The 72,089-nt window shown below is 37.9% G+C and overlaps 1 long non-coding RNA gene across 2 annotated transcripts; it reads left to right on the top strand.

The window, feature by feature from the left end:
* The first annotated feature begins 22,815 nt into the window (after positions 1-22,815).
* LOC132540238 (uncharacterized) lies at positions 22,816-70,979 on the top strand. 2 transcript variants are annotated; one of them, XR_009551445.1, is made up of 2 exons: positions 22,816-22,985; positions 70,884-70,979. It is a non-coding gene; the product is annotated as an uncharacterized LOC132540238 (long non-coding RNA). The 2 variants fall into 2 exon arrangements; XR_009551446.1 differs by having other exon boundaries at positions 70,880-70,979.
* Positions 70,980-72,089: the final 1,110 nt, after the last annotated feature.

Raw genomic sequence — 72,089 nt, 5'->3', positions numbered from 1 at the left:
CGGTAAATAGTTAATTTTATCCATAATTTTTTTCTAAATATAGGAGCTACTCTCTGCCCTAATCCAACTTTAGCCCTTTTCTCTACTCTGACAGCATGTTCTCAGACTATATTTTTTGCCCAACTCCATGTTAATTATCAAACTCAAGCAAAAACTATGATAGTCATCAGCCCTTAGGAACGTGCCTAAAATGGACTTCCTAGTTTCTTTCCATTCTTTTTTTATATTTATTTATTTATTTATTCCCTTTTGTCACCCTTGTTTTATTGTTGCTATTGTCATCGTTGTTGAATAGGACAGAGAGAAATGGAAAGAGGAAGGGAAGACAGAGAGGGGGAGAAAAAGATAGACACCTGCAGACCTGCTTCACTGCTTGTGAAGCAACGCCCCTGCAGGTGGGGAGACGGGGTCTTGAACCAGGATCCTTAAGCTGGTCCTTGCACTTTACACTGCCTGTGCTTAACTGCTACACTACCACTGGACTCCCGTTTCTTTCCATTCTAAGATCCCTATTCTCATGTGCTGTGTTCCCACTTTTTGTTTCCTGCTCATTAATCATTTTGTCCCACTTTATATCTTGCTGCCCTTCAGCCACCAAGTTGCAGATGTTATCATGGTTTCATCCTGACTTCCCTGGGGGAGATGATCTCACCAGTGTGTCCTGGAAACTCACCTCTCCAGAGCCCTATCACACTAGGGAAAGATAGAAACAGGCTGTGGGTATGGATCAGCCTGCCAACACCCATGTTTGGTGGAGAAGCAATTACAGAAGCCAGAACTCCTACTTTCTGCACCCTAAAAAATAATTTTTGACCCATACTTCTAAAGGGCTCTGAACTCCAACTTCACCAACATCCAAAAAGAGAAGAAACAGGGAGAGAGATTTGGATGTAGTAGTAGGTGTATGTGTGACTTGGAAAGGAAGAGAAGATGGGACCACCTTCTAATGGGCTAATATAGACATGTGGTTGTAGAAATAATAGTTAATTCATGTCTACAACCTTAAGAGAACTGCTATAGCTTACTTACAATGGAGAGATTGCAGATTCAGAAGTATGGTGGCAGGAATGGTGCAGAACTATTCCTTGTTATCTTATAGTTTTTAAAAATCAATATTAAATCACTAATAAAAAAGATGATGTGAAGAAAGTAGTAGTTTTGTTACATTTGTCCAATTATAGGATACAAACTATTAAAAATCCATTGTACTTTAATTATTTATACATAACTGGATATCATTAATTTAATTGAGAATGACTCTCACTTATTGATTTGGGTAGTTTGTTTTCCTCTCTGGTTTTGTCAGTCAATAATTAATTGCAACTACATTGAGAGAAAACAAAAGTTCATCTTAAAAGTATTCAAAGGTCACCCCAAGTTCCAACCTACATTTTGCACATCTGATCCTACTGGATAGTGTCCCTGTTTATTTGGACAAAGGACAACAGACCAAATACAAGAAGTACTGAGTCCTTAACCTATGACATTCAATTCCCCTCTCCCCCGACCCTGGGCCTAACTATCAAAACTCAATAAATCCAGTGGAGTGACAGGTCTGTTAATTGACCCAATTATGACCTCCAGCTCTACTCCTTATTACCACAATGATACCCAATAATTTTGTATAATCACAGTTCAGACTGTCTAGCCCCATACCTATCCACAAAATGGACCCTCAATGTAGATATGTTATTCTCCATGTATTCAGGGCCAAACCCTTCTAGTCCAGTGATTGGACTGATGAGCATCACTGAGGTTAGGCCTCCCTCTGATTCAGGTACTGCAGGGGAGAAAATGTTAAAAATTGCTTTGCTCAGAATGTTGAAGAAAATGCCATTCAAAAGCCTAATCAAAAACACACTAAGCACCAAGTCACATTATAACTTCCATGCTGTTGTAAAAAAAAAAAAAATTAGATTAGCTTGACAAGATTAGTTCTCTTAAGAGTCATTTTGATTTTCTCCCACTACTCCATAATCTGTCTTAGACTTTGAAAATTAATGCTCCTATTATCCTTGTATTTCTAGATATGAACACAATGCTGCTTGGTTTATGGCATTTGGTACCATGGGCCCCTCAGCAAGCCTCTCAGAGTTTTCAGAACGTTTTGTTTCAGTTAATTCCTTAAGCATGCCAGTATTCAAATCGTTGTGTCTTGTAATTTAGTTTATTAATCCTAAGTGTATCTTAAAAGAAAATGATAGGAAATAATGAAAAAAATTAGCATTTTTGATTACAAATGATACCTTCAAGGGCATTCTCATTACTTGTAAGAGAACTTGAATTTTACAGTACAATTGCAGTGAAAAAAATAGTAGAAATGTCTAGATAAATCACACCATCACTAATATCACATCACACTACTCCTCTAAATTTTGTTAAAATCTTCCAATTGTAACTTTAAAAAAGAACATACTCCTAGGGAGTTGGGCGGTAGCACAGCGGGTTAAGCGCATGTGGCACAAAGCGCAAGGACCAGCATAAGGATCCCCCATATCCCCGCCTGCAGGGGAGTCACTTCACAGGCAGTGAAGCAGGTCTGCAGGTGTCTATCTTTCTCTCTTGCTCTATGTCTTCTCCTCCCCTCTCCATTTCTCTCTGTCCTATCCAGCAACAATGACATCAAAAATAATAACTACAACAATAAAAAAGCAAAAAGGAAATAAATAAATGTTTTTTAAAAAAGAAATATTCCTTAATGTCTGCAAGGACATCTTTGGAATATGCTCTTATCTATTCCAATCTCCCCTTAACATAATGACCTGCTATTTCCTCTCTTTGGAATGTTCTTCCCAACTTCTTTACATGACAGGATTCATCTAATTTTTCAAGGCTCAGTTTCAATGAATGCTTCAGACAACTCTGGTCTGAGATCATCCTTCCTAATGTCAATTCCCCCTTATTTTTATTTATTTAGCTTCCAGGAATATCGCTGGGGCTTGGTGGCTGCACTACAAATCCATTGCTTCTGGAGACCATTTTTTCTTATCTCTCTCTCTCTCTCTCTCTCTTTTGTTGTTTTTTGTTTTTGTTTTTCAAAAAGAAAACCTTTTAATATCTCTCTTCATCCTCAACTTTGTTACTACCTATAGCATCATGTTTCCAGTTATCAGTTCTAGAAGCCCAGAATGTGTCTTCTTTCCTCTGGCCCCTCAAATAATCCCTTCAAGTCAATCCTCCAATACATTTGAGGACTCCAGCTCAGAGTATTTTTTTTTCCAATCTGTCCTTTCTCAGTCTACTTCCATGCTTTACTTTCTGGTTTACTTCCCACCATTTTGCTTTGAGCTACAGTTTGCAGCTATGTTTCCTTATAAATGCATTTTTGTCCATTTCTTTTTTATTTTTATTTTTTATTCTTTATTACCATCAAGGCTATTTCTGTGACTCAGAGCCTGCACTACAAATCCACTGCTCCAGGCAGATGAATATCTATCTATTTAACATTCTTTTTCTTTCTTCCTTTTCTTCCTTTTACTTTTCTTCTCTTTTTTTGAATAAGACAGAGAAGAATTGAGAGGGGAAGGGAAGACAGAGAGGGAGAAAAAAAGATAGACACCTGCAGACCTACTTCACCACTTGTGAAGCGACCCCACTGCAGGGGGCTGGAACCAGGAACCTAGTGCGGGTCTTGCGTTTTATACTATGCATACACTTAACCCTGTCTGTCACCATCCACCCCTAAACCCTTAATTTTATGATTCCCCTTTTAAAATTTTCTTTAGAGCTTTGATTATAAAAGGTAATTAATTTATTTATCTTTGTTTTTTATGTATCTCTCTCCCACTAGAGAATAAAGCCAAGGAGGCTGAGAGCAATATCTCTTAACACTTTTTAATTTTCAGGTCTTGACTGGTACTGTCAGTTCAAACACAAAATGCATGCACTCAGTATATATACCTTGAATGAACAAGAGAATTAAAGAGTGATTATATCTAAACAAATACCAAATATATCCAGCAGGCTCTTTCAGAATGGCCTTATTAATGCTGTTATGATACTTTGTTAAAGCCCTTACAATTTAGTTCTTGCTCAGATTTAATGCTCTCATTAAAAAGAGCTTGGAGGGAAACAGCACAAAATTAAATTAAAAAAGGAATATATGAGAAATACTTCAAAGAAAAGATTATTAGAGTCACACAACACAAAAGTAACAACAGAAGAAAAATTATGCTGTCAAAAAACAAGTGATTCACTCATATCCTTTAAAAGCTGAACTCTAATCTCGAGAATTGTAAGAGAAGAGCTCATTTTTTTTTTGACAAGTTATAAACTGAGAAAACAAATAACAAAATTGGTGGTGCCTTTAACTAGCACTATACCTAGTTTTAGAAATTTTGAGAAATCTACAAATAATCATACTAACAGGATTAAATAATCACTATAATGACAAGATAAAAGCTATTTGGTGTCTTTACCTTTGGCATAAAAGAAAAGAAAATTTGTGACTAAAAGATCTGGAATATATCTTAATTTCCCTTCTAGACTTCTTGAGTAACAATAGAACCTTGAAGTTTTAAAAGGGATATGACCAGAATAAAGGTTACATTTTCTAGCTTCCTGTGTATGATGTGTAGCCATGGGGCTAAATTTTACTCATTATGTTATAACTGGCTAATTCCAATTAATGGCATCGCAGCTTCCATAAACATCCCTTAAGAGAAAACTGTGCCTTACTCTCTTTTTAGTTCATTCTTTCATCTTGGAATGCAGATGTAATAGCTAGAGTGCAGATACCATGTTGGATCGCAGGATGACCATGAGACTATAGATCATTGGCAATGAAGCTATTATGATCAAAACTGTTTAGATCTCTGTGATCTTTGTGGAATAGGACACCAATAGCACCGCAGATCAGTCTCATGGTAACACTTAAATATGAGAGAAATATGTCAGGTGTAAGTAAATTTTATTTCAGATTTTTATTTTTATGTTATTTATATTTCACTAGTAAATTGTGGCAGCATAATGTGTCTTTACAATGTGTTTTACTGACTACTTAAAGAAAGCATTTCCCAAGTCTTAAGACTATTATTAGTAAAGGCTTCTTATCATTATCTTAATGGATAGCCAGAGAGAATGAGAAGGTGAACAACTCTGCCTAATCCAGTGTTCATATTATGAAGATTCATAGGTATACACAGAGAGCAAGACAGGTGTATAATAATTTTATTTTAGAAGTATTTGGATAGATGAAATAAGATGAAAGGTAGGGTTGGGTATAGAAAGTGATAGCTCCAGGTGCTAAGGTGACTACCACAAACCAGCCTTCAAAGCATCCTTCAGTGTAAAACAGTTTAGTGGAAAATTAATGATGATATATATTTTTTTCTGTTCAAGTTCGTCAGAACCTCTACAGAGGATGAAGTTAGCAATCCAATATTCGAAGTAATAGGAAACAGAAACTAAAGACTTAGAAATATCCTGACTAAAGACTTCTGCATAATAATGGCAATGTCTTTGTCCAAATAAACAAGGTGACTCTTATCTACCTTACACAACTGTGCTCCAATGTCACCTTTATAGAGAGGTCTTTCCTAATCAGCTCCTTTTCAGCAGTATTAGACTCTAAGAGACATTTCTCTCTGTGCTTTTCTCATGGCACACTGTTTGAGACCATGATACACTTGTCTTACCACTTGTGTTCAACACAAAATATTCCAAAAAGTTTTGAGGAATTGAATTAAATCATGAGGAGTTTTGTACTCTGCCCTTCCCCCCTCCTCCAAACACACATTGGTGTCTCACATACACACTAGAGCTTCAGTGCTGGGACTAAAGCCTGATCTGATTTCCTGGCAAGACATACACTGTACTCAATGTGTTATCTCTCTGCATTATATCATAAGTTTTGTAGTGATATGGCTGATGTGGTAGAAAACTCAAAGCTAAGTTTCATAAATCTCTTTCTTGTAGCTGAATAAACTAAGCACAAGAAATTCTAAATGAAATTCCTATAGTCACCTAGCTAAGAGAGTAGACAGAGTAAGAATTAGAACCCAGGTCCAGAATTCCAAATCAACCAATACTGCCAGCTTATTATGCTGACTGACAGAATGGCAAAACATCTCAGAGAAACACAGCCATGTGAGCTCTTTCCCAAACCTTGTTCTGTTTTGCTATAGGCCAGATGAAACTGCTTCTATTTGCTTCAATTCAAGGGAAAGAAAAGCATGATATTTGTGCTTCATGTTTTCAAGGTTCCCTGTAACCTTGTAAGTGCTGAATATAAATAACAGAAACATATTTAGCAATATACATATAAGTGAATAGAATCCTAAGACCTCCTGGGACTCAACAGTTAAAGAGAAATGTACACATTTTTCAAACTAAATATCATTATGTGTTCCTGACCAAAAAAGAAATTAAGAAAAAAATGAAATAATTTGAATAATATGCCAGGCAAAACACACACACACACACACACACATTCAATTTCCAGCCCTTTGCTCAAAGGTATGCTAGATTTATTCTCCAAACTCTTAATCATCACTACCTCTTATACCATCTATAATTTTTTTTTCCCTTGCTCAACTCACTCAATCATCTATTGGCTCTTAGGAGCCCTAGCATGCTTCTTCTGTGCTTTACTATCTTTTTCTTTCTGGGGATAAATACCTCACACCTAGGGAGCAGAGGCCTCTAATTAGCATTAAAATCTAAAGTTTATAGCTGCCTTTGATGTTTTCTAGGATGCATTTTGGTGAGTAGTAATATTCTCACTTCAGTATCATTCAGCACTTAATCAAAAGTCAGTTTAACAAAGATATTCTTGCACTCACCCATCACACTCTAGTCTGAAGCATTCTTGCTAAGTGAAGTGCAAGAAACAGATTCTGAAATTACAAAGCCAATCTTTGACAAGCAGAACTTCTGAGCTGATATTTTAGAAAAATGAATGCCCTAATTTTTAGAAAATCTGATTAGATGTTAAAGTTTGAAGGAAAATCAAAGTTGAGGTTAGAGGGAGTGATATCAGGAAGATGATAAAGTAAGAGGTTTCTACCATCATCCTCTCTCAAAACACAGATTTTTGAAAATAACCCACAGGTAGTATTATCTCAATGGAAGTCCAACAAAAACTTTCAAAATATCACTTTACAAAATTCTGAAAGTAGATGTACTGAAGATCATAAGAGGTACAGTTTCACTTTACCCATGTCATCCTTCCACAAGTGACAAAGTTCAGTGCTGAGAGATTTCAACTTGGCCTGTGCCTTTTTTCACAGAAGAAAGGCAGAGTGTGATCAATGAGCTTCCTGCTTCCTCAGTCATGCAAGATGTTGCCCAACAGGTCTACCTTTCTTTGTGTGTGTGTGTGTGTGTGTGTGTGTGTGTTTCTCTTTCTTTTTTTTTATTAATTTTTTTAAATTTTTTATTTAAGAAAGGATTAGTGAACAAAAACATAAGGTAGGAGGGGTACAACTCCACACAATTCCCACCACCCAATCCCCATAACCCACCCCCTCCCATGGTAGCTTTCCCATTCTCTAGCCCTCTGGGAGCATGGACCCAGGGGCGTTGAGGGTTGCAGAAGGTAGAAGGTCTGGCTTCTGTAATTGCTTCCCCGCTGAACATGGGCGTTGACTGGTCAGTCCATACCCCCAGTCTGCCTCTCTCTTTCCCTAGTAAGGTGTGTCTCTGGGGAAGCTGAGCTCCAGGACACATTGGTGGGGTCTTCAATCCAGGGAAGCCTAGCCAGCATCCTGGTGGCATCTGGAACCTGGTGATTGAAAAGAGAGTTAACATATGAAGCCAAACAATTTGTTGAGCAATCATGGATCCCAAGCTTGGAATAGCGGAGAGGAAGTGTTAGGGAGGTACTCACTGCAAACTCTAGTGTACTTCTGCTTTCAGGTATATATTTTGCAGTAGTTTATGGACATGTGTGCACATAAGCTCTCTCTCACAGAAACTGGTGTATATCTAGGTTATGGGACTTTGTTAGAAAGTGAACTACCTGAGATGAAATTAGAGTGTACTATAAAAGGAAAGGTCTCACCCGAGTAATGAAGCTGAATACCTTTCTATTCTATTCTCGAAGAACAAAAAGTGATCATCATAGTTGAAGGGTTGGGAGGATTCAGAATTTGTCAGTTATTTGGGTTTTTTGATCTTCATAGATCCCATTAGGAAACCTGTCTATGAGTCACACGAATGCCTTGTCTGCAGACCCCCCCAAACTGACTCAGAAGTACCCACAGTGACTAGCTCCACCTATACACCCTTATGAGCTTCAAGTAGAAAAAGATCTGCAGACAACCCAAAAGCACATGGAGAAAGTCATCCTGAATCTGTGAGGTTGGAAAAAGAAGCCTTCCAAACTTAAGCAGTGCTGGGCTTTGCTATATTAAAAAACAAATTGGAGGCTCTAAGAGCTCCTGGTTTAGCAGAGGCAAGAATAGACATACAATATCACAAATTTCTTTCCTGAGATGATAAAGGTAACTCAGTTCATAGTGCATATGTCTTCTATGCAAAAGATCCTGGGTTTAGTTACTATATGAGCCCACCAAAGGCCAAGATAAGTGCAACTCTATGGATGATAAAGTGGCATTTTGGTGTCCTATCTCTCCTCTCCCACGTTACCACCCCCCACTGTCTCATAAAAATACAAAATTCTTCAAATGAATTAATGGATTTGAGACACCTTCCAAAAGACTCCCTGAGTAATCTGTGCTTCCCTGGTCACCACTCAAGGCCTATCTACAGACCTCACATAAAGAAGCATTTATGGATTTCCGTCCAGAGCTTCTTGTGGAGTTGAGGGTTCAATATATATAAAACTCTCCCAAGAATCAGCTCAGAAGGCTCTCTAACCAAGGTAGGTAATCCCAGCAACTGTGTTCCCCACTGGACTAGGGGATTGCCATGTGTGTCTGCTTTGTACTTCATTCCCTGGAGGAGGGGTTTTCCAGGGACCAAATCTAAGGAGATCCATGTTTATCCAGTGAGTGCAAACATGAACCAAAGAGTCATCCACCAAAGTGAATATTATCTCTAACAATACCTCAGCTATCAGGGATAGAGAAGGGTCCTTATCTTGTGCATTTTTATATTGTTTAGTCAACCTTGGCCTTTAGAATTTTTACTCTACCTGCAGATGTCCTTTCAGTTGTTCACAAAAGCACTGTATTTGCTCTGTGTTTTTTTCTCATTTTCCTCAAAAATGATTGTTCAGACACAAGCTCCTCTGAAGAAGACTGGTACTAAACCAGAGAAACCAACACCACTAGCCTTATGTAAAAAAAAAAAAAATGTGGGAGTTGGGCTGTAGCGTAGCAGGTTAAACCACATGGCACAAGGACTCTCATAAGGATCCTGGTCAAGCCCCCCACCCCGGCTCCCCACCTGCAGGGGAGTTGCTTCACAGGTGGTGAAGCAGGTCTGCAGATTATCTGTTTTTCTTTCCCCCCTCTCTGTCTTCCCTTCCTCTCTCCATTTCTCTCTGTCCTATCCAACAACAAACAACATCAACAACAACAATAATAACTACAACAATAAAAACAACAAGGGCAACAAAAAGGGAATAAATAAATATTTTAAAAAATTGTAAGAAGTGCTTTGGCCATCTCACTGTTTCTTTGTAATTAGTCAGATTTTAAAATAAAAATTATGAAATATTGAAAAAAATACAAAATTCAAAATATTGGGTCAGGGAGGTAGCTCAACTGTACAATGTATGCATAAAGACTTGGATTGATGTTCTTAGCACTACATTAAAAAAAAAAAAGAGTTGTTCTCTTTAAAGATAACAAGAATTACTTTCATTCATAGAGAAAATTTATAACCAGATTTACACATGAAGCTATTTCCTTCCTAAAGTCAATCAGTAAAGATAAGAGAAGGTGATGCAACTTCAAATGCAAAATAACTAAATAAATAAACTCAGAGACATGAAAAATCAAGGAAACATGATAGTATCAAAGAAACGAAATACCTTTACAACCAATTCCCAGGAAATGGAGACCTATGAATCATCTAATAAAGATTTAATAATAAAAAGAAGCTCAGAGGACTACAAGAGGACACAGAAAAGTCAAGAAAATAATACATGAACAAAATATTCAACAAAGTTAGACAATTCATTTTGCAAAAGAAAATCAGGAAGTATGGAGCTGAATAAAACAAAAATGAAATAAAAAATTCAATAGAGTATCAACATTAGACTTGATAGAGGAGAATGACTGATTTTATAAGATTTATTTATTTATTCATTTATCATATAAATGAGAGGGGCAGAGAATTTCTCAGTTATGGCACAGGGTTAACGCTAGGGAATGAACCTGTGATCTCTGGGGCTTCATGCATGCAACTTGGTGCTTTAACAAGCTGATTATCTCCCCTTCTTTCAGAATGACTTTGTTAACCTAAATACAAATAATTTGAAATTATTCAGAAATAAAAAAAGGAATAAATAGAAACAAAGAAAGTCTAGGAGTTTAAAGGGACATATTTATAACATTTACCACAAACATACAGTAAAATGTAAAGTTAGCTTAGATGCCACTTAAACCCCAAGTCTATTCCCTCCATGACTTGAGGCCAGATCCTATAGACCCCATACTGATTTGGATACAACAAATGACACACAATGACTTAACAACTAGGAGGAAGTCTAACCTCATTACATGAAGAAGGGACTACAAAAGCTGGGCCAGAAATGAGTGTATCCTAGGGTCAGACTGATGGGGTAAATAGTTAAATTTATTCATAGTTTGGATTTTGTTCAAGAATGGGAGCTACTCTTGGCCCTAATCCAACTTTCTAGGTCTATTCTCAACTCTGACATGATTTTTCTCAATGTTTTTGTCCAACTCCATGTTAGCTATCACACTCAAGTAAAAATTACAAAAGTGATAGGACCCTAGGAACATACCTAAAATAGACTTCTTAGCTTCTTTCCACCCTATTCTCATCTGCTTTATTCCTACTTTTTCATTCTTGTTTATTAATTATTTTGTCCATCTTTATATCTTACCACCTTTCAGTCACCATGTTACAGAAGCAGTCATGATTCCATCCTGACTTCCCTGAGCAGATGACTTCACCAGGTTATCCTGGGACCAAATCTTTCCAGATCCCTACCCCAATAGAAAAAGAGAAGCAGTCTTGGGGTATGGATCAACTTGCTAATGTCCATGTCCTGTAGAGAAGTAATTATAGAAATCAGAACTCCCAACTTCTGCACCCCAAAAGTATTTTGATCCATACTCCCAAAAGGGGAGAAATTATAGTGAGGATATGAACAAAGGACTCTGAACTCCAAAGCCATCAGGACCTTGAGAGAGAAGAAGAAGAAGAAATAAAAGGACATTCAGAAATAGTAATAGGTGTGACTTGGAAAGATGGGACCATGGAAAAAATAGGCATTTTTTTTAAATTTATTTTTTAAGAAAGGCTAAATTAACAAACCATAGGGTAGGAGGGGAACAACTTCACACAATTCCCACCACCCAATCTCCATATCCCACCCCTCCCCTGATAGCTTTCCCATTCTCTATCCCTCTGGGAGCATGGACCCAGGGTCATTGTGGGTTGCTGAGGGTGGAAGGTCTGGCTTCTGTAATTGCTTCCCCGCTGAACATGGACGTTGACTGGCCGGTCCATACTCCCAGTCTGCCTCTCTCTTTCCCTAGTAGGGTGGGTCTCTGGGGAAGCTGAGCTCCATGACACATTGGTGGGGTTTTCAGTCCAGGGAAGCCTGGCTGGCATCCTGATGACATCTGGAACCTGGTGACTGAAAAGAGAGTTAACATACAAAGCCAAACAAATTGTTGACCCATCATGGACCCAAAGATTGGAATAGTGGAGAGGAAGTGTTAGGGGGGTACTCACTGCAAACTCTAGTGTACTTTTGCTTTCAGATATATATTTTGCACTAGTTTATGGATACATGTGAACATATGCTCTCTTTCACAGAACCTGGTGTATATCTAGGTTTTGGGACTTTGTTAGAAAGTGAACCACCTGGGATGGAATTAGAGAATGCTATGAAAGGAAAGGTCTCACCCGAGTAATGAAGCTGAAGGGTTGTCATTCCACACCTGAAGTCTCTGGACACAGTCTGAACTGAAGCATGTTGAGGTGGCAAACGCTGCATTGATTAGGTTGCAATCGGCTGATGCAATATTATTTGATATGGATTGGGAGAGGCATGTGGGAAAGTGGGCCCTATCCTAAGGTTCCAGGACTGGGGGAAATATAGGCTCTATAGTGGAGATGTGAGGTTCCTGCTGTCTTAGGGTTCAAAAATACAATGGATAGTTAATGTTATCATCACATTATTTGGTAAGTAGGTTAACTTTGAAAAGTCCTTTTGTTAGGATTTGCTGTATAGTACCCAATATCTTGTATGTAGCTGTGCCATTGGTTGCTTCTGATCTACTTGGTCTAGGCTATTGAGAGAGTCCACATATCAAATACACAGCCAAAAATAGGCAAATGTATATAAATATTAACAAATAGTTGTAGAAATAGTAGTAAACACATATATGTGACATTGGGAGAACTACTACAGCTTCCAATGGATTAAATGGGATACAGAACTCTGCTGGTGAGTACAATACAGAATTATAACCTGTTATTTTATAAATTTGTAAATCAATATTAAGTCACTAATAAAACTAAAGTAAATAACAACAAAAAAGAAGAATTTTGGTCTGTATTCCCAATGGAATAAAGAATAGAGAATTTCCAATGGAGTGAAAGGGGCATGGAATTCTGGTGGTAGAAATTGTATAGAATGAAACCCCTGTTATCTTCTAGTCTTGTTAATCATTATTAAATCATTAATAAATATTTTTTAAAATGAGCAAATAAATATAGTTATACAAATAGTAGTCAACCCATATCTGTAACATTGAGAGAACTACTACAGTTTCCAGGGGAGTAAATGGGAATATAGAACTCTGGTGGTTGGAATGCTATGGAGTTATATCTCTATTTTTTCTGGAAATTGTGAAGATGTGTTTGAGCTTGACTTGAGGGGACATCCATCCTCTTGTCTTATCAGACTCCCTACCTCCTTGCATTCCTGATACTACAGCCTATCTACATAATCATTGTTTTGCCTGAAAGATCCCCACCCGTTCTATTCCTTTGATCTATCTTCTTTCTACCCTCAAGACCCTCCCTGCCTGCAGGGTATTATTAATCCTACTAGTGAAAACCCATGCAACAGTTGCTAAGGAATTTCCTACCTTTCTAGCTCCCTTTTAACTTTCTCTGCCCCTTTCCTAACCATTTCCATTTCCAACTTGCCACTTCCAGGTGCGACTCTTAAAAGCCTTGGCTCTCTTATCAATAAAGAATCGAATTGCCTTGCCACCATGAGTCTGTTCCTGAGTCATTTCTCTCTCATTGCTGAGTGAATAGCAGCCCAGGCTGGCTCCGGTCGCATTCTCTCCAACCCAGAAAGTATGCACCCCGGCAGAAGCACCCCCACACTAGCCTGGCACTATTATCTCATAATTTTGTAAATCAATATTAAATCACTAATAAATACAAAAATCCCAATCTTAGTAGAGATATGGACATTCAACTATATGGGGTTCAAAACTTTATAGATTATCTCAAAAAGGACTTCACTGAGACACAATGAAAGCTCAATGAGATATCACCTTAAAGTGCTTATTATAAACTTCAAAAGACTAGGGTCAAGCGGTGGTGCACTTGGTTAAGCATGCACATTACAGTGTGGGAGGATCCAAGTTCAAGCTCCTGGTCCCCACATGCAGGAGGAAAGCTTCATGAGAGGTGAAGCAGGGCTGCAGGTGTCTCTCTGTCTCTCTCCTCTATCTTCCCCTATCAGTTTCTCTGTCTCTATACAATAATATAAATAAATAAAACATTAAAAAACATTTTAAATAAAAGTCAAAAGACTATATCTTGGCCAGAAGAAGGAACCCATTTCCACTGTTGTAATGTAAATTGATTTAGGTACATAAAATAAAATAGCACAGGGATTTCCAGGGGTATGATTATGGAGTAGAAGCAGCTGAAATTTGCTCTCCCCATTCAACTAGAATAAGCAACAAAAACCACCTGAAAACTCAACAAAATATGTCCAGGACCTCTTCAAAACTCACCATGCCACAAGTGAGTATCCACATACGGCTCATAGACTAAAAAAGGACAGAATCCACATACGGCTCATAGACTAAAAAAGGACAGAAACAAAACAAACAAACAAAAAAAGCAAAATATAGAGATTGAACAATATGCTTCTAAAAAATGCTTGGGTCACTGAAGAAATCAAAAGAGAAACTAAAAACTACTTGGAGAACTATGAAAATGAAGAAACCAGACCTTATGGAATGCAGCAAAAGTTGTCCTAAGAGCAATACAGGCCCATATCAACAAATAGCAAAGATGTCAGGTAAGCTATCTAACATCACAACTGAGTTAACTAAAAGAGAATCAAGAAAGAGAGCCAAAAGTCAGCAGGAGGAAGGAGATAGTCAAAATCAAAGCAGGAATTATTGAAATAGACCCAGAAAAACTATCTAAAAGATTGATGAATCCAAGAGCTATTTCTTTGAAAGGATAAATAAAATAGATAAACCACTAAATAGACTCACAAAAAAATAATAATCAGGAATGAGAAAAATAAAATTATAGCTGAAAATAAAGAAATACAAAGAATCACATGTGAATATTATGAACACCTCTATGGAAATAAAATTGGACAACTTAGAAGAGATGGATGCATTTCTAGGATGATACCACCTGCCAAACCCAACACAAAAGGAAGTAGATAGCTGAAACAAGTCAATCACTAGTTTAGAAACTGAATCAATCATGAAAACTCTTCCCAAGAATAAAAGCCCAGGCCAAGATGGTTTTACTAATGAATTCTATAAGACTTTCAAAAAATAACTAACATCTATTATCCCCATGCTATTACAGAAAATTGAAGAAGGCAAACACTACCAAATACATTTTATTGGGCAAACATTACTTTGATCCCCAAAGCAGGAAGGGACTATACCAGAAAAGAAAACTATAGACTAATATCCCTGATGAATATTGATGTGAAGATTCTGAACAAAATCTTGGCAAATTGAATCCAATAATATATTAAGACAATAAGCAAAGAAAGAGAAATAAAAGACTCAATTCTATTTACAATTGAACCACAAAAGATAAAATACCTTGGGGTGAATCTCATGAAGGAGGTGTAGGATCTTTATAATGAAAATTATGACACTGGTATGAGAAAATGAGGACACAAAGTAAAAGAACATTCCTTGTTCCTGGTTTGGAGAAATAATATTATTAAAATGGCCAATCTACAAAAAGCAATCTACAATTTTAATACAATCCTTATCAAGACCCCAAGGATATTTTTCAAGCAAATTGAACAGCTTGTTCACAAATTTGTGTGGAATCACAAAAGACCACAAACTGCAAAAGCACTTCTGAGAAAAAAGAAATAATGTAGAGACATCATGCTCCCCAACTTCAGTTTATGCTACAAAGTGAAAGTAATCAAAACAGAATGGTACTGAATTAAAAATAAAAATGGACTCTTGGATCAGTGGCACAGACTTGGAAGCCCAGAAGTGAACCCAAATACATATAACATCTAACGAGAAAGGGACCAACACCATTCAAAGGTACAGAAGATCTCTTCAATAGATGGTGCTGGGAAAATTGGATAGCCACAAGAAAAGTGAAACTAGACTACCACCTACACATCAAGGTCAAGTAAAATTGGATTAAAGATGTAGATATCATACCAGACACTAAAATTTATAGAAGACATGTCAGTGAAACTTTTCAGTACCTTCATATCAAAGATGTATTAGGAGACTCAACTCCTTGAGCATGGGAAATGAAAACAAAAATAAATAAATGGTATTACATGAAACTAAAAAAGTTTCTTCACATCAAAAGCAAACTACACAAGAAAAACCAGGTAACGAAGAAATGAGAAAAGATCATTGCAGGGGGTGGGCAGTGGTGCCCACAGTTAACTGCATATAGTCTGATGGGCAAGGATACACATAAGGAACCAGGTTTGAGGCCTGATCCCCACTTACATGGGGAGATGCTTCATGACCAGTGAAATAGGTCTACAGGTATCTTTCTTTCACTCCCTCTCTATCTCTCTATCCCCTCTCAATTTCTCTTTGTTCTAGCTAATGAAAAGAAAAAAAATAGCCACTAGAAGCAGTAGATTCATAGTGCTGGCACCAAGCCCTAGTGATAAAGCTGGAGGCAAAAGGTGGAGGAGGAGGAAGAGAGGGAGAGGGAGAGGGAGAAAAAAGAGGAAGAAGTAAAGAAAGAGGAAAAAGATATTTGCACTTCACACATCAGACAAACAAATGATATCAAACATCTATACAGAATGGGTACAGACCTACAAAAGATGCAAAAAGTAACCCAGTAAAAAAAGAAAACAGAAGTAGAACCTGAAATGGAATTGGCATATCGCACCAAAGTAAAAGACTCTGGGGTGGGTGGGTGGGGAGAATACAGGTCCAAGAAGGATTCAGAGGACCTAGTGGGGGTTGTATTGTTATATGGGAATATGGGGAATGTTATGCATGTACAAACTATTGTACTTACTGTTGAATGTAAAACATTAATTCCCCAATAAAAAATAAAATAAAATAAATAAAAAAGTGGGTTAAAGAACTAAGCAGGGAGTCAGGCGGTAGTGCAGCTGGTTAAGCACACATGGCACAAAGCTCAAGGACCAGCGTAAGGATCCTGGTTTGAGCCCCAGCTCCCCACCTGCAGGGGAGTAATTTCACAGGCGGTGAAGCAGGTCTGCAGGTGTCTGCCTTTCTCTCTCCCTCTCTGTCTTCCTCTCCTCTCAGCATTTCTCTCTGTCCTATCCGATAACAACAACATCAGTAATAACTACAACAATAAAACAATCAGGGAAACAAAAGGGAATAAATAAATAAATATTAAATTAAAAAGAACTAAGCAGATAGTTGTCTTTTTTTAAGTATTTATTTATTTATTCCCTTTTGTTGCCCTTGTTGTTTTATTGTTGTAGTTATTATTGTTGTTGATGATGTCATCATTGTTGGATAGGACAGAGAGAAATGGAGAGAGGAGGAGAAAACAAAGAGGAGGAGAGAATGATAGACACCTGCAGACCTGAAGCAACTCCCCACAGGTGGGAAGCCGGAGGCTCAAACCCAGATCCTTATGCTGGTCCTCGCACTTTGTGCCACCTGCATTTAAGCTGCTGTGCTACAGCCCAACTCCCAGCAGATAGTTTTCTAAAGGAGAAATACATATAGCCCACAGACACATGAAGAAATTCTCTACTTCATTATCATTAGAGAAATGCAAATTAATACTACATTGAGATTCCATCTCACACCTGAGAGAATGGTTTGCATCAACAAACAAAGAAAATGACAGGTGTTGGAGAGGTTGTGGAGAAAAGGGAACTATGCTTAACTACTGGTGGGAATGTGAACTGGAACAGCCCCTTTCAAAGACTGTATGAAGAGTCATTAAACAAATAAAAATAGAATTACCTCATGACCCAGTAATACCACTCTTAGACACTCAAACACTAGTTAGAAGAGATATATCCTCCTTCATATTCGTAGGTGCATAATTCACAATAGACAATGAGTGGAAGCAGGCTAAATTCCCATCAATAGATGACTTGCTAAAGAAGTTATAGGATATATATTTCATGGAATATTACTTTGAGATCAAAAAAGATGAAATTGTGTCTTTTGAAACAAAATGGATGGAACTGGAGGTGATTATGCTTAGCAAAATAAGAAGTTAAAGACAACTACCAGATGTTTTCACTCATTTGGAATCTAGAGATCTGATTTACACTAACTTGCCAAAAAAAGAGAAAATTTCAAACAAAAGAGAAGCAAGCAAACTGTAAGACCTATGAGAACTATGGTGGTTATCTTTGGGAGGTGGGAGGATGAAGATATGGAAATTTAGCAGTAGGTACAATACAGTATGAAACTATAAATTCTAATTATATAATCTCATAACAAACTATTAATAACAAATAAAAATAAAATAAATTTAATAAATAAAAAAAACAGCACAGAGATTCATCAAAACTAAATCTAGTACAACTATATATTTCAGCAGTTCTATTACTGGGAATATATCTGAAAGTAATGAATACTCTATGTCAAAAATAATTCTGTATTACCATGCTCATTTCAGCATTATTCCGAGTAGCCAATATACTTATATAAGATAAATGCCTGTAACAAATAAGTAGTTAATGAAAATGTGATATATAATATCATATGTCATACACACACCACAAATACAATGAATTTCTATTTAACTCCAATAAAGAAGAAAATCAATCTACTTGTTAGACAGCATGAGATAAATCCAGAAGACATTATGATAAGTAAAATAAATCCTGTATAGAAAGAAAAGTATTGTATGACCTCATTTATATATGAAATCTAAAAAAAAAAAAATAACAAGAAGAAAATAAAGTAGAACTCATAGGAAAAGATGCAAAATAGCATTACCAGCACATGAGGGTTGAAGATGAGAAAAATGGGGAGATCTTGGTAAAAAGATACAAACTTTAAATTACAAGATAAGCAAATATAGCATTAGTGAGATATCCCATCTTGAAAGATGCTTGCACACAACCCATGTTTGAGTCAAACCTCATACCAGGTAAGGGGGCAGCAGGATAGCTTTGATGCTGTGGTCTCACTCTCTCTCTCTCTCTGGATATTTGTTTCTGTATTTCTATCTGAAAAAAGTTGGCTCAGAGAAGTGAAGCCTCAAGAACAAAGTAAGTCTTGAAGATTTAGTATATACCATGGATACTATTTACAGAATTAATTATATTTGCTAAGTGATTAACTCTCAATTGTTCTCATTTGCACACACAAAAAAATGTAAAGTGATGGATATGTTAACTAGTTTGATTTTATTAAGATGTGTGTGTTTACCTTAAACATACACTCCTTGTTTAATTTTGGAAGTTTGTAGGTATTTAGCAACTTGTCCATTTCTTGCAGATTCTCTGGCTTGGTGGCATATAATTGTTCATAGAAGCATAATAAGTTGGATTTCTATGGTATCTGTTGTGATATCTTCTCTTTCATTTACAATCCTGTTTATTTGAGACTTCTTTTTTATTTTGGGAGTCTGCCCAAGGGGTCATAATTTTGTTTACTCTTTCAAAGAACAAGCATTAAGCTTCATTGATGTTCAGTATGGTTGTCTTGGATTCAGTGATATTTATTTATGCCCTAATTTTAGTTACTTCAGTCCTTCTGGTTGCTTTAGTGTTCCTTTGTTCTTCTTTTTCTGAGTCTTTAAGATGTATGACCAAGAAGAAACATTGGAGCAATAAATAAGGACAAAAGTATAGATAAAAGCACCCAAAAGATAGAAGCACTTAAGAATGAAGGCAATACCCAATCACTAATTGTTTCAATAGTTATAGGACTGAGGAAAGCTTTTGAAAGTAATGTAATTAGAAATTGGGAGACAACAAATGAGACTCTGAAAGAAAACACAAATTATCTTGAGGTAATCAAAGAGCTGAAAGCTGAAATAGCTAAGTTAAGAGCACAGCTAGCTGAACAAGCTAAAAACAGTATCATAACAGGGTAATAAAACAGCTGAGCTAAAGAAAACAACAGAGGGGAGAGAAAATAGAATGAGTGAGGCAGAAAACAGAATTAGCAAGATTGAGGATGAATAAGAGAAAACTAATAAAGTTGGAAGAGATCTCAAAAAAAGATTAAGAGATACTGAAAACAACAACAGAGACATATGGGAAGACTTCAAAAGAAACAATATATGCATTATAAGTCTACCAGAGGAGGAAAGAGAGGGAGAGGAAGAAAGCATTCTACAGGACATAATAACACTACAGGCCAGAAGAGAATGGCAAGATATCTATTCAGTGCTCAATGAGAAAGGTTTTCAACCAAGACTACTGTATCCTGCTAGACTGTCATTCAGACTGGATGGAGGCATAAAAACCTTCTCAGGCAAGCAACAGTTGAAAGAATCAACTATAACCAAGCCTGCCCTGAAAGAAGTTCTGAAAAGTCTACTATAAACAGTCAGACCACTGTAAAAATGCCATTTATCAGAACACTCTAAAACTCTACAAGAATGGCGTTAAAATATCTTCAATCTTTGATATCAATAAACGTCAATGGCCTGAATTCACCTATTAAAAGGCACAGAATAGGACAATGGATTAGAAAACACAACCCAACTGTATGCTGTCTGAAGGAATCCCATCTAACTCAACAAGATAAATACAGACCCAAAGTGAAAGGCTGGAAAATTATCATATAAGCTAATGGACCACAAATAAGGGCAAAAACAGCTATTCTCATATATGACAAGACAGACCTTAAAATTAATAAAATTTAAAAATATGGGGGTGGGTATTACATAATGCTGACAGAATCAGTCAATCAAGAGGACTTAACAATTATTGACACCTATGCACCCTATGAGAGGCTAAGTACATCAAACATCTACTGAAAGAGCTACAGCAATATATTAATAGCAACATAGCAATAGTATGAGAACTGCAACATTCCACTCTCTCAACTTGACAGATCATATAGGCAGAAAATTAATAAAGAAACAAGGGAACTAAATAAAGAGATAGATAAACTAGAACTATTGAACATTTTCTGAGTCATTCATCCCAAGAAACTGGAATACACATTCTCCTCAAGTCCACATGGGTCATTCTCAAGGATAGACCATATGTTAGGCCACAAAGACAGCAACAGCAAATTCAAGAGCATTGAAATCATCCCAAGCATCTTCTCAGACCACGGTGGAATTAAAATATAACTATACAACAAACAAAAAACAGTAAAAGTCCAAAAATATGGAAATTCTACAGTATACTACTTAGCAACTACTGAGCCAAAGAAGAAATTAAGGAAGAAATCAAAATGTTTCAAGAATTCAATGAAAATGAAGACATGAGCTATCAAAATATTTGGGGCATAGCTAAGGCAGTACTGAGAGGGAAATCCATAGGCATACAAGCACGCATTAGGAAATAAGAAAAAGCTCAAATAAACAACCTGACTGCATACCTTAAAGACTTAGATGAAGAACAAAGGAACCCCAAAACAACCAGAAGGACTGAAATAACTAAAGACAGGGTAGAAATAAATAGAACTGAAAATAAGAGAAGATACAAAACATCAATGATGCTAAATGCTGGTTCTTTGGAAGAGTAAACAAAATTGAGAAACGCTTAGCCAGACTCACAAAATAAAAACTGAGAAGACTAAAATAAACAGAATTGTAAGTGAAAGAGGTGATACCACAAGACACCACAGAAATGCAAAGTATCATGAGAGGTTTCTATGAACAACTATCTGCCACCAAACTAGAAACCTAGAAGAAATGGATAAGTTCCTAGATACCTACAAACTTCCAAAATTAAACTAAGAGGATCTATAATATATGAACAGGCCAAGGAGTCGGGCAGTAGCACAGGGGTTAAGCACATGTGGCACAAAGTGTAAGGGCCATCGTAAGGATCCCTGTTTGAACCCTTTGCAAGTGGTGAAGCAGATCTGCAGTTATCTTTCTCTCCAACTCTCTCTTTCCCTCCTCTCTCCATTTCTCTCTGTCCTATCCAACAATGACAACATTGTTAACTACAATAATAAAACAACAAGGGCAACAAAAGGGAATAAATTTATAATATTTATAAATATTTTATATTTATAATATTTTAAAATATTATTAATATTTAAAATAATATTTTAAACAATTATTATTTTTAATATTTATATTAAAATATAATATTTTTAATAATAATAATTTTTTTTTTAAATGAGCTGGCCAATAACAAAGATACTGAAATAGTTATCAAAAAACCTCCTTAAAAATAAAAGTCCTGAACCAGATGGTTTTACAAATGAATTCTACAAAAACTTCAAGGAAGAGTTAATACCTAATTCTTTTAAAATTCTTCCAAAAGATTGAAGACACAGGAACACTACCTTTCAGCTTCTATAAAACCAACATCACTCTGATACCAAAAGCAGACAGGGATAAAAAAAGAAAGAAAGAAAAATACAGACCAATATCTCTGAACAACATTGATGCTAAAGTAATGAAAAAAATTCTAAACAATCTTGATAAAGCAGTAAATTTAAAATATTGTTCATCTTGACCAAGTGGGGTTTATCCTAGCAATGCAAGGTTGGTTTAATATATGCGAGTCAATCAATGTGATCTACCACATCAATAAAAGCTAGTCTAGCTTCCATAAGGAATAGTGTCTGTGGGCCCCCCCAGGACCTTGGCTCTACCATAAAGCAATGATGGTAGGGATAGCCCCAGTCTTCAAAGGGAGGCTGGTGTATTCTGCCCTGCCACTTGAAAAAAAACTGGTCCTGAAATGAGTGCACTCTGCAATGTTCCTCATATAAGCTCAGACCTAGATACTTAGAGGTTACACAGGCTCTGGCATATATATATGCCCTGGAGCAGGTATATGGAGATAAAATGTTAATTTTAGCCACAGAATTTTTTTGATTTATGTGTTTCTTTATTTTATGCTCTGTTGTTCCTCAGTTGTTGTGTCTTGAGTACAAGTAACACTGTACTAAATACCTTTATGACAATTGCACTCACCAACCTCAGGAATTAAAGTAGCAACTGAAGTAAGTATTGAAGTATTTTAATCGTTACCAGTTAGCCAAACTATTTCTCCAGTCCGTGAAAAAATAGTAACCAAATCCCAGTGAAGAAAGAGAAAAGAAAGAAAGGATAGCAAGAATAGACAGTTATGCAAATCTACTATCTACTGTATATTCTAGGGGTAACAAGAGGGGAAAGGGAACTAGAGCAGAGATAGACACATAGAGAGTCCACTCTGAGTCAGATTTCTTCCCCAAAATAATTCACAAATTCAGAAAGGCCAAGAAGAAGGAAGAAGTGTATGACAAGATTTAAAAAAAAGAGAGAGAGAGAAAAGAGAGAAGATAAGAAAAAGAGTTGTAATTAAAGAGCAGTGAAAGGAAATTCCCAAATGTGTATCAGTGAATTCAAAAAAGCACCCTGTTTGGTGGTGTGGGGGATCCTGCTAGGAGCTGGTCCCTAGGGATTGCTTATGTGGGGGGGGGGGGGGGAGGAGGTATGCTTGAAAATTAAAAAGAAGAAAAAAAATTTTTCCCCTTTTTTCCCTACTCTAATTCTTAACCCAAATTAAGTTATAGTCACCTCCTTGGTGTCACCGCTAGGACCCCTTATTGACTGGCCTGCTAAAGGCAGAAAATCTTACCGTTTCCAGAAGATGTGATCAGAGCTCATGCCACTAGCAGCTTCTCAGTCCGCCATCTTCTGGGAACCTCTCCCAAAGAATTTTTTATAAGAAGTTTTTTTATATACTCCCTGCCCTAACCCAACTTTCTAGCCCCTTTCTCTATTCTGACACCATTCTTTCAGACAATATTCTGTTTTTTAATTTTTATTTATAAAAAGGAAACATTGACAAAAACCATAGGATAAGAGGGATACAACTCCACACAATTCCCACCACCAGAACTCCATATCCCATCCCCTCCCCTGATAGCTTTCTTATTCTTTATCTCTCTGGGAGTATGGACCCAGGGACATTGTGGGGTGCCAAAGGAGGAAGGTCTGGCTTCTGTAATTGCTTCCTCACTAAAAACATGGTCATTGGCAGATTGATCCATACTCCCAGTCTGACAATATTCTTATTCAACCTCAGGCTAGTTACCAAACTTAAGCAAAACTACAGTAGTTGTATGCCCCCCTGGAACATACCTAAAATGGCTTTCCTAGATTTCTTCTACCCTAAAATCCCTAATCTCACCTGCTCTAATCTTACTTTTTGGTTACTGCTCATTAACTATCTTGTCTCAACTTAGGTTATGCCATCTTCCAGACACCAAGTTACAGATCCCAACTTCTCTGGGCAGATGACCTTACCAATGTGTCCTGTACCCTCACATCTCCAGAGCTCTGGCCCACTAGGGAAAAATAGTAATAGGCTGGAAGTATGGATCAACCTGTCAATGCCCATGCTCAGCGGAAAAAACAGCTATAGAAGCCAGAATGTCTACCTTCTGCTCCCCATAAACAACCCTGATCCATACTCCCAGCAGGGGAGAAGTGATAGGATGGAAATAAACAAGCTCTGAATGCCATCAACTCCCAGAGAGAGAGAGAAGAAAAAAGAGAGGGACATATGGAGGTAGCTATGATGTTATGAGTGGCTTAGAGGGGAAGAGAGAATTGGATCAGAAAAAGAAGAGGCAACTATGTATAAATATGAACAGATAGTTGTAGAGAAGATGGCTGACCCACATCTACAACTTTAGGGGAACTGTGGTAGAATGCAGTGGGGAGAGTGAAGATTCAGAACTTTGGTGGTAGGAATGGTGTGGATTCAAACTCCTATCAACATGTAATTCTGTAGTATAAAAATAAATAAAATAAATAATAAAAAAGAAATAGGAACAGAAAGGGGACACACAATGCAGAACTTGGACTAGAATTGGTATGTCACACCAAAGTAAGGACTTTGAGGAGGCAGGAGGCTTTCATGCCCTTAGTGCATAACAGTGAAGGAGACCCTAGACTGGGGAACATTTTTTTTTTTATTTAAGAAAGGAGACATTAACAAAACCATAGAATAAGAAGGGTACAATTCCACACAATTCCCATAACCTGATCTCCACATCCCACCCTCTCCCCTGATAGCCTTCCCATTCTCTATCTCTCTGGGAGTATGGATCCAGGGTCGTTGTGGGTTGCAGAGGGTAGAAGGTCTGGCTTCTGTAATTGCTTCCCCGATGAACATGGGTGTTGACTGGTCGATCCATACTCCCAGTCTGTCTCTCTCTTTCCCTAGTAGGGTGGGGTTCTGAGGAAGTGGAGCTCCAGTACACATTGATGGGGTCATCTGTCCAGGGAAGTCTGGTCAGCATCTCGCTGGCATCCAGAACCCGGTGGCTGAAAAGAGAGTTAACATACAAAGCCAAACAAATTGTTGAACAATCATGGACCTAAAGACTGTAATAGTGCAGATGAAGTGTTGGGGGTATTCCCTGCATGCTCTTGTGTACTTCTGCTTTCAGGTATATATTTTCCCCTATTTTATGGGCGCAGGTGAACCTATGCTCTATCTCAGGGGACCTTGACTATATCTAGGTTTGGGGACTTTATAATACTATGAAAGGAAAGGTCTCACCCAAGTGATGAAGCTGAAGGGTTGTCATTCCACATGTGAAGTCTCTGGACACAGTCTGAAGTGAAGCATGCTGGGGTGGCACTCGTTGTGTTGATTAGGTTGTGATCCGCGGATGCAATATTATTTGATTTGAATTGAGAGCAGCATGCAGAAAAGTGGGCCCCACCCTAAGGTTCCAGGACTGGGGGAAATATAGGCTCTATAGTGGAAATGTGAGGTTTCTGTTGTCTTAGGGTTCAAGAAGACAATGGGTAGTTATTGTTATCATCACATTATTTGGTGATAGGGTTAACTTTGGAAAGTCCCTTTGATAGGGTTTGGGGTATAGTACCCAGCATCTTGTATATAGCTGTGCTATTGGTTGCTTCTGTTCTCCCTGGTCTAGGCTTTTGGGAGAGAACATATCAAAGATAGCCTATGTATTAAAAAGACTTAGTCTGTGTTTTAAGAAGTTCTAGACATATCATCAGTTTTTTGCCTCTCATATTAATTAAATAGTGGTTTATATAATGTTTACACTTTAATAGGATTGTACATAAACATCACTCCCACCACCGAAAGACTGTGTCCCATCCCCATCACCCACCCCCGCCCCCCCCTCCACTGTGCTGGGAAGCCCAATGGCCACCCTCGACTGGGGAAATTTTACACATGTACCAGTAACTGTATTTACTGTAAACCATTAGTCCCCTTAATAAAAATAAATTAAAATGTTTTTTAAAAGTAAAGAGAGAGAGAGAATAGGGAACCTTCCATTGGAGGGAGTGCAATACAGAACTCTGGTGGTGGGAATTATATGGTGTTGTACCCCTGCTATTTTAAACTACTGTCAATCATTATTAACTCACTAGTAGACATTTTTTTAAAAAAAAAGCAAGGCCAAATAAGTGCAGAGAAATTCCTTTATGATCAAAAACATTCCTTTATGATCAAAACTCTACAAAAATGAGAATAGATGGAAAATTCTTCAAGATAGTGGAGTTCATATATAGCAAATCCATAGACAACATCATACTCAGTGATGAAAAGCTGGAAGCATTTCACTCAGATCAAGTACTATACAGGGCCGCCCATATCACCATTATTTTTCAACATAGTATTAGAAGTTCTTGCCATAGCTCTCAGGCAGGAGCAAAGAATTAAAGGGATACAGATTAGAAGAGAAGTCAAATTCTCACTACTTGCAGATGATATGATAGTATACATATAAAAGCCTAATGAATCTAACAGGAAGCTTTTGGAAGTTATCAGACAATATAGTAAGGTGACAGGCTGCAAAATTAACATACAAAAGTCTATGCAAGCACTAAATTAGAAGAAAAAGAAATGCAGAAATCAATTCCTTTTACTAGAGCAACAAAAACAATAGAATATCTATGAATAAAGCAAACAAAAGATGTGAAAGACTTATATACTGAAAAATATGAATCACTATTCAAGGAAACAGAAAAAGACACAAAGAAGTGGAAAGATTCCATGTTCATAGGTTGGAAGAGTTAACATCATCAAAATGAATATACTATCCAGAGCCATATACTAATTTAATGCTATCCTCATCAAGATCCCAACAGCTTTTTTTTTTTAGGAAAATAGAACAAAAGCTACAAATGTTTATTTGGAACCAGAAGAAACCTAGAATTGCCAAAAACAATCCTGAGACGAAATAATAGAACTGGAGGTATCACACTCCCAGGTCTCAAATTGTATTATAGGGTCATTGTCATCAAAACTGCTTGGTACTAGAACATAAATGGAATATAACTGAAAGCCCAGAAGTAAGCCCCTACATCTGTGGACATTTAATCTTTGACAAAGGTGCCCAGACTATTAAATGGGGAAATGAGAGTCTCTTTAATAAATGTTTTTGGAAAAAGTGGGTTCAAACATGCTGAAGAATGAAACTGAACCACTGTATTTCACCAAACACAAAAATAAATTCTAAATGAATCAAGGACTTGTATATTAGGCCAGAAGCTATCAATTCCTTAGAGGAAAATATTGGTAGAACTCTTTTTCATAAATTTTAAATTATTAGTATTCTACACAACAAACATTAAGTATATTGAATGACTGTTAAAGTGAATAAAAACAGTAGAAACTAATAATATATATATATATATATATATATATATATACACATATATATATCATGAAAGAAGTTTTTCTTCCTAAAATTGACCACCAAGTGTGGGAATGTTGCAATATTAATACTTTCCTATGATGTGTATATGTTATTTACACTCTCTTGGGAGTATTATTCATGACATGAAGTTAATATGTTAACAAGTTATTCCCAAGTCCTTTAATAAGGACTAATTTCACACTTCATACTATCTGTCCATCACAGAGTAGTTCAAGTACTATTCCTAGTCTCACAATGACAACACAGAGGTACCTCCATCTGGAACATTGAGGGTAGTCATGTCAGACAGAAGGAGATTATAGCAACCCTCCTGTCACCTAGTAAGACTTCTGCTCACAAGTGACACATATCAGTCATTGTGATGGCCTAGTTGAGTTAAATGACCCTGAGACCAATAGGGTAAGATTATATAATCATTCATAGCACAGTCCATGGCAATATACTCAAGATAACTGTATATACCAATTTGTGTAATTCTAACTTTTTTTTAAAAAAGTGCCATTTTTTTAATAATATGAATCATCTTTACAAAATTTGAAATCAAAGAGCTCCAGATACTATTATAAAGTAGCTATATGAATGGAATGGACCCTATCCGCAGCTATGGTTAGTATTTTGGAGATTATAGTCAGTAGCTTACTTTATATATAAATATGACTTAAAATTTAACTCTGTCTGGGTATGTTTATGATGTTTAAGTCTTTGGGTTATTTACAAAGCCCTTAATGAGAAGGAACAATTATCAAATCCATAAGGCATTTTTTTATATATCTAATCTGAAAACTAATGTATTTAAGTGAGAGTGAGCTGTAAATCAGCGTATATGAATTTCTTACAGTTTCCATTGCCCATAAAGGATTCATATCTTCAAACAATACTTTGCAACAAAATGTTTCATTGTTGTTGTTGCTGCTGTTGTTGTTTAAGACAGAGATGGGGCCAGCAAAAGAGTAAGCAGTGAAGCTTCCCTCAATGTGGTAAGGGCAGGACTTAAACCTAGGTCACATACATAGCAAAGTAGCACACAATTCAAGTGAGCTATTTCACATCTCTATAAAATCTTTAAACACAAAATTTTTCTTAACCCAATATTTAATTTTAAAACATAAAGCATAGATTTGACCCCAGAAACATCAGTCAGGAATTTACTATAATAATTACTTTCCCATAATTTTCTCAGTAAGATGAAAGTTAATATCTCTTATGCCATTTCAGTAAGTATAAATCTAGTTGAGTGGGATTCGGGAGGTCGGTTTGAGCTCCCCCCCACCACCTGCAGGGGAGTCGCTTCATCTTTCTCTCTCCCCCTGTCTTCTCCTCCTCTCTCCATTTCTCTCTGTCCTATCTAACAACAACATCAGTAACAACAGCAATAATAACTACAACAACAATAAAAAAAATCTAGTTGACTATACTCATGTATATATACCCCATCTCCCTATTACAAGAATAAAGGATGATGTGGATCTACTTTATTTACAACTGAGAGAAGGCAATAATCCTCTGAAACACGTTACTAGTAACTTCAAAGTAAAGTTCTCAAAAACATGTGTCAAGTAATTTTGTCATGATATTGTCTGAATGAAAATTTTTTCATTTCCCTGTGATTTTTTTTTTACTACTAAACTCATATTTTCTAGTATTTTACCAAGTCTCTCAGGTCACTTACTTGGTTTTCTTATAAATAGCTCTTATTATTATATTATATTATTATAAGAATACCAATGAAATTCAAAGACCTGCCTCCTAGTCCCAGAATTCTAATAATTAGTCTTGAATGTGACTGATTTTGATAATTTCTTTTGTTTTGTTTTGTTTTGTTTCACCAGAGTACTGTTTAGCACTGGGTTATGGTGATGTAGGGAACAGACCCTGTGAATTCAGAGATTCAGGCATGAAAGTCCATTATGTTATCTCTCTCATTTTTGATTATTTCTAAATCCTAATAACACAACATATTTTTCTCCCATAATTGAAGAAAAGGTCAGTAAAAAAGCTGATAGACTAGTTAGAAGGAAGAGATAAACTGAGAGTCCCACTAAAGGCAATAATCTGGGTCTTGAAGTAAGAGAAAAAGGAGTCACCAGATCTTGGTTATTTCTTATGCTTTCTTAGACACCTCCATGCATAGTATTTACCCTTAATCTTGACCCTAGTCAAGATACTGTATTCAATTATTGTAGACCTTAGTTTTAGCAAGTCCCAACCAATGGGAATTTGGAGAAAAAAAAAAGTGTGGGGGGGAATTACTTGCTGCGTCTCCTAAACGTATGATATAAGTTTAACAGGTACTAGTCAACTTTTTAGATAAGGAACATGTATAAGTCAAGCAATGAACCACACTTTCCCACCATGTCTCTTTTTAATTGTTTGCTGGTACATAGGTCTTAAGAGTTACAATTTGATTTGCTTAAATACTTCCCTCATGTTCACATGTTCAGCTTAACTGCAAAGAGTTGACTTAGCCTTTTGCCCCTGTATCTATCCCAGGTAATAGTTATTATTTTTCTATGTTCTTAAAGACTTAACTTATAAATTTATCTTTCACACTTTAGAAAGCACAGAATATATAGTTCCAAGGGATCAAACTTGAGGCTTCACACATGGAGGTTTTACCACTGAGTTGCTTTCCCAACTACATCTCTTAAATGTTGTGTGGCATTATTTAGCTCTATGTGTCTATATACAATTTTTGCAAGAAAGAAACCTCTTCTTCTAGCGTTTGCCCTTCTTCCGTAGCCAGTCAACAGCGTCAGGTTGAGCCTGATGTAAAGTTTCAAGACCTCCTTTGAATCTGGAGACTATGTGAATCGTTGACTATGTGGGTCATAGTCTGTCTGTAGCCGCAGGGGCAGTTCGGGTCATCTCTGGCTCCCCAGCAGTGGAACATAGCGGCGCACCGGCCATGGCCTGTTCCATAACGATTGAGGAGGGCCCAATCATAACGTGCTAGGTCAAAGCTGGGTTGACGCATGCAGGGATCTATGATGAGGTGTTTGTTCTTTACCTCAGCTGACTGCCAACTCTGTTTCCAAGAGTCTGGAACAGAGAAGTTCAGTGTAGGCGTAGGAGACCAGACTGGGTGACGAGACGTCAAGTGTTGGACAGGGTAAGCGAAGATATCCACATATATTGGCAGGTCCGGTCGAGCGTAGATGTGGGAAATGAACTTAAATGATGCCGCATCCCGACGAATATCTGGCGGGGCGATGTTGCTAAGAACTGGAAGCCATGGAACCGGGGTGGAACGGATGGTTCCAGAAATTATCCTCATGGAGGAATATAATTTGGAATCGACCAAGTGGACATGGGGGCTACGGAACCATACTGGGGCACAGTATTCTGCAGTGGAATAGCATAATGCCAGAGATGATGATCGTAGTGTGGAAGCGCTCGCGCCCCATGAGGAGCTGGCCAGTCTTGCAATGATGTGATTCCTCGCGCCCACCTTTGCTGCAGTTTTTATGAGATGTTCATGAAATGACAGAGTGCGATCGAGAGTAACGCCAAGATAGACTGGCTGGGCTTCATGCCGGATTCTCGTATCGTCAAGTTGCACATTAAGCTCACGCGAGGCCGAGGCATGGTGTAGATGGAAAACAGATGATACCATTTTTGCAGTGCTGGGAATTAGTCGCCATTTTTTACAGTAATCAGATATCAGAGACATGTCTTTCGTGAGTGAAAGAAACCTCTGAAGGGCAAGATTAAATCTTGTATATATCTCTACATATATCATGCCAAAGACAGCACAGAACACAATGTAGGTGCAAAGGAGATGTAGCACACTGTACTAAAATTTTGAAGAGTCAGCATTGTGGAGAGCAGACAAAAGCTACAGTTAGTGTATGACACAGTAGTAAAGATTTGAGCATTAGAGAAATCCAAGGTTAAATCCCCCACTCTGCCTACAACATTAGACAATGATATTTAACCTGTCAAAAACTATTTTTTGCCCCTGAAAAAAATACTTATATTCATCCTTACCTTGCTAGATCATGTAAATTAGCATGGTAATACATGACACATAATGAATTAATCTACCCAGATGGACAGATGCCTCTCACTTGCTATGTGTTCAGATCCTACTGCTTCTTTATGTTTTAGTGTTAATGACTACACCCGCAACTTAACATAGAGAACCATCTTCTATGTTTCTGGAGCACCTTTGGCCAAAAGCAGAAATGCACAATCTTCGTTGGATGGCTATGACCCATGAATACTGTGAGAGTACAGCTTGTTTGCCTGTGGGTGACAACCTTAAAGTAGAACATGTGCTCTTGAACTAACTCCCAATGGGTCCCAGGCAAAAACAAAACCTTAACTTGTAATCACACCATTGCTTCATTTCCTACTAATTCCATCCTTCCTTACCTACTTTTCTTTTGTCTTCTTATAGAATCACTGACTTAATAAATTACATGAATTGTATCTCAGGTGTAGCTCTAGGAATTTAACCTAGCACACAAATTCTATAGAAACATAAATTATTATTATAGCCTAGAATAGTTAAGAAGCAATATAAGTTTTTCCTCTGTAAAAACATCTCCCTGTTATCACTTTCCAGCTACTATTCCTATCTTGCCCTCTATAGTTTTCAACTGAAACTTCCTCAAGTTGTTCATCCCAGTGAAAAGGAGAACCAGCAGAACTTATCTCTTTTCTTTTGGTGAAACATATGTGATTCATGTTCTTAGCTAGTAGTTGCCTCTTTATAGATGGTTTTCTCAACACTTAGCATCTTGACAGTGATTTAAAAATGTGAAAAATAAAACAAAGTTCTGTTCAGCAATGTTTTGCAAGGATGAGAAGGGTGCCTTCCATGAAAATCGTGTCCAGGAGATCTAAGATAACAGATGAGTCTATTCTGGGACTAGCAGATTCTATCACATCTTGAGAATATGTTCCCCAGGAAAATGGATAATTCTGAGGGGCAAAATCATTTTGTAATATGCTGTTTTGCTGAGACCACTTTTCAGCTGCATGTCATAGAATTCCAATTAACTGTTAGTGAACTCTTTGAAATATTTTTTCTTTTCCAAAATAGACCTGAATAATGTCATTCCTTTACTACAAAATAATATCTTTCAAGTTCAAATGAAGATTTTGCTACTTACTGAGTGTTTCTGGGTAAACTAGCCTATGCCTCAGTTCCCTCATCAGTCAATCCAGAAAATAAAAAGTCCTTGTAAGATTATAAAGTAATGTACATAAAAATAGGTAACTTACTGCCAGTCCAAAACTGAGTACATTTTAAAAGTTAAATATATGTTGTTGTTGTTATTGCTGTTTTTCTTCCCTTTTCTGAGCTTAATATACAAAGAAAACATTTTTATTTTTATTATTATAAAATAATATATATATAAAATATATATTATTTTATAATAATATATAATAAATATATATTATATATAAAATTATATTATGTTTTATTTTTATTATTATTCTGCCTCTGGGTTTATCACTTGGGCTCAGTGCCTGCACTACAAATCCACTGCTCCTGGCTCTTTTTCCCATTATATTGAGTAGGACAGAGAGAAATTGAGAGGAGAGGGGGAAATAGAGAGGGAAAGAGAAAGACAGACACCTACAGACCTGCTTTGCTGCTTGTGAAGTGTCCTTGCAAGTGAGGAGTAGTGGCTCAAACCCAGATCCTTGCACAGGCCCTTGTGTTTAGTACTATGAGTACTTACCTGGGTGTACCAACCTCAGTCCCCAGACTTAATTTTATATACCTGGGATATCTCTTCTAGATAAAACAGATTTAGAGGACAGGATAGTCATTACGAAGATTGAGGAGTTATAAAGTAATGGACAGTATACAATCATTCCTGGACTGGCATATAGAGTAGGAATCATTTGAAGAATTCACATGAAGCCATATACATTGCACTATGAAAATATGAATATAAATGACAATTACTTGGGGTTTTGTTTGGTTTGTTTTTAATCTGTGGGAGATGGTAGATTCCTTATAAGTAGAGACTTTCTAGAAGGTACTGAAAATACTTTCTACTTTCTGGGAATCTTGTATGTATAAATCAGTTGAAACTAGTTTGGCCTTGGTTATGGTGTGGTCACAATCATAAGAACTTGAGTCAAGAAGGGATGTAGTATAAGCTTACTGGTTGTTTTATGAAGATTATGACTAAGAAAACAGACAGGACCTCAGTGCCATTCATGTGTGTATTTCGCTGACATTGTATATGTCAGCTGTTCTAGTCTCTCTGGCCATAGAGATAGATCTCTGCTACTCATTACCTCTGGCAAGATGTAAGTCACAAAATTTCACAAAACTTATATTTACAAATCAGGTACTGAAAATGATAGCAGGTACAATGTTTTTTTATTGATAACTATTATCCAAATTCCTCTGGGAGGCACTACTATTGCAGTTAGACTCAACTGCAATTTGAATTGATCAAATGGGATCAGGGATCAGGATTCCACTACTCTAACACTGTCCTTCTTATAGTAATCATTGAAGAGAATGTAAGGAAAAGATATAAAAGCCAGAGAAGAAGGCAAAGTTTCTAGAAATGGGAAGAAAGACATGGTAATTTCAGGACAAACAAAATGACAGATCTTTACTGTACCCCAGAGTGGATATAAAGTCAAACTCATATTCTTCTTGTCCTGAAATTCAATCAATTCAAAATACAACTTTATTCAGCAATGTATTTGAATTATTTATTAATTTGAAAATTGAGTCTGAAACATTAAAAATTATAAAAGTAGCATACTTGTTTTTCCTTTCAAATTAACAATGAAGGATTTAGTCATATGAAGACACCTTTCCACATTTCATGGAATGTAACACACCACTAATTACAAAACACATCATTCTTTCGCATACTAATAAAGTAAAAAATATGCTAAATGTAGTGGTAAGATGCTATCATCTGTAAAAAAATATATCCCAATTTCAAGGATGTTAAATTCTGAAGCTATATGTATCTTAGAATCAATGAGATATGAAAAATTAGCTTCATCATTCTGTATGCTGTGACATAAGCTTTCTGCTTTCCTTCATTTAACTAACGAGGGTTGAATCAATTATAGAAGCATTTAATGATCATGTGATTGGCAAAGTGACAGACAAGGGAGGGTGATGAAAATATGTTTAGAAAATTATCTCTGTTTCCTAGGATTTTATAGGATAACAAAGACAGTGATAGAAGCAGTACAATAATAGAAATATTCATAAGCTAGTGTTCTTTAAGGTTCTGAAAGGTGTAGAGAGCCTTCCTCATTTATAGTCTTTTACATATTAATCTTTCTACCAGGGAAGTTTCTCCTTCATCTTGCTACTTTCTAGCCATCCTTTGATATCATATATGTCACTTCTCTAGGGAAATACACAAGTACACTATTATAGTTCTTGACCAAATCTCCATATAACTGAATTTTAAAAGATCAATATTATATTTTTATTAAAAATCAAATGCATTAATTTTGTTAAAAATAACTTACTTTAATGAGTTTGTTAAAAAATAATAGCCCTCCCAAGTTATAAGATTGGTATCTTTAGTAAGGGTGGAACTTTGACTTGCTGATTATTTTAACTTCAATTTAAAGATGGAAAGAGGAGGTAAAATGGACACTTCAAAACATAAAAATAAAATGTTTTTGTGATTACTTTTGACTTTTAATCTTTAATTTAGAATATTATTACCAGAGCACTACTCAACTCTGGCTTATGGTGGTGATAAAAGTTCTGTACCTGAAACTTTTAAGCCTCAGGCATGAAAGTCCTTTTGCATAATCATTATGCTATCTTTGCAGCCTTATGCTTATTTTCAAGAATAAGTAGATTTATTAGCAACATGCAAAGCAATTTTGGAAAAGTGTCCATGAATATTAAGAATAGAAGATATGAAAGGGATTCAGACATAGACAGGATCTCATCTCCTAAGCGGAATCAAGAAAGGCCTTGTGTAGAAGTAGCATCTGACTCAGGTTCCGAGGAAAGATGAGTAGGCAAATATGAGGAGGAAACATTCCAAGTAGCTATACTGGAGTGATTCAGGGCCAGAAGTGGTAAAGAGAAAGGGACAAAGTAGTTATATGCCAGTTTGTAATCAGATTAATGGTATTATAATGGTTTAAAAACAAGATTCCTTAATATAAGAGAAATTTATTCCAGCCTTCTAGTGGGGAATAGTTCTGTAAAAGGGAGGTTTAGATAGATGATACCTGAAGGAGAAGTATGAGTTAGCTGTACAGAAACAGAATATAACTTCGAGGCAGAGAGAACTTTGTTTTCTCATGGTGTAGTATATATGAATACATGGTACATCTTAGCACCTTCACTGTGACAAGACATGGCCCAGTGAGGGGGTCTTGGAAAAGAAATAGCTGAAAAGTGCTACAGTGCACTAGCATGTGAGGTTCGGATTTACCCTGCTCACAATCTTTTCTTCAGTGACTAGTTTGACTATAATTCCTTATTTTCATGTTGTTCTACAGGAAACATTAGTGACTTATGTGATGTATTGCTGGTAGAGCTCAGAACCTGAATGTATGCAGGCCTAACTTCTATACTTGGCACTAGATATGCCTGAGAAAAGGACTGAGCGCTCTAGTCTGTCTCACTACATAAAAAGATAGGACTGGCAAGATAGCTCTCACCTGGATGATGTTCCTGCCTTGTCATGCATATCACCCAGATTCCAGCCTGTTCTCCATCACACTGGATGAGCCCTTATTGCTATGGTACCTTTCCCTCGCCCCATTTCTGTCTGTCTCTCTTTACCTTAAAAGAAGTTGACTCTCCGCAGTTAATCCCCACTGATGAGGTTATGCTTATATCTATAGATATCTATAGATAGCTATCTGTCTTTTTGACAAAGTTGTAGTCAGAACTAAGTGATAGAGCATTTACATAGTGCAGGAGGCTGTATATAGGTGTGGTAGGGACAGTTACAAGAGCTCCCTCTAAAGATTTTGTCTAATTCTTTTAGAATCACAACCAGTTTAGACATAATACTCATTAATATATGAATCTATGTAGATATGAATAAGTTTATTTGGAGTTAATCTATAGGAGATTTTCTCCGTGAATTCAGTACAACCATGAGTCATTTGAAAGCAGACTTTTTACCTACTGTTAACAGAATTATCCACAGAATACAATTTTAAGTATCAGTGCACACTTGCTGAATTGGTGATGAAGATTACTATCTATCAAGGAGTAAGATGGGGACAGGGGGCTTTAGAAGCTGGGAACAAACTCCTATGAAGACATGAGACTTACTCTTACAACTTTAGTAGCTGAATTCTGCCGGAAACCTGAGGTTTCTTTAGAGTTTCCAGATGGGAGTTTAGTCCAATTGACACCTTAACTTAAGCCTGTGTGAATTTAAGCAGATAACCCAATTCAACACACCCAGGCTTCTGACCTATTAGAACTATGAGATAATTAGTGGGCATAGGTTTGAGGGGGTTTGGTATGCAGCAATAAGAAACTAATAAGGGAGTCGGGCAGTAGCGCAGCGGGTTAAGCACGTGTGGTAAGAAGCACAAGGACCAGCATAAGGATCCTGGTTGGAGCCCCGGCTCCCCACCTGCAGGGGAGTTGCTTCATGAGCGGTGAAGCAGGTCTGCAGGTGTCTATCTTTCTCTCCTCCTCTCTGTCTTCCCCTTTTCTCTCCATTTCTCTCTGTCCTATCCAACAACAATGACAACAATAATAACTATAACAATAAAACAACAAGGGCAACTAAAGGGACTAAATAAATAAAATATTAAAAAAATAAACTAATAAAATTGGTGTTAAATTTATGGAGCTTTGGATTTGAGACTCGATTTCAAGCACTAAATCTTTGCCCATCGCTGTCTCCATGATTACTGGCAAAGCATTTAACCTTTGTTAGCCTCAGAATCCTCACGCATAAAAAGGAATAGAAATGGAAATACTATTTACTTTATAGCATTATTATGAATAGCAACTATGGAAATGGATGGGGAGTGTTTAACTCAGAGTAAATATGCAGTAAAGGTTAGCTATTTTTTCTACTGCATTTATTACTACCATTTCTATTGTTAGAAATTACTAGAAGAGCTTCCAATCCCTTGTAGGTGTTTCACAATGCTAGTGCCTTTCAGATTTTCTTCATTTTCCTTCAGCTGAAAGTTCTTATTCTCCTACTGGCCACACTTCTGCCTATCTCCTCCACTTTGTGAATATTGATTTTGAGAGTGGAAGGGAAACATTTATCATTCTTAATTGCAATAAAATCATTACAGTGGTGTTAAACATTCAAATAGAAATTAAGTTCCACTGCATAATGCAAAGAAGACTATTAATCTGTGCTAGTAGCCAACCCAGGAAAGGCGATATGGATAAAATGAATGTGATGTATTAATAATATCATGATGTTAGGAAAAGAAGTTCGATCGAAGCAAAATAGTTATATTTTATAGGCAGCTTGTTCTCTTTTAAAATTGAGAATCAGCAGATAAGTTCTTGCTGCAAAATCATAAAGCAGAAGGGAAGCTTTTTTAAAATAAAAAAGGCACTTAATCCTCAATTAATATTCCTCATGGAAAATAAAGTTGCAACACATACATAAAGATTAATGATCATTCATATACAAAGAAGCATAGAAACTGGTTAGTTGACAGATTTTCTAACTTTTGTTCTTAACTAAATACAATCTCAGTCCTGGCAACTGACAAGCAAGGCTTTTCATGTAGGTTTTGGGATGCCTGGAGCTGAGATCGTTTTTAAAGTCTTTTGAAGAAAAAGATAAAATAGCAAATTTAAAATTAGGTAAACACCATTCTAAATGGTACTGAATTAAACCTGTTATATAAAAAGTAATAATATATCAATCATCACAAAACCCAGGGAAATGATTTATTGTTGTTACTATTATTGTTAGCGTTCTACCTACTACTTCCACAAATACTTCTTCATTAGATTTGGTTTATGCTTTTTGATAATCTTTTCATATGGCAACACTTTTATAATTGAAAGAGAAAGGTTTTTTTTTAGCATGATAGAAGTTTATCTCTATTTTAAAATTTTTTCCCCAGAATTTATTTTCAGAAAGCTACATATGCACCTTCCACTGCAGTATCTTTCTGAGAAGGAATATCTTACATAGACAAGCCTCGAAGAAACCCTTTTGATTTCTCTTGTCTTGGATTCAAGAGCTGCTCCTATAGCAGTTGGTCTTAATCTATGGATACTCAGTGTCATCTTTTTTCAAGCATCTTTCTTCTGGAGTTCAAAAGGCAGCATCTTGCTTATACCCTTCATATTGGAATCAGAAAGGGTGTTCAGATCCTCATTAAGGCCTGGAATAAACCATTTTTTCTGAAGGACAGGTGGGTTTAGAGTAAGTTGTTGGAAGCTCAGTCCTAGGAAACCATGAGAAAGTGCTGCTCCAGTTAGTGAAGTGCTTCAGGTCACTGTGGAATTTAATTTGGTGGTGCTGTTTCCTCCTTGTGTCCCTGGAGCAGCATCTTACCAGCCTTAGAAGATATTGGGCACTCTGGGGTCATAGCTAGGAACATTCTAGAATGCACTCAATTCAGGACCTGTTCTTGAGTGGCAGAGTATTTTGACTCACCCTCCCTTCAGAGAATGGGGCAGTCCCTACCACTGTTGTTCCACACTGAAGGCAAGGTCCTATAGAGGCCCACAACAGAGTTTATGATGTTGTTCCTGAGGGAGATAACCACCCATGGTTGAAGAGAGGGATCTGCTAGAAGTTTAGGTCCATTTTGTCTATGCAAGGAATCTCAGGATTCCCTGACTAGGTTCTGGTTGATGAGGTGGCTTGGTAGCTACCAAAAGAGCCATCATTAAAATATGCTGGTCTCTTGCCCTTATCCAGCTTTTGTTGTACTTACTTTATCTGACAGGGTTAGTCTTAAACTGATTGAGGGAAGTGAAATAGAAAGTATGTGAGGAGGGTATCTAGGTTTAAGCAGAAACTATTTGATTAAGTACATTATGGTGTCTTTTTAAGGCCTTTCTATTTGCTTGCTATACTTATTGAGTCACTGCAAACTGTTGTGCACTTTTACTTTAAGGTATATATTATTCCCTAACATATGGATACATGTGAACATGTGCTCTATTTCTAGGTTCTATGGCTTTGTTAGGAAATGTACCAACCAAAATGGAATTAAGGAATCCTATGAGTTAGGAAAGGTCTCACCAGAATAATGGAGCTGAAGTGTTGACATCCCACACATGGAATCTCTGGACATAATCTGAAGTGAAACATATCGAGGTGGTACTGGTTGCATTGATTTGGTTGAGATAATCAGATGCAATATCAAATGGTGTGGATCTAGAGAAGCATGAAGGAAAACAAGCCATGTCCCAGAGGTTCTAGGGCTGGGAAAAATATGGGCTTTATAGAGAATGGGGAAGGTTCTTGCTGTCTTGCCATTTGATAAGGCAACAGATAGCTATTAATATAACAAAGTTATATGGGAATTTGGTTTACTTTGAAAATCTCATGGTTAGGATTTGCTGTATCGTATAAGATGACAGATTGATGGGGTTTACAATTAATGGTATAAATATACTTTCCCCATATTTGGGAGCTACTCTCTTCCCTGATCCAGCTTTCTGTCCTACTTCCAACTCTGACACCATCATCCCAGACAATATCTTTAGCCCACCTGCATGTTAGCTTTTGAACTTAGGTAAAATTTAGTAAAGTCATGGGCCCCTTGAAATAAACCTAAAATAGACTTCTTAACTTCTTCCAATTTGAAGACCACAAATCCCATCTGCTTTATTCTTACCTCTAGGTTCTGGATTATTAAACATTTTATTCTGATGTATATCTTAATACTTTTCATTCACCAAGTTGCAGATGCTACCATAATGCAAACCTGACTTCCCTAGGCAGATGACCTCACCAGTGTGTCCTGGAACCCCACCTCTCCAGAGCCATTTCTCACTAGGGAAAGATAGAAACAGGCTGGTAGTATGGATTGACCTGCCAATGACCAGGTTCAGTGGAGAAGCGGTTATGGAAGCCAGACCTTCCACCTACTGCACCCTATAATGATCCTGGGTTCATGCTCCCAGAGGGATAAAGAACAGGAAAGCTTCTAATAGAGGGGATGAGGAACTCTGGTGTTGGGAATTATGTGGAATTGCACCCCTCTTATCCTATGGTCTTTCCGATCATCATTAAATCAATAACAAGAAGGAGAAGGAGAAAGAGGAGGAAGAAGAGAAGGAAGAGAAGAAGAAAATGATTACATTAAATGATGATGATTATAGTTTGTAATCCTATCTTTTTAGCTATCCCTACATGCTAACCTTATATAGTCTATTTTCTTGCTGATGTTCTCTAATGTCATCTTCTACATGGCATTAGAGAATGTCTTTGTGGTTTAGAATTTTAGAGCTTTTTTTTTTCTCTCTCTCCTCCCTCTTTTTTAAAACCAAAGCACTACTCAGTTCCAGTTTATGCTGGTGCTGGGGGTTGAACCTGGGGCCTTAGAGCCATAAGCATGAAAGTCGTTTGTAAAACCATTATTCTATTTCTCTCAACTACCTCCCAGGCCCAAGGTTTTTTGTTTTGTTTTGTTTTGTTTTTTTATGGCACCAGGGAATTAATCTAGGTAGGCTCTTGAACAATATCACTGCCTAATTTTTTTTATTCTTTATTGCTTTCAGAGGGAGACAGAAGAGAGGGAGGAATAGAAAGGGATAGGATAGGATAGGATAGGATAGGATAGGATAGGATAGGATAGGATAGGATAGGATAGGATAGGATAGGATAGGATAGGATAGGATAGGATAGGACAGGCCTACGAATGGAAAGGTCTAGGATTGGAAAGGGTAGGGGAGGAAAAGGGAGGGAAGGAAAGGGAAAGGAAGATCACAGCACCACTTCACCACCCATGAAGATTCCCTGGTGTTATTCATGGTGCTCTCATGTGGTACCAAGGCTCAAACCCAGTACCTTATGCATAGTAAGGCACACACTCTACTTTTTTTGTTTGTTTTGAATACATTTTATTATATTTATTTATTTACAAAATAGAAACACTGGCAAGACACTATGATAATTGGTAACTATCAGGCAAACTCAAGCTTTAGCAAAAAAAACACAGGCACTTTACCCCAGGCAAGACCAGGGCCCTGATTGGTAATGTATTCTGTCATTCGGATAGAGTTCCTGCTAACTTCAATGTCCTTTGAATGACTCACATTTGAAAGACACCCCTGCTGATCCAGAAATCTTGCTAAAGAAATTCCCTCCACAGGAGTCCCACCAGAAGTAGCTGGTGTGAGGGCTGGGAACTAACAAAACAGAAAACTATCAGCCAATCTCCTTGTCCTTTGTCCCTTTTTGAGCTCTGTTTGCCAGCTCAAATATGAATTATAGAACTTATATTTAGTTCTTGTCTGTCTACCCAGTACACCTCTACCTTCACTCGAACTTCCCAGTTATGAAGCAGCCTCCTTGCAGAGCTCAGGGCATGTGTTGTCTCCAAATTGCCATCTTGGCTCAGTCCCCAGGCATACTCACTATTACATGAGCTATCTCCTGACCCACTGAGAACTGTTTAATTGTTTAACAAATTTGTTCAGATTAGTAAATAAACAAAACATCAGTTCTCAAAATACAGATTACAAAAGAATGCAAATGGCAACAGAGAACCTCACTTGTCTCTACAACACTTCAGATTCCTCAGTAACATCAAGATCTTCACAGGAAACACACTTTCACAACTAATTAATCTTCCTCCTCCATGTCTCCTACCATTCTGATATAAGTCTGACTAAAAACATGTCTACAAGAGAAAAGGTATCTTAGAAGTACCAAAGGTCCATAGATAATTTGTAGTTGGACTTCAAGGACAGAGTTTATTGACAAGTGAACTAAAAATGGAAAAGAACAAGAGAAATTATGAGGACCTATATGTAAACGTATGTCATCTTAATTATAGCAAAATTCTGGAGAAAAGTATTCAAATGGAAAAATGCATTTAAATGCTAATTTAAAATGTTTATTTCCTTTAAAAATAAAAATATTTTAAAAGGTTATAAGTGTGAGAAAAAAAATCCCAAAGGAAAAAACAGAACAGATATCTAGAAGTAAAAGATTAAAATAACAAATTCCTCATAATTAAGTATTGAGCTTTTTAGATATAGCAATAAGAAACAATTCTGGTACCAACTAGACATAGTTTTTCTAAAGCAAAACAAACAAATATTAATGATGTCAGTCTTCAATGGTTGAATGCTATGACCCAGAGAAAGAATAAGTCATAGATTTAAGTTGTTTAGAGAAAAAAAATGATAGAAAAAAAAATATTTATGAAGATGGTTCTTGTCTTCTCTAAAGCAATTTCAAAATTATCTTCAAGGGCTAGGTGGTGGTATACCCAGCTGAGCACACATATTACAATACACAAGGAGCTGGGTTCAATCCCCCAGGTCTCCACTTACAGTGGCCAGGGGAGTTTTATGAGCAAGTAATGAAACAGTGTTGCATGACTTTCTCTTTCCCCCTCACCCCCTCTCCAGTTTTCTCCCCCCTCCTCCTCACCCCTTCCCACCTTCTCCTCCTCTCTGTTCCCCATCTCTCCCTCTCTCTCTTTTTCTCTCTACCTCTCAATTTTTCTCTGTTCTGTCCTATCAAATAAAAAAGAAAAAAAAATGGCTGCCAGGAGTAAGGGATTCACCATATAGACACCAAGACACAGCTATAACCCTGTTGGAAAATAAAATTAATTAATTAATTATCTTCAGTCAGATTTCCTTTCTCAGAAATCTACTATGGTAGTCTGGCCATATGAGGTTAGTAAAGTTTTGGAAAAGTCAATCAAAACTGTACCAACCAACCTAGCACAGAATGAAGAAAAAAATTAATTTTTCTGGATAATTTGTACTTAAAAGTTTATAATGAATTATTGAAATAGTTCCCCAAATTTCCACAAAAATACCAAGAAACACACACACACACACATACACACGTGTGTGTGTGTGTGTGTGTGTGTATATATATATGTTATCAGAAAACTTTGTTATTGGATATGCTATGGCCAGAATCTGGGATGTTGTGTAACTGGGGGTCCAGGCAGTGACACTGCTTGATTTCACACATTACCATATGCCAGGACCAGGGTTCAAGCCTCAGCTCCCCACCTGCAGAGGGTAAATTTCATAAGTGGAGAAGCAGGTCTGTGGTTGTCTCTCTTTCCTCCACCCCCCTCTCTCCTCTCAATTTATATCTGTCCTATCAAAGAAAATAACAAAAGGGAAAAAAGGGGGAAGTGGCCACTGGATAGCAGTGAATTTGTTGTGCAAGCACCAAATCCTAATAATAACCTTGGCGGAAAAAAAATAAATAAAAGGTAAGCTATGTTATGATTTCAATCACATTTTATAGTACCCACTAATTTTCCATAAAAATCTCCATTAAGATTCAAAATTCCTTGCCAAACCCGCAGAATATAAAGTGACAGAATTCAGAGACTAACAAGTGGTACACCCACTTGAGTGCACAGGTTACCAAGCACAAGAGCCTGGGTTTGAGCCCTGCTTCCCATCTGCAAGGGAGGCTTCCACTTTCCTTCTCTATGTTCCCTTCCCCTCTCAATTTTTCTGTCTTACCCAATAAAAAAAAAAGATGGAAGAGAAAAAAAAGGGAGGGTGGCCACCAGGAGCAATAGATTCATTGTGCCAGCACCAAGCCCCAGCAACAGTCCTGGTGGCAATATATATACATATATATTTATATGTGTAGTGATAAATAAAATGACCTAACTCTGGCCATCTCCCCATACTCAACTATCTTCTCCTCCTCACTATGCTCCACTATCATGTCCCTCTTGGAGCTGCTGCCTCAGAACTCATAATTACTGTTCTCTGCCCAGAAAGCTTTCCTCCTACATCCCACCCCCCCATTCCCTTGTTTATTCCATGCCCAGATTCCTCTCATCATTTTAGAGACTTCTAAGAGACTTTTCCTAGTCACCCTCCTCTTTATTTCTAGACATTTTCTCATTTCATTGTGATGGCAGTCACCAGGATCTAAAAAAAAAAAAAAAAAATGTCATCTTTAGTCACTGACCCAATCCTCAACCTTCCACAGTGAAGACAAAAACCACATCTGAGAAAGAGATAGAAAGGAAAAAAAAAAAAAAAAGTATCATTCTCTTCCACCCAGTGCATAGACATAGTATGGAATTAGCCAAAACTTAAATGAATTACTAGCTAATATTGCAGCTCTTACCACATTTCTCGGTTTTAATAAGTGACTTCTGGGCAGGGGTAGATGGCATAATGGTTATGCAAACAGATTCTCATGCCTGAGGCTCCAAAGTCTCAGATTCAGTCCCTTACAATACCATAAGCCAGAACTGAGCAGTGCTCTGGTTAAAAAATTAAATTAATTAGGGCAAAATAGATATCTAAAAGGCAATATCTATTAGGGCAAAATATCTATTAGGGCAAAATAGATATCCAAAAGCAAAAGTGCACAATTCTTCTTCTTCTAGTGTTTGCCCTTCTTCAGTAGCCAGTTAATGGCTTTGAAAGTGACTGGGATCCATGTGGATTCAGTCGGCTAGGAAGGATCGTCAGTTTCCCCAATGAATGGGTACTCACGGGATGCACCACGGAAGTGCACAATAGTCTGCAGTGAGTCAGTATATGCAGCAAGCAAATAGAAAGACCTAAAAAGACACCATAAAGTTCATAATGAAATAGTGTCTACTTAGACTTAGATACCCTCTTCACCTACTTCCTATTATACTTCCTTCAGTCACTCCAAAGATAACCTTATCAAAATAAGGACTGCAAAAGCTGAATAAGGGCAAGAGACTGGCAAACTTTAACAATGACTCTTTAGTCACTATCAGGCCACCCCATCAGCTAGGGCCCTAGTCAGGGAATCCTGAGATTCCCAAACAGATATGATGGGAATAGACCTTGAATAGATAGATCCCTCTCTCCATTGTTACCAGTCATCTCTATCAGGAACAACACAATAGACAACCTTTGTGGGCCCCCATAGGACCTTGCTGTCAATGTCAATCAATAAGGATAGAGAATGTCCCATCCTCTGAAGGAGGGGAGGCTGGACAACATACTCTATGTTCCACCTGAGGAAGATGGGTCCTGAAATTGGGGGTAGCTTGGAATGTTCCTACTCATGACCACAGAATGTGAGCTCAGATCTACAGGGATGCAGAGGTCACATAGGCTTCTAAGCTGAATATGGGCCCCAGATCACATCAAATCGATGGGGTTTACAGTCAACAATATTTATACCCCTTTCCCATATTTGGGAGCTACTCTCTTCCTTGATCCAGCTTTCTGGTCCTTTTTCTAGCCATGACATCATCTCCCCAGACAATAACTTGGATCCACCTGCATATCAGATGTCAGGCTCAAGAAAAAAAAAAAAAAAAAAACCTAGTATAGTCATGGGCTCTTGGAATAGAACTAAAATAGTCCTACTAACTATCTACAAAACGGAGATGCCCAACTCTTCATCTGAACTATTCCAGCCTTTAGGTTCATGATTAGTCAACAATTTGTCTCTTTATGTTAATTCTTTTTTCAGCCACCAGATTCCGGATGCTAAGAGGATGCCAACCAGATTTCCCTGGGCAGAGGATCCACCAATGTGTCCTGGAGCTCTGCTTCCCCAGAACCCCGCCCCACTAGGGAAAGTAAGAGACAGGCTGGGAGTATGGATCAACCTGCCAACGACTATTATCAACAGGGAAGCAATTACAGAAGCCAGACCTTCCACCTTCTGTACCCCATAATGACCCTGAGGCCCTACTCCCAGAGAGATAAAGAATAGGAAAACTATCAGGAGGGGATGGGATAAGGAGTTCTGGTGGTGGGAATTGTGTGGAGTTGTACCTTCTCATCCTATGTTTCTTTTTAATAAATAAAAATTTAATAAATAAATAAATAAATAAGTGATTTCTTTTCCATGATGGAAGTGTAAGATCTTCCAGGATAAAGACTGACTTTCCCTCACCACTATGCCCTAGAACTCAGAAAAGACACAATTCATAGTAAGTTCCTCAACAAACAATCAGTGATGTGAATTTTATTTAGTTTTTTTTAAATAAACTTCTTGGCAGGAAGGAAGCCAGGTGGTATACCTAGAGAAAGCTATTTTCTAAACTGATTCCAAATCATATTTCATAAGATGATAATAGCTAGAATAAAAAAAAAAACTCTTTCCATGAAATTTCTGGAAACAGCAGAGGCATTCATAACCCTTAATTTTTTAACTTAATTTTTATTTCTTTATTTTTCTTCCCTGGCATCTTTTTCTTCTGAAAGCAGGAATAAATGTATCTGGGAAATTCACCCAAACTCTCAGCAGGGGCTCAGAGCTGGGGGTTCTTCCTGGAGATTCTCTATGAAGGGCAGGGATGTGAGAAGTTCTCTCTCTCTCTCTTTCTCAAAAAAATAGATATATCTCCTGGCAACAAATAAATAGTTCAGTTGGGGAATTATAATTGTGTGTATAATGCAACTCAGATATAGGGCATAATTACACTCTAGAATCCATACAGTAATAAAAAGCTTCAGTCAGGGAAAAGAATGTTTGTTTGCCATGCTTTGACAGGCAAGCAACAAACAAGAACCACTTTTTCACCTTTTATTCAATAAAAATCAGCATATTAAAAATTCAGGCTGAATATCTCTATTAAGCAATTCACTTTTACCTCACTCTTTCCATGACTTTTCATCAAGTCATGGAGGCAAAACATAAAAAAATATAACCAAGTTTGTGATGTGGTTTTAAATGAGGCCACTGTTAGGGATTATGCTGTATTTTAGATACATCTCCTCGATCTATAGTTCAAGGGTGAGAGGGGAAGTTTTGGAGGGACACTAGACAGCAATCAGAACACCACTTTCAATCAAAGATAATGTTCTGGCAGGGAGAGGGGATGCATAGAAGAGGAGAGAATAAAACAGATTTTCCTTCACCACACCAATAAGAAAAGGCAACTGACCTGAAAATATTTAACTGTATGTTGTGAGTTTTGAACTGCAGCTAATGAACAGCTGACAACACAACATGGAATGAAAGAGCCAGGGCAAAGGAGATAAAGGTTAAAAGGGGAAGGAACTAGATTAGAATGATTAAGAACAACTGAAATGCAGTGTGCACACAATTGACTAATCTCTGAAAGACACTGAGTGAGGGATTCAAGTATTTTCTTAGACAACCAAATTGCTGCCTGCCTCTTTCTTTCTCTCCCATTCAGAAGAAGGTTTGGACCTCTCCATCTTACTGGAGAGGTCTGCCTCTGAAGGATAAGGTTACAAACAGAAAAAGGGAAGACGAAATCTGGAAATGTCATGAGGGGAAGAGATGTCACCCTGCCTTCACAGTTCAGGCAGCAGCAACAAGCTATAACACTGTGCCTCTGATGTTGATGGGCAGAGGTGAGGGACATCTAGCAGGTGGCAACTTAGGAGGCCAATGCACTCAAGAATCGGAGGGAGTGAGGTCAACAGTAATGAGCAACAGCAAGGCGGAATGTAAATTGCAGAAATTTATGAAGTTGTTCCTGCTCAGTGAGCAGATTCCAGATAAGTGGAGTGTTAATAAGGCAGGAGAGTATTCAGTTGTGCCAGCTGCTGGGAAGTTGTTGGCATGCTCTTAAACCGGTATTTATTGGATGCTCTTCATTGCTGTGACAGCACACATGCATATACAAACATGTTTATTCACAACATGTGTAATCACTGTGTCACAACACAAATGCAAATCAGTGGCCTGTCTCCAGAGCAGAAGGGCATATCTAAAACCCAAGGCCCTTAAGGAAAACTTTCTGACAGCGCTCCTTTTCACTAAGTAATTGATCCCTCCAGGCCGCCCTGATATGGACTTTGACTTCTATGAGGATGAAGTGGCATAAAGAATGCATCTGGGCTCTATTTTATGCAGTGTAAAATTTCACAAGGAATTGATTCTGAATGAGTTCAATAATTTGTTTGCAGTGTCCTGTAAATTTTGGAGGGTATAACTGAATGGCGATTGCATATGATTGTGGAGTCTTAAGGGACTGCAGTGGTCTCTGAGCATCCGTGCAAATGTGTCTTGTTGAATTACTGGCAAGGAGGAAAGCAAGAACTCTTTGACACACAGTTTCTTTGAATACACCTGAAATGTATCTAAGCTGCTGAGGACTCTGCCCTGGAAAACAAATGGCTCTTGGCATATGCACTTAAAGAATAACTGAGAAACTGGCCAAACAGATTAGACAATCCATAAGTAAAAGACTCTGGGTTGGGTGGGTGGGGAGAATACAGGTCCATGAAGGACGATAAATGACATAGTGGGGGTTGTATTGTTAAATGGGAAACTGGGGAATGTTATGCATGTACAAACTATTGTATTTACTGTTGAATGTAAAACATTAATTCCCCAATAAAGAAATAAATTAAAAAAAAAAAGAATTTAAAGTGGAAAAGGATTTTATTCAAGAAGACCACTGAGGGTTAGGCATAATCGTTTGGTGAAAATTAGGTTTCAACACACTATATATATATTTTTTTATTTTATATATTTTATTCTATTTATTGTGTAGAAGCACAGAGAAATTGAGAGGGAAGGTGAAGATAAAGAGGGAGCTAGAGAGACACCTTCATACTTGATTGACTACTGTGAAGCTTCCTCCCTGCAGGTGAAGACCAGAGGCTTGAAACCTGGTCTTTGCACACTGTAACGTGTGCACTCAACCAGGTATGCTACCACCTGCCTCCCCCCCACACACACTTTTTCCCACACACACTTTTTGTAAATCATCTAGCCACCCAATTTTCCAAAGCAGAAAACGGCAACAGGGGTTAAGATGTATTGGAGGATCAAGAAACTTGAGAAGCAGCAGAGCTGAGATCAGCCCTACTCTGGCTGAAAAACAAGTACAAGCTCATATGAGTGTTTCCCCCCAGACTGTCCTAAGCCAAGAAAGGATTCATTGAAGAGTCATGTTAGAATCCTAGATCTCAAGTGGGCTGACTGAGAGAAGCTAGAAATGAACTCAATGCTCTGAATAAGAGCACTAAAGAAGAGCTACCCTGACGATGAACTCATGTTATAAATTCCATAATCAGGAAGACAGCGCAGCAGCATGATGCCAGTTACGCATTCCTGAGGCTGCCAAAGTCCCAGGTTAAATTCTTGGCACCACCTGATAAACTAGAGCTGAATAGTGTCCTGGTCCCTCTGTTTCTCTCATCATCTCTCATAAAAATAATAAGTATTTTCAAATAAATAAATAGAGTGTTTTAGTTAAGAAGAAGAAAAATGGAACCAAAAACAAGGAAAATAAATGAATAAAGGGAAAAAAGCAAGGAGGAAGGGTCAGTAAAGTAAAGGCACTGCACCCCTGTGATAATCCTGGTGAAAGGATGGAAGGAAGGAAGGAAGGAAGGAAGGAAGGAAGGAAGGAAGGAAGGAGGAAAGGAAGGGAAAAGAAAAGAAGTAAAGAAAAAGTGGGTAATTTTTCATTATTACAATGACCATGGGTCACCCAGTATACCCACAGAACCTTCCCATGCTGAGAACACTATGGGGCTCCTTTGTGACATTCATCTTTGATCTTGTGGATATGCCTGTCTCAAACTCCTAAGAAATATGATCATGTGGCTTGCAAAGGACAAAACTTTTTATGGCCTAAAATAAGGATATATTATTTTAAGTCAGGTTTTGCTCCACTGAACAGTTAAGGCACACTAAGCTCAAAGGCCAAGCTCAGGGGCCAGGCAATCAACACACATACTACAATGTGCAATGACCAGGTTCAACCCCTTGGTACTCATCTGCATGGGGGAAGCTTCCGGTGTGGTAAAGCAGGACTGCAGGTGTCTCTCTCTCTCTCTCTCTCTCTCTCTCCCTCTCTGACTGCCCTCCCTCAATTTCCCTGGTCTATCATGCAAAAAGAAAATAAATGGAGCCTGGTGGAGCACCTGGTTGAGTACACATGTTACAATGTGCAAGGGCCCAAGTTCAAACCCCCACTCTCTACCTGTAGTGGGAAAGCTTGACGAGTGGTGAAGTAGTGTTGCAGGTGTCTCTCTGTCTCTCTCCCTCTCTGTCATCCCCTCGGCTCTCAGTTTCTGGTTGTCTTTCTACAATAAATAAATAAAGATTGAAAAAAATTTAAAATGAAAAATCTCAGAAATCCAGAAGAAAAACAATCATTTTGTCTAAAACAATAATGCATGTTTTTCTACAATTACCTCTCTGAATCCCCAGTGTCTATTCTTTTCTCTATGCATCCTTTTGTGCTTCTAAGTGGAATTTTTTGAATATTTAGAATGTTTGTAAACAGCAAAAAGGTCTTTTGAGTTCTTCAAGAGAAAACAAGACAGATGCTCAAATTTTAGTGCCCAACACATTCAGGTCTTTTGGAGTTCCCTGTCACACCAAGAGCATCCATCAAGAAGAAAAGAGAGAAAGTGAATGCTACAAAATAAGGCCAAGTACATAACACACATTCCAATCAACTGTAGGCACATTTATTCAGCACACTTCCACCTACATTTTTCACTTCTACAACCAGTGAATCCAAACTAATAATCTAGCCAAAAGCTTATATTCTCTAAATCATAATTATGCTAATCTCTTTCTGACAGCCTTCTTTTGAGTCTTTGTATTTACATAAATTTTCAACTTTTCCTTTCCCTCACTCCCTTTAATTTCCCAGTCTTCTTGGTGTTGGCATTCCTACTTTTCTACATTTCTTACCAGCTGGTTCCTATTTACTTTTCCCCTCTCTAGACTTCTCCCTTCAACTATAATGCATCCTAAATCCAGATTAGTAGTTTTGAAAAATTATTTTACTAATTACCTGTGTTTAGTAATCTTTAGATAGTAAGCTCACCTTAGGAGTGTAAACCATATTCACACCAACATTCTGGTTTGCCTTGGCCTGTGTCAAAAACTGGGTTAGCAAATGAAAGAGAAGATATCACAACAGACACCGCAGAAATTCAATATATCATGCGAGGCACCTATGAACAACTATATGCCACCAAGCTAGAGAAACTGGAAGAAATGAACGATTTCCTAGATACCTACCAACTTCCAAAACTAAGTAAAAGAGGAAGTGGATAACATGAACAGGCCCATCACAGCTAATGAGATTGAAACAGTTATCAAAAATCTCCCCAAAAATAAAAGTCCTGGACCAGATGGTTTTATAAATCAATTCTAAAAAACCTTCAAAGAAGAACTAATTCCTCTACTTTTAAAAGTCTGCCAGAATACTGAAGACACTGGAATACTCCCTGCCAGCTGCTATGAAGCCAACATCACTCTGATACCAAAAGCAGACAGGGACACAACCAAAAAAGAAAACTACAGACCAATATCTCTGATGAACATAGGTGTGAAAATATTGAACAAAATTCTAGCCAACTGGATACAGCAGTATATCAAAAAGATTGTTCATCATGGCCAAGTGGGGTTTATCCCAGGCATGCAAAGTTGGTTTAATATACGTATATCAATCAATGTGATCCACCACATCAACAAAAGCAAGACCAAAAACCACATGGTCATATCAATAGATGCAGATAAAGCCTTTGACAAAATGCAACATCCCTTTATGATCAAAACACTACAAAAAATGGGAATAGATGGAAAATTCCTGAAGATAGTGGAGTCTATATATAGCAAACCTACAGCCAACATCATATTCAGTGGTGAAAAACTGGAAGCATTTCCATTCAGATCAGGTACTAGACAGGGCTGCCCACTATCACTATTACTATTCAACATAGTGTTGGAAGTTCTTGCCATAGCAATCAGGCAGGAGCAAGGAATTAAAGGGATACAGATTGGAAGAGAAGTCAAACTCTTCTTATTTGCTGATGACATGATAGTATACATGGAAAAACCTAAGGAATCCAGCAAGAAGCTTTTGGAAATCATCAGGCAATATAGTAAGGTATCAGGCTATAAAATTAACATTCAAAAGTCAGTCCTCTATGCAAAGAAGAAATTGAAATCCAGAAATCAATTCCTTTTACTATAGCAACAAAAACAATAAAATATCTAGGAGTAAACCGAACCAAAGAAGTGAAAGATTTGTATACTGAAAATTATGAGTCACTACTCAAAGAAATTGAAAAAGACACAAAGAAGTAGAAAGATATTCCATGTTCATGGGTTGGAAGAATTAACATCATCAAAGTGAATATATTACCCAGATCCATCTACAAATTTAATGCTATCCCCATCAAGATCCCAAGCACATTTTTTAGGAGAATAGAACAAATGCTACAAATGTTTATCTGGAGCCAGAAAAGACCTAGAATTGCCAAAACAATCTTGAGAAGAAAGAACAGAACCGGAGGCATCACACTCCCAGATTTCAAACTGTATTATAGGGCCATTGTCATCAAAACTGCTTAGTACTGGAACATGAATAGACACAATGACCAGTGGAATAGAATTGAGAGCCCAGAAATGAGGCCCCACACCTATGGACATCTAATCTTTGACAAAGGGGCCCAGACTATTAAATGGGGAAAGCAGAGTCTCTTCAACAAATGGTGTTGGAAACAATGGGTTGAAACATGCAGGAGAATGAAACTGAATCACTGTATTTCACCAAACACAAAAGTAAATTCCAAGTGGATCAAGGACTTGGATGTTAGACCACAAACTATCAGATACTTAGAGGAAAACATTGGCAGAACTCTTTTCCGTATAAATTTTAAAGACATTTTCAATGAAACAAATCCAATTACAAAGAAGACTAAGACAAGTATAAACCTATGGGACTACATCAAATTAAAAAGCTTCTGCACAGCAAAAGAAACCACTACCCAAACCAAGAGATCCCTCACAGAATGGGAGATCTTTACATGCCATACATCAGATAAGAGTTTAATAGCCAACATATATAAAGAGCTTGCCAGACTCAACAACAAGACAACAAATAACCCCATCCAAAAATGGGGGGAGGACATGGACAGAATATTAACCACAGAAGAGATCCAAAAGGCTGAGAAACACCTGAAAAAATGCTCCAAGTCTCTGATTGTCAGAGAAATGCAAATAAAGACAACAATGAGATATCACTTCACTCCTGTGAGAATGTCATACATCAGAAAAGGTAACAGCAGCAAATGCTGGAGAGGGTGTGGGGTCAAAGGAACCCTCCTACACTGCTGGTGGGAATGTCAATTAGTCCAGCCTCTTGGGGAACAGTCTGGAGAACTCTCCAAAGGCTAGAAATGGATCTGCCCTATGATCCTGCAATTCCTCTCCAGGGGATATATCCTAAGGAAGCCAACACATCCATCCAAAAAGATCTGTGTACACATATGTTCTTGGCAGCACAATTTGCAATAGTCAAAACCTGGAAGCAACCCTGGTGTCCAACAACAGATGAGTGGCTGAGCAAGTTGTGGTATATATACACAATGGAATACTACTCAGCTGTAAAAAATGGTGACTTCACCATTTTCAGCCGATCTTGGATGGACCTTGAAAAATTCATTTTAAGTGAAATAAGTCAGAAACAGAAGGATGAATATAGGATGATCTCACTCTCAGGCAGAAGTTGAAAAACAAGATCACAAACAAAAACACAAGTAGAACCTGAAATGGAATTGGCATATCGCACCAAAGTAAAGGACTCTGGGATGGGTGGGTGGGGAGAATACAGGTCCATGAAGGATGATAAATGACATAGTGGGGGTTGTATTATTAAATGGGAAACTGGGGAATGTTATGCATGTACAAATTATTGTATTTACTGTTGAATGTAAAACATTAATTCTCCAATAAAGAAATAAATAAAAATAAATAAAATAAAAACTGGGTTAACAGATCTTCCTCACAGAATTTATGGAAAGGATTTTTCTAGTGGCAGAGAAAGTAAGGGTCATATTTGGGCAAAGAGATGATAATCTGACTGCATAACCTTTTGACTCCCCACTTTTTCCCAAAGGCTTCTTGCCCCAGGGAAAAAAAAAGCAGTGGCTGTATAAACTCTCTGTGTCAAACAAGTGTAACAGGCATCTTTGCCAATTCTCACTGCATAAGATAAATCTTGCAGACTAAACAAGAACTTGGATCAGTTTCCATCTGGCCCACAAGAGAAAAAACATTAAGATTCAATTGTACAGCAGCATGTTGGGAGTGTGTGTTGAACCATGTGTGACTTCATGAATAACACTGGAGAAAGAGAATCAATTTAGGGTGCTTGAACTGCAGCTCTTCAGCTAATCTCCAAAAGTATTAACTGAAGTGGAAACATAAATAATTCCTCTAACATTATGAGTGTTAGAGGACACTTATAATCTGTTAGGGGTCATCTATTAAAAAAAACTCATTAAGAAATGGGGAGACAGTCATAGGTAATATCCATTTCTAGGATATTGTGAGGGTTCTCCAAACTACTCTCCAAGGGGGTTGGACCAGTTTACAATCCCATCAGCAGTGCAGGAGGGTTCCTTTGTTCTCACAATTTCTCCAGCTTTTGTTGTTGCTGTCATTTCTGATGTACGACATTCTCCCGGGAATGAGGTGGTATCTCATTGTTGTCTTTATTTGCATTTCACTGATAATCAATGACGTGGAGCAAATTTTCATATGTCATTTGGCCTTCTGTATCTCCTCTGTAGTGAATATTCTATTCATATCCTCTCCCCTCTTTTGAATTGGGTCATATGCTTTTTTGTTACTAATTTTGGTAAGCTCTTTATATATTTTGGTTATTAGCCTCTTGTATAATGTATGGCATGTGAAGATCTCCCAGTCTGTGAGGAGTCTGTGTGTGGATGATGGTTTCTTTTGCTGAACATAAGCTTTTCAGTTTGATGTAGTCCCATTGTTTTTTTTTTTGTTTGTTTTAGTCTTCCCTGCAATTAGGTTTGTATCATAAAATAAGTCTTTAAGATTTAGATGGGAAAGTGTTCCACCAATATTTTCACTAAGTACTTGATAGTTTCTGGTCTAACATTCAGGTCCTTTATGCATTTGGAGTTTACTTTTGTTTCTGGTGAAATAAAAATAGTTTAGTTTCGTTCTTCTGCATGTTTCAACCCAGTTTTCAAGGCTAGAAATGGACCTTCCCTATGATCCAAATAATTCGTCTCCTAGGGATATATCCTAAGGAATCAAGCACACCCATCCAAAAAGATATGTGTACAAATATGTTCATAGCAGCACAATTTGTAATAGCCAAAACCTGGCAGCAACTCAGGCAGCAGAAAATGAATGGCTGAGAAAGCTGTGGTATATATACACAATGCAATACAACTTAGCTATTAAGAATAATAAACCCACTTTCTCCAACCCATCTTGGATGGAACTAGAAGGAATTATGTTAAGTGACCTAAGTCAGAAAGAGAAAGATGAGTATGGGATGATCCCACTCATATTCAGCTTCACTATAGAGGGCACACCATAGGGACACATACCGTTGGTGGTGGGAATGGTTTTAATATACACTTCTATATGACTTATAATCTTATAAATCACTATTTAATCACTATGAGCAGGGAAAAATAGATTGAATGCCTCAAACTTTTTGATGCATGAACCCCAGTTCCGAGTATATATTCCTTCAATCTAAACACTTAAGGTTTCAAATTGGTAACCTGATTGAATTTTAACAATGGGCTTAAATTGTTAATACATTTCCAATAATGCCTTTTTTTCTTTGAAATAATAAATCACCTATAATCTTAGACTAGAAGTAGCTGGTCTTGTCAGTATGTAAGATAGAGTTATTTGTAAATAGCATTAAGTGGCATTAATTGTATATGGTCTTATATGGTACAGTAAATCCTAACCATAGGATTTTTAAAACAAGCCAAATTTCCAAATAACATGGTTATAACAATAACTATCTGTTGCCTTCTTAACCTCTAAAACTGTGGGAACTTTCCTCATTCTCTATAAAATCCATATTTCTCCCCATCCTGGAACCTCTTGGGCATGGCTCATTCTTCATGCTTCTCTTGATCTATACCATTTGATACTGCATCTACTGATCTCAGCCAAATCAGTGCAACCAGTACCACCTCAAAATATTTCACTTCAGATTGTGTCTAGAGATGCCACTTCAGGAATGTCAACCCTTCAGCTCCATTACTCTGGTGAGACCTTTCCTAGCTCACAGGACTCCCTAATTCCACTTTGGTTAGCACATTCCTAACAAAGCCACAGAATCTAGATAACAGCCAGAGGCCATGAGTGCACATGTATACGTGTATCCATAAGTTAAGGGGAAATTAAGTACCTTAAAGTAAAAGTACACAATAGTTTTCAATGATTCAATAAGTACAGCAGGCAAGTAGAAAGACCTAAGAAAGACACCATAAAGTACTTAATCAAATATTTCCTATTTAGACCTAAATACTCTCCTCACCCTCTTCCTATGTCACTTGCATCAATCACTCTAAGGCTACCCTTGTCGGTTAAAGTAAGGACTACAAAGGCTGGCTATGGGCAAAAAAGACTAGCATACTTCAATGACGGGGCCCAAGTCAGGGAATCCTGAGATTTCCACATAGATATAATGGGCCTAGACCTCTGGCAGATCCCTTTCTCCATCATCACTAGTCATCCCCACCAGAATCAGCATCGTGGACTCACTTGTGGACCTCTTCTGGACTTTTCCCTCAACGTGAAACAACAATGGTAGGGACTGCCACACTCTTTGAAGGGAGACTGGGTCAACATACTCTGCCACTAAAAGAAGACTGACCCTGAAATGAGTGCAGCCGAGAAGAGAATGTTCCTAGCTATGACTGCAGAATGTAAGCTCAGACTTACAGGGATGCAGAGGTTACACAGGCTCCTATGCTGAATATGGGTCCCAGGTCAGATCAATGGGAGTTATAGTTAATGGGACTTATATACTTTTCCCATACTTTGGAGCTACTCTCTTCCCTGATTCAGTTTTCTAGTCATATTTCCAACTCTGACACCATCTCCCAAGACAATAACTTTAGACTACCTGCATGTTAGCTGTTGGGCTCAAGCAAAAATTAGTAAAGTCATGGGCCTCATTGGAATATACCTAAAATAGACCTACTAGCTTTTTCCAAAATGGAGGCCCCAAATCTCACCTGCTATATTCTTACCTCTAGGCTGCAAATTATTAAACAATTTGTTGTGCTTTATATCTTAGTGCTTTTCAGTCACCAAGTTGCAGATGCTACCATGACACCAACCTGACTTCCCTGGGTAGATAACCTCACCAATGTATCCTGGAACCCCACCTCTCCAAAGCCCTCCCCACGAGGGAAAGATATAAACAGGCTAGAAGTATGGACCTGCCAATGCCAATGTCCAGCAGAGAATCAATGACAGAAGCCACAGCTTTTATCTTTTGCAACCCTTAGTGATCCTAGGTTCATACTCCCAGAGGGATAAAGAGTAGAAAAGCTTCCAATAGAGGGGATGGGATACAGAACTCTGATGGTGAGATCTGTGTGGAATTGTGCCCCTCTTATTCAATAAATTTGTTGATCATAATTAAATCAATAATTTTTTTAATGACAGGAAAAGAGAGGGAAGAAATCGGGAGGGGGGGCCAGTGGTGGCACACCTGGTTGAGCACACATGTTATGAGCCCCCAGTCCCCACCTTCAGGGATAAAGCTTTCAAAGTGAACAGTGCTGCAAGTTGTCTCTCTCTCTCCCTCGCTATTCCTCCCTACTTTGTGGATTTGTGGCTGTCTCTATCCAAAAAATAAATGTAATTAAGACAATTAAGAAAAACAAGAAATGAGGAGAGAACATGGACAGAATCCTCACCAAATGAGAGATCCAAAAGGTCAACAAGCTAATGAAAAAGTGCTCCAAGTCACTGATGATCAAAGACATACAAATAACAATGAAATACCACTTTATACCTGTGAGAATACCACACATTAGAAAGGACAGACAAAACATATGTTGGGAAGGATGTGGAGTAAAAGGAACTCTTCTACACCATTGGTGGGAATGTAAATTGGTCTAATCCATGTGAAAAGTAGACCAGTGGTTCTTATGAGCCTAAACAGTGACTCAGCAATTTATCACCTGGGGATTTACTCAAGGGGAAAAAAACCTAATCAAAGTTATGTTCACAGTAGCACAATTTGTAATAGCCCAAGTCTGGAAGCAACCCAGATACCCAGCAACAGATGAGTGGCTAAGAGAGTTATGGTATTTATAAACAATGAAATACTACTCAGCAGTTAAAAAGTGATGAAAATCATTACTTTGTCTCAATTTAGATAGAACTTGAAAAAACCATGTTGAGTGAGAATAAGCCAAAAAGGGAAGGAAAAATATTGGATGAACTCACTTCTGCATGGAACTTGAAGAAAGGGACAGAAAGGGGGGAAAAACACGGAGTACTGAAGATGGTGTACTGCACTAAAACAAAGGAATTTGGACAAGAAGGGGAAGAAAGTGAGTCAAGAGGTACTAGATTGGTGGTGGGAATTGTGTGGAGTTGTACCCCTCCTACCCTATGGTTTTGTTAATTAATCCTTTCTTAAATAAAAAAAAATAAAAATAAAAAAAAAAAAAAGATTTCCATGTCGGAAGCTCTGGTTCAGTCTTCTACACCACCATCAGCCAGAGCTGAGCAGTGCTATGCCCCTGCTCTCTCTGGATCACTAATAAAAAAAAAAAAAAAAAAAAAGAGGTACTAGATTGTGGTGCACAATGGTGAGAATGCACTTAACTTGGGTGTGAGAATTTTTGCAGATATAAATATCATAGGAATATTATAAACAGTCCTCATTTAACTTAGACTCCACTAAAATCCTAGGTATATTTCCTTTCCAACTTGAGGCCAGACCCCATAAACCTAATACTGGTTTAAATACGACAAATGACACTCAACACCTGGCAGCATTCATTAGGAACATAATCATAACCCCCTTTTTTTATTTAAGAAAGGATTAATTAACAAAATTATAGGGTAGGAGGGGTACAACTCCACACAATTCCCACCACCCAATCTCCATAACCCACCCCCTCCCCTGATAGCTTTCCCATTCTCTATCCCTCTGGGAGCATGGACCCAGGGTCATTGTGGGTTGTAGAAGGTGGAAGGTTTGGCTTCTCTAATTGCTTCCCCGCTGAACACGGGCGTTGACTGGTCGGTCCATACCCCCAGTCTGCCTCTCTCTTTCCCTAGTAGAGTGGGTCTCTGGGGAAGCTGAGCTCCAGGACACATTGGTGGGGTCTTCAGTCCAGGGAAGCCTGGCCGGCATCCTGATGGCATCTGGAACCTGGTGACTGAAAAGAGAGTTAACATACAAAGCCAAACAGATTGTTGAGCAATCATAGACCCAAAGCTTGGAATAGTGGAGAGGAAGTGTTAGGGGGATACTCATTGCAAACGCTAGTGTACTTCTGCTTTCAGGTATATATTTTGCAGTAGTTTATGGATACGTGTGAACATATGCTCTCTCTCACAGAAACTGAGATATATATATATATATATATATCTAGGTTTTGGGACTTTGTTAGAAAGTGAACCACCTGAGATGGAATTAGAGTATACTATGAAAGGAAAGGTCTCACCCGAGTAATGAAGCTGAATGGTTGTCATTCCACACGTGAAGTCTCTGGACACAGTCTGAAGTGAAGCATGTTGAGGTGGCAATCGTTGCATTGATTAGGTTGTGATCGGCAGATGCAATATTATTTGATATGGATTGATAACCCCCTTTTTTTTTGCCTCCAGGGTTATTGCTGGGACTCAGTGCCAGCACTGCTAATCTACTGCTCCTGGAGGCTATTTTTCCACCCATTTTTGTTGCCCTTGTTGTTATTATTATTATTATTGATGTCGTTGTTGTTTTATAGGACAGAGAGAAATGGAGAGAGGAAGGGAAGACAGAGAGGGGGAGAGAAAAATAGACACCTGAAGACCTGCTTCACTGCTTGTGAAGCGACGTCCCTACAGGTGGGGAGCCTGGGGCTCAAACCAGAATCCTTATGCCGGTATGCACTTTGCACCACCTGCACTTAACTTGCTGTGCTACCGCCCGACCCCCAATCATAAACCCTTTTAAAGACGTCTCCAGGACCATGCCCTCACTATAAAGTAGCAATGGTAGGGACTATCCATTCCATTTCCTGAAAGGAGGCTGGGTCATCCTACCATGCCACTCAAAGAAGATAGGTCCTGAAATAAACGCAGCTTAGAATGTTCCCATATGTGACCATGGATTGTGAGCTCAGACTGACAGGGACTCTGAGGTTATACAAGCCCCTGCACTAAATATGAATATATATGGGCTCTAGGTCAGATCAATGGGGTTAACAGTTAATGGTATTTTTATACTTCCCTCATATTTGGGAGCTACTCTCTGCCCTAATCCAGCTTTCTAGTTCTATTCTCAACTCTGAAAACATCTTTGCAGACAATATTCTGAGTTTATCTGTATACCAAGCTCAAGCAAAAATTATTAAAGTCACGGACCCCTAGGAAAAAAACCTAAAATATTCTTCCTAGCTTATTACTATCTAAAAATCAATATTCTTACCTGCTCTATTCCTACTTTCTTCTTCCTGTTTATTAAACATTTTGTGCTGTTTTATATCTTTACTGCCATTTAGACACCAAGTTGCAGATGCTACTATGATTCCATCCTGAACTCCCTGGACAGATGATCTCACCAGTGCTTCCTGGAACCTCACCTCTCCAGAGCCTACCCCACTGAGGAAAAATAGAAACAGGCCGGAGGTATGGATTGACCTGCCAATGCCCATGTCCAGCAGAGAAGCAATTACAGAAGCAAGAACTCCCACCTTCACATGCATAAAGAATTTTGGTCCATATTCCCAGGGGGATAGAAAAACTGGGGGGAGATGACTAATGGACTCTGAAACTCAATTTTACCAGGACCCAGAGAGAGAAGAAGAAGAAGAAGAAGAAAGAAAGACATTTAGAAGTATTAATAGCTACAGGCATGACTCAGGAAAAAATAGAAGACAGGTCTATAGAAAAAATATCATATATATTAGATATGTGTGTGTTATATCATATGAATATATATATGTGTATATGTATATGATAGATATATTATAGAAATAATAGTCAATCCATATCTCTGACGTTGGGAGGACCATTGCAGTTTCCAATGGTGTGGGAATGGCATGAAACTGTACCCCTATTATCTTGTGCCTTTGTAAAAACAATAGTAAGCCATTAATAAAAAATGAAATTTAAAAAAGGGATTTTCCTCATGTGTCAAGGGGGCCAGGTAGTGGCTCACCTAGTTGAACGCATATATTACAATGTGCAAGGACCAGAGTTCAAGCCTCAGTCCCCACCTACAGAGGGAAAGCTTTGTGAGGGGTAAAGCAGTGCAGCAGGTGTCTCTCTGTCTCTCTCCTCATTCATTCCCTTCTCTCTCGATTTCTAGCTGTCTCTATCCAATAAATAAATAAAAACAATTTAAAAATTTAATTAACAAAAAACTATACTGGGAGCCAGGCGGTAGTGCAGTGTGGCATGAAGCGCAAGGACCATTGTAAGGATCCCGGTTGAAGCCCAGGATCCTGGGATCGCTACCTGCAGGGGAGTCGCTTCACAGGAGGTGAAGCAGGTCTGCACTTGTCTATCCTTCTCTCCTTCTCTCTGTCTTCCCCTCCTCTCTTCATTTCTCTCTGTCCTATCTAACCACGATGACATCAATAACAACAACAATAATAACTACAACAATAATAAAACAAGGGCAACAAAAGGGAAAATAAATAATAATAAAAAAATTTAACTATACTGTAAATCACTAAGACACCAATAAAATAATAATAAAAACCCCTGCTATCTGAGAGGATAACATCTAAATTCTTTTTCAAAAATATTTATTTATTCCCTTTTGTTGCTTTTTATTATTTTTTTTTACTGAACTCCAGGTTCAATCCCCAGCACTGCATTAAAAAAAAAAAAAAAAAAAAAACTCAAATAAGGCCAGTAAAATTGCTCATCTACTAGTGATTCAAAATTTCCACATTTCCAACCTAGATTCAAGCCCAGTTCCCACTGCATTGGATGAAGTTTTGGTGCCTTTTTCTGTATGAAAAAATCAGTGTTAGGAAACCACTGACCAAGCCAGATCGCAAGCCAACAGAGACACAGACAGAGTAAGGATGTTCAACAATTCTTTTTCTTCTAGAGTTTGCCCTTATTCCGTAGCCAGTCAACAGGTCAGGTTGAAAGCTGTCAGGAGCTGCTTGTTGCTGGCTTGAAAGTGACTGGGATCCATGTGGATTCAGTCGGCTAGGAAGGATCGTCAGTTTCCCCAAAGAATGGGTACTCACGGGATGCACTACGAGAAGGTCGATCCAAGTTCAACAATTTATTCACATAGACACACAAGACACGCATACAGAGGGAACTCAGTGCTGAGGTTTCACTAACTGGGACAGATCCCTAGCTAGGAACCTTAGGCAACTCTGAGACCCCCTATTTATACTCTCAAGGGATGGGGGTTACACAAACAGGATGTCTCAAGGAAAAAAAGATGCACACTACATTCTAATCTTTGCCTTAAGCAAAGCAAAGGGCACATTCCACCCTAATCTTTACCTAAACAATACATTCCAATCTCTATCTATGACACCAAGTTTTCTCTCAGCAAAGCAGGTAAACAGAAGCAGAATGAGGGGGAACATTCAATTTTAAACTGTTATATAAGCGTTAATTTGCATTATCATCACTCTTGCAGGCTAATTATCTATAGCTAGCTGCCCAGATGGGGAGAGACTAGCTTGTTTCTCAACTTTTAGTTGAAAAGAAACAAATCCCTAAGATTGGGGAACTCTCAAAATGGGGAGCTCTTGCTCTCAATCAGCCCAGAAAGATGAAGGCAATGGAAAATAAAATAAAATAAAACATATATGGTAAAATATTAACACCACTGAAATTGGACAGTATGTAGTTATTTCCTATAGTCTTTATTATTTTTAAATTTTTTATTTTACTTTTAAGGTGCGATAGAGAGAAAGAGAGACAAAGACCAGAGCACTGCTCTGCTCTGGTTTATGTTGATGCTGGGGACTGAGCCTAGGACCTCAGAGCCTCAGGCATAAAAGTCATTGGCATAACTACTACACTGTCCCTCTTGCCCTAGGTCTTTCTATTTTTCAGATAAACTGCAAATTAAATGTCTTTAAGAGTTCAGGGTAATGCAAATTATCTGCTGCATATTGAAAAGATGTGGTGTGGTGTGGTAGTTTGAGCTTTTGAATTGAACATTTTATCTAACTTGGCCTGTTTATGTGGGCAGAGTTGTTAATAGTATTCCTTTTCTGTCCTTTGAATGTATGCAGAATCTGTACTGATAGTGACTGTTTCATTCCTTCTACTGGTAATTTGAGTTTTTTTTTTTTTTTCTTTTCTCTTTTTTCATCCCTTTTAGAAGTATGTCAATATTATTGATTTAAAGAAAATGCCTAGCTTTTTGTTTCATTAATCCCCCTTAGTGTTTGTATGTTTTCAATTTCAGTGATTATTATTTAAAATATTTTTCCTTCCCATTAATTCAGCTTTACTTTATTATTTTTTCCCAGATTGGAGCTTACATCGTTACTTTGATATGTTTCTTCTTTTTTAATCTAAATATTTACTGGTATAAATGTCATAATATTGCTCTATGATTCTTGTAGCTCAATTTTTGTGTGTGTGTAAATTTCTTAATACTGCTGTAGTTATGGACCATGCTTGACCTGACTAGCCCAGGTGGTGACTCTGGAAGTTTGATCCTCAGAGTACTTAGTCCAATAAACATTTACATTCACAAAAGTACCCACTGGCAGATACAGTGTTATTATCTGAAAGGAGCTCAGAGGCTGCCCCTGCTAGCTGTTTATCCTCTTTTATAAATTCTCACAAGAATTATTGCTGGCACTTGGTGCCTGAATGAATAGCTCCCAACTCCCCACTCCCAGTGGTATGTCTTCCTTTTATTTTATTTTTTTATTTTTATTTTTTATTTAAGAAAGGATTAATTAACAAAACCATAGGGTAGGAGGGGTACAACTCCACACAATTCCCACCACCAAATTTCCATAACCCACCCCCTCCCCTGATAGCTTTCCCATTCTCTATCTCTCTGGGAGCATGGACCCAGGGTCATTGAGAGTTACAGAAGGTAGAAGGTCTGGCTTCTGTAATTGCTTCCCTGCTGAACATGGGCATTGACTGGTCGGTCCATACTCCCAGTGTGCCTCTCTCTTTCCCTAGTAGGGTGGGTCTCTGGGGAAGCTGAGCTCCAGGACATATTGGTGGAGTCTTCAATCCAGGGAAGCCTGGCCAGCATCCTGGTGGCATCTGGAACCTGGTGATTGAAAAGAGAGTTAACATACAAAGCCAAACAGATTGTTGAGCAATCATGGACCCAAAGCTTGGAATAGTGGAGAGGAACTGTTAGGGGGGTACTCACTGCAAACTCTAGTGTACTTCTGCTTTCAGGTATATATTTTGCAGTAGTTTATGGATACGTGTGAATATAAGCTCTCTCTAACAGAAACTGGTGTATATCTAGGTTATGGGACTTTGTTAGAAAGTGAAACACCTGAGATGAAATTAGAGTGTACTATAAAAGGAAAGGTCTCACCCGAGTAATGAAGCTGAAGGGTTGTCATTCCACACATGAAGTCTCTGGAGACAGTCTGAGGTGAAGCATGTTGAGGTGACAATCGTTGCGTTGGTTAGATTGTGATCGGCGGATGCAATATTATTTGATATGGATTGGGAGAGGCATACGGGAAAGTGGGCCCTATCCAAGGGTTCCAGGACAGGGGGAAGTAGGGGCGCTATAGTGGAGATGTGAGGTTCCTGCTGTCTTAGGGTTCAAAAAGACAATCGATAGTTAATGTTATCATCACATTATTTGGTAATTGGATTAACTTTGAAAAGTACTTTTGTTAGGGTTTGCTGATACAGTATCCAGTATCCTGTATATAGCTATGCTATTAGATGCTTCTAATCAACTTGGTCTAGGCTTTTGAGAGAGTCCACATATCAAATACACAGCCTATATATTAAAAAGATTCTGTTTGTGTTTTGAGAAACTTTGAGACATACAATTGATTTTCCCCCTCTCATATTAATTAACTACTGATTTATATGTCTACATTTTGCTAGGAGTGTACATAAACACCATTCCTACCACCAAAAGACTGTGACCCATCCCTCCCACCCACTCCCACCCCACACTGTCCCAGGAAGCTGCATGTCTACCCCTCACCACAGGGTTTTTACTTTGGTGCCCTACTTACAATTTGGTCAGGTCCTGCTTTTAGTTTCCCTTTCAGATCTTCTTTCTCAACTTCTGTTGATGAGTGGGATCATCCCATACTCATCTTTATCTTTCTGACTTAGGTCACTTAACATAATTGCTTCTAGCTCTGTCCAACATGGGTCAGAGAAGGTGGGTTCATTGTTCTTGATAGCTGCATAGTATTCCGTTGTATATATATACCACAGCTTTCTCAGCCACTCATCTGTTGTTGGGCACCTGGGTTGCTTCCAGGTTTTAGCTAATATGAATTGTGCTGCTATGAACATAGGAGTACACACCTCTTTTTGTTGGGTGTTATGGAGTCCTTGGGGTATAACCCCAGGAGAGGAATTACTGGATCATATGGAAGGTCCATGTCTAGCCTTCTGAGAGTTTTCCAGACTGCTCTCCACAGAGGCTGTACCAATTTACATTCCCACCAGCAATGTAAAAGGGTTCCTCTGTCCCCACATCCTCTCCAGCATTTGTTGCTGCTGTCCTTTTTGATGTATGCCATTCTTACAGGAGTGAGGTGGTATCTTAGTGTTCTCTTAATTTGCATTCTCTGACAATCAGTGACCTAGAGCAGTTTTTCATATGTTTGTTAGCCTTTTGGATCTCCTCTGTAGTGAATGTTTTTTTCATATCCTCTGCCCATTTTGGGATGGGGTCATTTGCTTTTTTGGTGCTAAGTTTGCTGAGCTCTTTATATATTTTGGTGATTAGTTTCTTGTCTGATGTCTGGCATGTGAAGATCTTCTCCCATTCTGTGAGGGGTCTCTCTGTTTGTTTAATAGTTTCTTTGGATGTGCAGAACCTTTTCAATTTGATGTAGTCCCATTGGTTTGTTTCTGCTTTAGTCTTCCTTGCAATTGGGTTTGATTCATCAAAGATGTCCTTGAGGTGTAGGTGGGAAAGTGTTTTACCAATGTTTTCCTCTAAGTATTTGATTGTTTCTGGTCTGATATCTAGGTCTTTGATCCATTTGGAGTTGATTTTTGTTTCTGGTGAGATAAAGTGGTTCAATTTCATTCTTCTGCATGTTTCAACCCAGTTTTCCCAGCACCATTTATTGAAGAGAGCCTCCTTTTTCCATTTACTCCTTTGGGCCCCCTTATCAAAGATTAGATGTCCATAGGTGTGGGCATTTATTTCTGGGCTTTCAATTCTGTTCCACTGCTCTGTTTGCCTATTTTTGTTCCAGTACCATGCTGTTTTGATGATGATGGCATTATAATATAGTTTGAGGTCTGGGAGTGTGATGCCTCCATTTCTGTTTCTTTTCCTTAAGATGGTTTTGGCAATTATAGGTGTTTTCAGGTTCCAGATAAATGATGGTAGTGTTTGTTCTATTCTCTTAAAGAAGCTTGGTGGAACTTTGATGGGTATTCCATTAAATTTGTATATGGCTCTGGGGAGAATATTCATTTTGATGATATTTATTCTTCCAATCCATGAGCATGGGATATCTTTCCATTTCTTGGTATCCGTTTCTATTTCCTTGAGTAGCTACTCATAGTTTTCAGCATACAAGTCTTTCACTTCTTTGATCAACTTTATTCCTAGGTATTTGATTGATTTTGCTGAAACAGTAAGTGGGAGTGATTTCTGGATGTCTTCTTCTTCAGATTTAGTGTTTGCATAAAGATGCCACTGATTTTTGTACATTGATTTTGTAGCCTGATACCTTGCTCTATTGCCTAATAACTTCCAGTAGTTTTCTGCTGGATTCTTTAGGTTTTTCTATGTATACTATCATATCACCTGCAAATAGTGAGAGCTTGATTTCTTCCCTTCCATTCTGTATTCCTTTGATTTCTTTATCTTGCCTGATTGCTATGGCAAGAACATCCAATACTATGTTGAAGAGTAACAGTGACAGTGGACAGCCCTGTCTAGTCCCTGATCTGAGGGTGAATGCTTTCAGCTCTTGTCCATTGAGTATTATGTTGGCTGTAGGTTTGCTATATATGTATAGACTCCACTATCTTGAGGAATTTCCCATCTATTCCCATTTTTTGTAGAATTTTGAGCATGAATGGATGTTGGATTTTGTCAAAGGCTTTCTCTGCATCTATTGAGATAATCATGTGGTTTTTTGGCTTTGCTTTTATTGATGTGGTGAATGAAATTGATTTACTTATGGGTGTTGAACCAGCCTTGCATCCTGGTATGAATCCCACTTGGTCGTGCTGAACAATCTTTTTGATATGTTGCTGTATCTGGTTGGCCAAGATCTTGTTTAATATTTTGTCATCTGTGTTCATCAGAGATATTGGTCTACAGTTTTCCTTTTTTGTTCTGTCCCTATCAGCTTTTGGTATCAGGGTGATGTTGGCTTCATAAAGGTGGAAGGGAGTATTCCTGTTTCTTCAGTCTTATGGAATAGCTTAAGAAGTATGGGTACTAACTGTTTCCTGAAAGTTTTGTAGAATTCGTTTGTGAAGCCATCTGGTCCAGGACTTTTGTTGTTGGGGAGATTCTTAATAACGGTTTCAATTTCTTTGTCTGTGATTGGTGCATTTAGACTTTGTAGTTGTTCTTGGTTCAGTTTTGGAAGGGCATATGTTTCTAGGAATTGTTCCATTTCTTCCAGATTCTCTAGCTTGGTGGCATATAGTTCTTTATAGGAGATTCACAGGATTCTCTGGATTTCTGTGGTGTCAGTTGTGATATCTCCTGCATCGTTTACAATTCTATTAATTTGAGTCTTCTCTCTTTTTTGTTTGGTGAGTCTGGATAGGGATTTGTCAATTTTCTTTAATCTTTCAAAGAACCAACATTTGGCTTCATTGATCTTTTGTATGGTTCTTTTATTTTCGATGTTGTTTATTTCTGCTCTAACTTTAGTGATTTCTGTCCTTCTAGTTGCTTTAGGGTTCCTTTGTTCCTCTTCCTCCAAGTCCTTGACGTGTGCAGTAAGGTCGTTCATTTGAGCTTCTTCTTGGTGTTTAATATGTGATTGTATGGCTATAAGTTTCCCTCTTAGTACTGCTTTAGCTGAGTCCCAAATATTTTGATAGGTTATGTCTTCATTTTCATTAGTTTCCAGGAACATTTGAATTTCCTGCTTGAGTGAGTCTCAGACACAGTGGTTCTTAAGGAGTATGTTGTTTAGTTTCCAAATTCTGTGACTTATAATAATTGTCTGTTGGTTGTTAAATGTTAGTTTTACTCCACTACAGTCTGAGAAAAGACTTGGGATGATTTCAATGCTCTTGAATTTATTGATGCTGTCTTTGTGGCCTAACATGTGGTCTATCCTTGAGTATGTGTTATGTGGATTTGAAAAGAAGGTGTATTCCAGTTTTTTGGGGTGGAGGAGTCTGTAAATGTCCAAGAGGTCTAGTCTGTCAATCTCTTCATTCAGTTCTCTTGTATCTTTATTGGTTCTCTGCTTTGTTGATCTGTCTAAGTGTGAGAGTGGGGTATTGAAGTCTCCCACTATTATTGTATTACTATTGATGTATTTTTGAAATTCTTTCAGTAGGTGCTTGATGTATTTAGATGGTCCCTCATTGGGTGCATAGATGTTAATAATTGTTAAGTCTTCTTGGCTGATTGATCCTATAATCATTATGTACTGTCCTTGCCTATCTTTTATTACCATATTTAACTTAAAATCTATTGTATCTGAAATGAGAATGGCTGTTCCTGCCCTTTTTTGAGGTCCGTTAGTCTGTATGATAGTTTTCCATCCTTTCACTTTAAGTCTGTGTTTATCTTGTTGTGACAGATGGGATTCTTGCAAGCAGCATATGGTTGCATTATGTTTTCTGATCCATCCCCCCACTCTGTGCCTTTTGATGGGTTAGTTTAAGCCATTGACATTTATTGATATTATGGATTTAATGTATTGTAGTGCCATTGTTCAAAAAAATTTTTGTTTGCTCTGATATATTGCCAGTATAATAGTGATGTTCTTGTTTATAAGAGGTCTTTTAGAACCTCTTCCAGGGCCAGCTTGGTGACGGTTGCCTCCTTTAACTGTTGTTTATCTAAGAAGGTTTTGATCCCTCCATCTAGTTTGAATGAAAGTCTAGCAGGATATATTATCCTTGGTTGAAACCCTTTTACATTCAGGGTTTGATAAATATCTTGCCATTCCCTTCTGGCTTTTAGAGTTTAAGTAGAGAAGTCTGCAGATAATCTTATGGGTTTTCCCTTGTATGTGACTTTTTGTTTCTTTCTTGCAGCCTTTAGGATCCTTTCTTTATCCTTACTTCTTCTCATTGTGACTATGATGTGTCTTGGTGTCTTCAGGTCAGGGTTGATTCTGTTTGGTACTCTCTGGGCCTCTTGAATCTTGATGTCCTTTCTGTTATTCAGGTCTGGGAAGTTTTCTTCTATTATTTCCTCTAGAATGTTTGCTTCCCCTTCCTCTCTTTCTTCCTCTGGCAGGCCACTTATACAAATGTTACTTCTTTTGAGATCATCCCATATGTCTCTGTTGTTGTTTTCAGTGTCTCTCAATCTTTTTTTAAGCTCTTTTACCTGTTTCTTCGTTTTCTCTAACTCATCCTCTGTCTGACTGATTCTGTTTTCTGCTTCTGTTAGTCTGCTTTCCCTTGCCTCAGCTTCTTTCTTCATTACAGCTATTTCAGCTTTCAGTTCTCTAATTGCCTCAAGATAATCAGTATTTTCCTTGGGGGTCTCAACTGTTGTTTCCCTAGTACTGCCATTCCTTTCCTCCAATGATGTTTTCATTTCTGTGATTAATAAGTATATTATTGCTTGCATACTTTTTCTTATCTATGGTTACTTCTGGATGATTTGTAGTTTCTTCTGGGCTCTTGTCTTCACTCATTGGAGTAGCAGTTTTATTTGTTTTTGATCTACCCATTTTTTTGATTTATGTGTTTCTTTTTTTTTATGCTCTGTTGTTCCTCAGTTGTTGTGCCTTGAGTACAAGTAACACTGTACTAAATACTTTTATGACAATTGCACTCACCAACCTCAGGAATTACAGTAGCAACTAAAGCAAGTATTGAAGTAGTTTAATCGTTACCAGTTAGCCAAATAATTTCTCCAGTCCGTGAAAAAATAGTAACCAAATCCCAGTGAAGAAAGAGAAAAGAAAGAAAGGATAGCAAGAATAGACAGTTTTGCAAATCTACTATCCACTGTATATTCTAGGGGTAACAAGAGGGGAAAGGGAACTAGAGCAGAGATACACACATAGAGAGTCCACTCTGAGTCCTATTTCATCCCCAAAATAATTCACAAATTCAGAAAGGCAAAGAAGAAGGAAGAAGTGTATGACAAGATTAAAAAAAAAAGAGAGAGAGACAAGAGAGAGAAAAGGGAAAAGATAAGAAAAGGAGCTGTAATTAAAGAGCAGTGAAAGGAAATTCCCAAATGTGTATCAGTGAATTCATAAAAGCACACTGTTTGTTGGTGTGGGGGCTGGGGGCTGTGACTTTGGAAGTTGTAGGATTAAGGAAGAAGGGATGACAAGAATGAGAAAAAGAAAAAAAAAGAGAGAGAGAAAAAAAAGAAAAAGATAAGAAAAAGAACAGTCATAAAAGGGCAGTGAAAGGAAAGGGTTTTTTTTTAATGTATTTATTTTTAATTATTTAATTAGCTATGCAGGGTGAGGTGGGGTTGTTGGCTACTTAGAAAGAAAAAAGGCCAGAGGTTTCAGAAGGGTATAGACTTAGAATTAATGATACTCCCTGCTGGGACAGGTATTTGGTAAAGAAAAGGACTGGTTATGGGGGCGGGGGGGCAGGAAGGATGTATGCTTGAAAATTAAAAGGAAGAAAAAAAATTTTTTTCCCTTTTTTTTTTTCCCCTTTTTTCCCTACTCTAATTCTTAACCCAAATTAAGTTATAGTCACCTCCTTGGTGTCACTGCTAGGACCCCTTATTGGCTGGCCTGCTAAAGGCAGAAAATCCTACCCTTTCCAAGAGATGTGGTCAGAGCTCAGCTACTAGCAGCTTCTCAGTCCGACATCTTCCGGGAAACCCCCCCCCTTTTTTTTTAAATGTCTTCTTTCCTTCTTTCCTTTTCCCCTTCCTCCTTCTTTCTTTCCTTCCTTCCTTCCTTCCTCCCTCCCTTTCTTTCCTCCTTCCTTCCTTTTCTTTTTTTATAGAAAAATTGAGAGAGAGAGAGTTGCAGCACTGCTTGTGAAGCTTCTCTCCTAAAGGTGGGAACCAGGGCCTTGAACCCAGGTCCTTGAGGATGGTAATGTCCCCTAGTTCCCACGTCCTCATTCTCTCTCTCTCTCTCTCTCTCTCTCTCTCTCTCTCTCTCTCTCTGTGTGTGTGTGTGTTTGTGTGTGTTTGATAACACCATTCTTCCAATTGGGGTAAGGTAATAGCTCATTGTCATTTTTATTTTCCTAGTGATCAGTGATAGTGAACATAGTCTTATTTGGCAACAACATGCCTTCTTTAGTGAAATTTATATTTAGATCTTCTGTCCATCCCTTATCTGGGTTGTTTGTGTCTGATGTTGTCCTGTTTTTTGTTTGTTTGTTTGTTTGTTTT

This window comes from Erinaceus europaeus, chromosome 9 (assembly GCF_950295315.1).
Source record: "Erinaceus europaeus chromosome 9, mEriEur2.1, whole genome shotgun sequence".
In the NCBI taxonomy this organism is placed as follows: domain Eukaryota; kingdom Metazoa; phylum Chordata; class Mammalia; order Eulipotyphla; family Erinaceidae; genus Erinaceus; species Erinaceus europaeus.
This window is presented reverse-complemented; position numbering and strand designations above follow the sequence as displayed.